Source organism: Pinus tabuliformis, chromosome 8, assembly GCF_031772625.1.
Source record: "Pinus tabuliformis cultivar Carrire ecotype Pingquan chromosome 8, CPIR1, whole genome shotgun sequence".
In the NCBI taxonomy this organism is placed as follows: Eukaryota; Viridiplantae; Streptophyta; class Pinopsida; order Pinales; family Pinaceae; genus Pinus; species Pinus tabuliformis.
In genome coordinates, this window is record NC_142294.1 from 897016989 (window position 1) to 897089077 (window position 72089).

Consider the following 72089-nt stretch of genomic DNA (forward strand, 5'->3'; position numbering starts at 1 on the left):
ATGTGCAGATATTAGCACTATTCCCCACGTCGATCAGTGCAACTGAGCTATGTTCTAGTTGCACCAGTCTAGTTATGGAAAGTTTTTTAAATTAGAGATAAAGCTTCCATCTCTAGAAGCTCCGTAACGAAAGTCTGGCAAATGGTTTGGCCGAATAGGGTTGAGGATGACAGTTTGGGCTCCTTTCCCCTATAATGATGGAACTACGTCAAGGGATAAGTCTTTCTCCCATGAGAAGAGGATCCATCTCCCATCCATATTTCCTATACAAACCTCCATTATTCACAAGCACAAGCTAGTTACAATGTTACTAGTTATAGAGTGTTGGCTGAGTGTGAGTATACTTTTTTGAGTTGACAAGCAAGCTATTACTAGTTGTAGCCATCTAGTTGTGTGAGGGAGAAGTGTTTCTGGTTTGGAGTGAAGCCTAAAGGGAAGAGTCTTTAAACTATTCTTGTTTGAAGCCATCATGAAGTGCTAGCAGAAGTGTGTGGGAACCTGGTCTTGTCAGAGGAAGACTGTGACGTCAAGATGAATGGTTGTAATCTCTCTTTGATATTAATATATGCAAGTATCAATTGATTTCTTACATGTTTTGTAGTATTACATATTCATGTCTTAATGCTTCTTGACCCATTAAGTAGGTTGAATTTCAATTTGTCTATTATTATGTTTATGTGATGTTGTTGTTTACTTGTTTTTGGAGCTTGAAGAAGGAAGCGAGAGATTGTTGGAGCGAGCAAGCAAGGACATCATCAAGAAAGGTAAGTGACCAAGAGGTAGGCCCTCTTGATTGATTCTAATCTAAGGAAATCTTCCATAGAATGTAATTGATGTGGCTAGACCCATTATCGGGCCTGAGGAATTCGTTTGTGTCCGCACTTATAATTTTACTTCACCTCAAATTGGCGACTCCACTAGGGATATCCCATCCTTTTGTTTGTTTTGGATTTCTTCATTTCATGAGAAATTTTCTAGTTTCACGTTTTCCCTTTTGTTCAGTTGGTTTCCTCATCCTTGTTGATAGTCATGCCGATCAGCACGAATTGCAGAGGAACAGTCACGCTGACTAGCCTCTAGCCCTTATTGTCAATTAGTCAGTCGTGCTGATTCCTGTAAGTGAAGATTAGGGCTAGAGCCCAATCTTTTCTAGTGTGTTCTTCTCTTGTGTTTTTTACCCTGTGAGCCTTTTGACTATTTTTCTCCTTGATTAGAAAGCTACTTTTCATTCGGTTTTTTGCTTGCTTGTAGGCTTGTCATCTCACTGTTTGATTGATCAAGTCATTGAATGACCAATGACTCTAGGACATCTAGTTAGTCATGTAGTCAGTAGCTTGTAGACTCATCGAGTCCGGTTGTGGGTGTGTTTTCTCCTTGCATGTGTTTTTTGGTCCTCTCTATGATTTTGACCTCTTTGCACAAGGTTTTGAAAAGTTTCATTTACTAAGTTGAACATCTCTTTTCGACGTAGAATATATTGTCGGTCTTGTGTTTGGCAAAGTCGGTGCTTCGTCAATCTGAATGAAATTTTCTTTTCATGTTTTCATCTGCTTGAAGAGCTCATAGCCTCGAAAATTTTCTCATTGAAAGATTGTATGTGGAAGTTTGTCTCGTTGTTTGATGAGAAGATATGAAATTCTAGCTTGTCGTTTCATTATTATTCGCATCTCTTAAAACACTAGAATTGCATCAGCATTTGAAAAAGGAAGATATTTTTTTTTTCATTTCAAAGGACTAATAGATAAGTGCTTGTCAGGAAATTAGGAATTGGAATGCATTTTTCATTTAATTTATTTTTTCAAAAAAGTGAACTACTAAAAAATCATTTCGTTTTCAATTTCTTGATTATTTGCATTTGATTGAGTAGTTTCTACCCTCTCTAGTATAGGCATTTCATCGAATTGAAAGGGTCTTGTCCCATTTAGTTGAATTTTAGGTTTTTCGAGTAGCATCGCTAAGACCTGAAAACTGAAATTTAATTCAAGATCAAGTCTAAAATGAATTGAATTTACCTAAGGCACATTTGACATTAACAATCACATCTATAAGGTCTAGGCTAGAGACATGTTCCAGCGTCTATAAACCTAGCAACTGTCGTTAGCTTCGGCATTAGACAATGCTAACACAGATTTGTGCTCCCCATATCGCCGAGTATATAATGGGAGACCCCACTAGGCTGCAATCCTTTTATCTTAGGAAGCCGAGTCGGTTGCCTTGCGAACGTGATACACCAAACATAGCATTCAAGGAGATTGCCTGCTCGTACTTCTTGGTTCACTAGGAGGTATTCTGGAGTCCACGGTTGCCTGGTAATCCTATTTACCTAGATCATCTGGAGTAGTAATTTTCTTTTTTTGACTCATTAAACTTGAAAGATCATCCGAGCACTTGTCCTTTCAAGCTCGTTTCCAATCGAAAGTGATAGAGTCATCTTCATTTCTTTCTTGACTCTTAAAAAATGAAAGAACATCAGTCTTCTATGAATCTTAAATAATTGATTGCCTACGATCCAAAATATCCTGTTAGATTTTTGACAAAATCAGGAGTTTCCTTAAAAGGACATTTTAAAGCCTTGAAATTATCTGTTTTGTCAACTAAGACAAGGTCATCGTGGCTAAACCATATGGTTCACCCAATTCCCCTTCCTCTCCTCCTTCTGAAAGATTGTCCGAGGAGCCGCTTTTTGAGTTATCAGAGCCATCTGAGGACCAAAACATTGAACTCGCAATTTTTTTGAGTGTTCAACCATTATTATCTCATCCTCCACCTTCTTTTGACTCAGGGTCATCTGTTGATCTTGGCCCAAAATCTCTGGATAATCCTATTCGAACTCCACGGAAATCGCTGACCATTGAAGGTCAGATTGGACTAGTTATCTATCCTCTGAACCCTTTGTTTGACACTGTTGAGATATCACCACAGTGCCCTTACAATTCGTACGATCAACCGAGTGTTCCTTTGGAACTATCCCCCAGTACATGTTCGACTATTCATCGTCGTTTGTTTTCAGATATGGAACCAGAAGGAAATGCTCTAGTCACCTCTCCAGATGATTCCGAAGTCTCAAATCCACACACTATTGAGGGGGAAGAATTGTAGTTGCAATTCCCCCCCAAGGGTTTCCATTATTCGGAAGGTATTCCCTCTAGCTTGCGTCCCAGCTATGTGTCTTTAGGGCATTTAGTTTCAGGCACACCGAGTGCCTCATCACTCTACCATAATCCTATTTGGGCATCAGGCGCAGGCCCACATCAGGTCCGTTCGTCACAAACACGACCTCCCAACCAGTTGTTACTTCAGTCCCGATGCAACCCACCGTCCCAAACACTCTTGTATCATCAATCCCAATTATGCATCAGTCGCAACCGGTGGTTTCAAAGATTGTCTTTTCTAGTTCTTCTGTCCCATTAGTCAGTGGCTAGATTTTTCCACCGCTTGGGGGGCAGAATCTAAATGTATCTATGGTTTCAGGTGCCACTAATGTGAACGGCTCACAAGCTTACATGCTTGGTATAAACCAACCCTCTTCTGGTATTATTTACAACCCTACTGACCCCACTAGATCAAGCAATGTCCAGTACCAATAGGTTCAGAATCTTGGTGGTCAGTTTGGATCAAGCAATGTTCAGTATCAACAACCCTATGGGGCCCAGGTCTAGTACCAATATATTTATGTTACATATGGTTCCCAAGGATTGGTTAATCAACCTTACACCATTCCGTCTGGGTAGTACATCCAGTATATCTAAGAGGGATTGCTAAATTGTTGCAAGAAAACGCTTCATTTCACTTGTGCCTTAGTCAAATGAATAAATTCGAATTTTCCCTTCAGCAAGATGAGTTGGCAACCAATTAGTAGGAGTAAGATGGCCAAATCACTCAGTTAAGTTAGTCAATTTGAGTTGGTGGGCCAATAGTAGAGTTGTGTGCAAGTTGGTGGCTAAGATTTGGCTATCTAAAGGTGTTATCTTTAGTGAAAGTCAATTATCTTAGTTCTAGTCTAGAATAGAGTCGATATGAGTTCAATTGAGTAGTGTAACTATTGTCAACTCATTGAACTCTCAATTAACTAGTCAAATTACTAAAAATATCCCTAGTCATGCATGCAATTCAAATTGCTTAGTGAAATGGAGGGAAAATGCACAATTGTAACAATATTGTATACTATTTCAAGTGTACAAAGTTTGTGCATGCAAGTGAGCTTATTATCTTGGGAATGCCCATGAAAATAGGATATTTCCTTATTCTTTAGGAGCAAGAATTGCGCAAGGAAATAGGAGGAAGCTGGAGGCCTATTTTGTCTAAATATTGGCGAGAGCAGAGTCGGGAGAAATCAAAATTGCAGTGCAAATTGAGCTTCAACATTGAAGCAGTCATTGTAATTGACCATTGTTCTCATATGATATAATACAAACAGAGGAGTCCCCAGTAAAAAAACTTTGTGCATTATGATTGAATGATTGCATATGTTTCTATTGTGAGTTTTCCATCCTTAGAATTTAGTAGAAGAAGTTTGTGCCTATTGATCTTAGTGTGATTTTTTAGCAGAGAAATTTCGAGTTATTTCTACATGGAAAACCATAACATTTCCAAAAGAGAATCTAGAGTGTTCCAAATTCAATGTTGTACATTTCATCTCACATGTTAGAAAAAATAATCTTTATTTGTAGTATCATACAGTAAATTAATTTGATATCAATTAGTTTTTTCCATATTTTTTTCCTAATTAAAGGATGGTTGGGTTTTTTAAGTGTTTTTAATGACATTTCAATTCATGGTGTCTTTTTAGTAATTAGTAAATCCAAAGTAAAATATATTTATATTTAATTATATTAAAACTAATAGTATTTAAGGTTCTAGGGATAGTTCAATTGGTGATGGAGGTGATGTAAAATCCTGCAAACCAAGAGATTTAATGTTCAATCCCTATGCCCTGAGTTGATCTACGGAGAGAAAATAATAAATAGTAATATTTGCTAGAATTGATCCATGTCTTGGCACGAAAGAACAATTCGCTGAGTAAAAAAACAGAATTCAAAATGGTTGTTTTGGATGGGGGAACAGAGGGAAAAAAATTTGTTGAATGTAATCACTTGGAATTTATGCACCAACTAATTTCCAAACACCATTCTCGAGGTTTTTGCCATTTTGGAAAAGAAACACAAACCTCAAAAATAGCGTCAGACGCGTCGTGGACTTGACACCAACAAATGCTAATTATTGCAAAGTGATGAATTCGATCACTAAAATACACGCTAATTGTTACTAATCATTGCAAGCGCTGAATTCGGTCAGTACGCCACTGAAATACACGGTAATTGTTATTAATTATTGCAAGCGATGAATGCGGTTTGTACAATGTTGAAACATATTCTCTCCATGACCACCGATGAATTCGGTCAGTTCCACTCGCCACTAATTACTAATTTTGTTCATCTATTAATTATTGCAAGCCATGATTCAGTCAGTACACCACTCGAAGCGCTGAATTCGATCACTAATATACACGCTAATTGTTATTAATTATTGCAGGCGATGAATTCAGGCAGTACACCACTAGAAGCGAAGAATTGGAGTAGTCTACCCAGGCGGAGGAATTGCCTTGTTTCCATCGCCGCTCGAAAAAACCTCCGGCTGGCAATTCCTCCGCCCTCCCCCGCCCTCCGCCACCTTCTGCGGCTTCTGCCCAGCTCTGCCACCCTCCGCATTAATGTGGACCACTGATAGGTTTTTGAGCGACATTCAGATTTCCATCGCCTCTTGCCGCCGGGAAGCTAATTCACCATGGAATTTGAATTCGGAAATAACCCGCGGGCTGCTCTCTCACTAATTCCTCCACTTGGGTAGACTACTCCCTGCCATTCAACTTCACACAGAAGCCAATCCCATGAATCCAGTGAACACTCCTCCCATGGTCGACGACGCAGACTCTTTTACTTATGTCTCTCTCTTGCAGGTTTGCATTTGGAAAAACGATTTGGCAGAGAGAAAATTACTCCATGCACAAATCACTCGGAGAGGATTTACAGTTGTCACCTAAGTCACATGACACGAGGACATGAGACACGGAGGACTCATTTTATATATATTTAATAAATATATATATATATATATATATATATATATATATATATATATATATATATATATATATATATATATATATATATATATATATATACCGAAATATAGTTTTTTATCCATATTAAATTGCAGGTTGCAGCTTATCTAATCAAATTAAAATATAATTACTTCTCAAAGTTCATAGTTCACTCTAAAAAAATAAATAGAATCAAAATTTACTATTTAGAAATTAGAATGTGATATGATGGTCTTGATTCTTGAATATTCAATGTTCATTGTTCAGGTACAACTTACAAGCACATAAGAAAATAACTAAAGTCTAATCCTATTGATTTCCTCTGCCCCTCTTGCGAGAAAATGCCATAGCTTTCCCTTTCCCTCTAGATGTAGATGCTAGTGCTGGTGGAGTTGGCAGTGGAGTTTTCTATGCTCTAGATGCTGAAGAATTAGAAGTAGGAGCTATAGGAGATAGACCACGTCCTCTACCGGTGGCAGGAGTAGCCCGGGCAGGTGGTGTCACTTGGAAACATTACAATCTCCCAATCCTGAAATCCTCAAAAACTGATAAGTCTGCTGCATTTTAAAATGAAATCTAAAATTCCACTTTCTCCATATGAAATGCAATGAGGCCGGAACCACTCTCAAACATCCTGAGTCATTTCATGGTAATGTTAAAAATTTAAGTAAAAGGATGAAAATGAAAATGAAGATTAAGGAGAATGTCACTTTTACTTTAAGAATTTAACATTACCATGAATAGCATATCAATACTAGGGCCTAGACTTGATCATTAGGTTGCCCCACTAAAAAATTATTTGTTTCTTTCAAAAAAAATTGTAGCTTATGTAGGCAACATTTTCTATCAACGGAATACGCGTTTTCTAGATGTAGGACATGATAAAAACCGGCGAATATGTTTCACATTTTACAGGACACAATGAAAAACGTTTTCGACACGTTTTAGGGCCGTTCTCGTGTCTGACACGTAAAATACGGGACACGCGACCTTGGAGGACGTGTCTTGTGACTTAGGTTGTCACACATTAACACACTACTCTCCTCAACGTCTATGTAAGATGTGGGAGCCTGGCAGACGTTCACAGAGTTTTCGATCAAATACCTGAATGTGATGTATGTTCGTGCACTGTGATGATCGCCGATTATGCTAGGCAGAGGGTAGCCCACAAAGCTTTAGGGTTGTTCTTCCTCATGCGGCGAGAAGGCATTCAACCCAATAAGTTCACATTCGGCAGTGTACCCCCTGCTTGCGCCGACTCTGCAGACATTAGAGAAGGATTGGACATTCATGAAAAGATCAGAAGAAGCGGATTGCAGAGTGATTTATTTGTCGCGAATACCCTGATAGATATGTATGCAAAATGTGGCAACATAAAAGATGCACGCTATCTGTTTGACAAAATGTGTGAACGAGACGTTGTATCCTGGACAGCGTTGATTGCAGGGTATGCGCAGAATGGGCAGGCAGAGGAGGCCATGGAGCTTTTCAAGAAAATGTGGCTTGTGGGTATGAAGCCAAACTCCAAAACATATGTTAGTGTTCTGCCGGGATGTGCCGATCTGGAACAGGGTATGGAAATCCATGGGGAAATAATCAAAAGTGGTTTCCAGTCTCATGTTTTTGTTCAAAGTTCCCTTGTAGATATGTATGCAAGATGTGGGAGTGTAGAAGATGCATGCCATTTGTTTGCCAAAATGCGTAAACGGGATACTGTGTTGTGGGAAGTGATGATTGTAGGCGTTACGCGGAACGGATGGGATGAGGAGGCTCTGAAGCTTTTCCGAGAAATGCAATTGGCAGGTGTGAAGCCAAACTCGAAGACATTCCAATGTATTCTCTTGGCATGTGCCAATTTGGGAGCTCTGGAATAGGGTATGGAGGTACATGAAGAAATAAATAGAAGGGGATTCCAGTCTGAGGTATCTGTGGGCAATTCCCTACTAGACATGTATACAAAATGTGGGAAAATGGACAAGGCACGTGAAGTATTTGACCAAATGAATCTCCGAGACATCATATCCTGGATGGTGATGATTGCAGGGTATTCCCAGAATGGGCATGCCGAGGAATCCCGACAAATAAAATTGACAAGTTGAGAAGTCAACTAGAAGTATTGCAGTGGAATGAAGTTTTTCCCACTATGCCCATAACAGCCAAAACATATTCAACCAACTTTCTTTTCTCTCCTCTTGTGGTTTTGCTTGATTTTAGTGTGGCAACACCCTTGGTCAATTTATATACAAATGAAGTTATTTTCTAGAATTCGTTTAGTTTAATGGTCTGGTTCGAAAGCAAAAGGTTGTAATTTCAGCGATATTTTCTCTAGAGAATTGACATGTATACCTCCTTGTAAATTTGGTGTTTTGTCCTAGTTAGGAAAACATGTCAAAAGTAGGCCTTCTATAGGAAACTTTTTGGAAAAGTTGGCTCTGTAGGTTTCATTTTATAATGTTGCTACATTACTCCACAAATTTTGCTAATACAATCTACCAATCACTATTAAAAAAAATTAAGCTCAATTACTTATATTATTAATAATAAAGTCGTGACTTATATTAATAATAGAAGAACATGTTAAAAGGAAATGGTATTCAATCTCAACCTTCATAGTATGATAAATTCTACAAATTTATTCATTGCAAGGTGTTTTTGGGTTAGTCCAACTATTAGTTTCACTATGGAGGGTATTAACATAATTTGGACTTGACTTTTTTTTGAATGGTTAGACTTGTGAGAGTGATTTTGGCTACAGATAGTCAACACAAGTAATTTTGATGCTACTTCATTGTCCTTTGTTAGACGATTCTCCTCTACGGGGAGATGATTCACAAAAACTTGATGCAAAATTGGATATCGAGAGGGCGAGTTGTCCGAGGGTGGATTCTTTAGCTGAGAAACATTATTTTTATGATCAATAGAGTTCTTAGAACTAGTTGATGGCTTCAGGTCTTGTCATCCATGCTATATTTCTTCAGCATCTAGGATTAGAACACCTCTTCAGAAGACAGACCTACACTCTGAAGATGCGTAGGATATTGACACCTTATACACCCGAACGTCGTATTTTTGTAATCCAATGGTTGGGTATAATACTTCCCTTCGCACTTGAGGATGATTTTGTCTTGTAGACCTTTACTAAGGTCCACTTCAATACAGATGCAGATGAAAGTGATGATACCATTTCCCAATCTGTTGTTGTACACTTTGATGAATCAACCTATTGAATCTCCAATGTCTTATAGGATCTCTGGCCATATCCACTGGAGGGGTAAGCTTGGAAGTCTAACCCACACTAGAACAATCCTACGTTTCATGGTAAGAGGGTTAAACTCTTGTTAGGGTCCTATAATTTATAGGATCTCAAGGTAATTGAGTGATGTATCTTAGGAATCCTATTTTGTAAATATTTGTCAATCTTCCAATGATTTCCAAATAAAAAGAAAAATTTGATATAAAATGAAAAGAGGGTATAAAGAAAAAGAATACAGAGAAAAACAAAAGTATTGAAAAAAAAATAAGAAATATTGAACCTCGCCAAAAAAAGAAAGAAAACCAAAAAGAGAATAATATTGAAAGTGTTGCAAGTCTAAATGCCACTACTCATACATAGTTTTTTTCTTAATTTATATAAAATAAAGTTGTGTGCAGCTTATTCAAAATGCCATAATCACTTGCTTTAGTTTAATCATACTACTTAATCATGATTAAACTTCTTTAAATTTCTATAAATTAGATAGAGAATAAAGGTTTATCCAACAATTTAATCTGGGTAAATCATTAGTTAGGTAGAAAATGACATTGACCCAACAGTTTAATCTGGGTCAATAGGAGAAATAAGGGATAGGTTAGATAGTTTTTCTTTCTGCATAAAAGAAAATAAAAATGGGTTTGCTAGTCTAAGTGCACCCTAGAGATTAAAATAAAAAATGCTAGTCTAGCTAAGGGTAGGTAGATTAGGTGGTTTTCTTAAATATCAGCATGCATAAATTTTATCCTAAGTTTGAGGATATGGAAAAAATGGAGAGTGCATGCTATGCATTATGTATTTCAAAATATTTTGTTATTTATCCCTTACCCTAAGTTCAAAAGATAATTATATGCACGGGGGATAAAGTACTTCATACCTTATATTTCCCCCTTATCCTAAGTTTTAAAAGGAAATGATAGAGGTGCAAGTGGATAATTATTTTGTTGTTTGTGATTAAACCTCAGTCATGATCATCACCTTGGGATCCGGTCCCCCGCTCCATCCATGACCCTTGTCCTTTTTCAACCCCCCCTTTACATTCTCCCCTTACTGACATTGGATGGGGGTCCAGAAGGTGGTTTCTTCTGTCGGGCCCTACCCCCTATGTGTTGCATCCTCGTGATTTCACACTCATCCCCACTGGTACTGCTTACTACCCATCACCCCCTCCGAAAACTGCATATCTCTTATTTGTTCATGCCGCACCCCCCATCACTTTTCCTCCACCACTCTCCACCTACCACTTGTCTATACCATTGCACCTATTAAATGTTTTCCCGCTTAATACCCGTTTCTCAGTCAAATTTTCTCAGGTAACCATTTAGTAATGGTCCTGCGCCATTTCCAATGGGACTTTGTCCCAAATGTTTAAATAAATCCAGAGCCTGTCTTTCTCAATTTTTCACTGCTCATTGTCATCTGATATTCATAATTTCCTGCAGCGATCTCCATCAGAGCTTCTTCGCCACCAGGACTCTGACATTCACTGACCTAACTGTTCCCTTTCGCCTCACAGACTGTTATTTCTTCTGAGTCTAGTAAGCCTTCTTTGCATATTCATTTTTGTTTAAAAAACTTCTACAGTCATGCCATCTAAAAATAAGACCCAGGATAAGGCCATTAATCCACTAATTCCACATGTTATAGACCTATATCATATCCCCTTAGTAGACATGGGTTATAGAATCAACGAAATTATGTGTGACTGTGATTTCCTATATTTGCATCATTGGTTAGAGGATAAACACATGGATAAGATAGATGAGATAGGACTCTGAGAGTCAAACCTCCACAAATATATCTTTCCTTCGACATTCCAAGCCCCAGAATTTAACAGAAGATGCCAAGCATGCTCTGTCCCTTCCCAAAGAGCCATAATTGCCCCTACAGGTGACATTCCTTTCAGCATTACAACCAAATCTATTGACCAAATGATGTTGGCCCCTTCTGTGGAAAACGCCGCGTCTTTCTCCTTACAATCCCTCACCCAGCTTTATCAAAAGATGGATTTTGCCACCAGAGCTAGAATTGTTTAGATTTTCTTGCCAGAGAGTGCCCATTTTCCCAAGAATAATCCCCCTTATCCTTCTTCCATTTTCCCAGATCATGCCAAACAGATTAATTCCATCATTTCTTACATTCTAGGCTATCATTCTGATCAATTGGTGGATGAGTCCATCTTATGATTGCTCTCCACATTTTCCATAGATAGTAAGCCCTCTATGATCTTCAATTTCAGTCAATTCTTGGCTGATAATATCCAAAAGAAGTTCATCAAGTTTCCTACAGAGCAGGTGTTCAGTTACACCTCTGTTTTAATTTACATGTTCATCTACTATCAAGCATAAAAGTTCAATTTTGCATTGCAGAAATTGGATGACATAGGGGATCAACATCCAGTGATCTTTTGGACCTCAATGGTCATGAAGGAACAACAGGAATTCACCTACAAGCAGTTTATAGAAGATTTTGTTCATCCATCTATGAACATTCTCAGTAGTGCAGTGCAGCCCCAAATCAGTGAGGAGATCAAAAGAATTCTACATCTATTAGACCAAGAAAAGACCATAAATTGGTACGTGTATAAAAAATACACAAAGATTTGAGTCTATGGATGTGAATTGGCCCCCTAAAAGCTCCCCAAGTACCTCCCAATGAGGATCTTTGCACTAGAATATATTAGGCAGATGTTGAAATCACATGAGATCCACTTTGTAGTGGCAAAGAAGAAGGCACAATTTAGAATTAAAACACAGGTGGGCCCATTTGCATGCAACACAAGGACATCAGATGAGGAGGAAGATAAGATAATGAAGGAAATTAAGTTCAATTTGTGCTTCACATGGTCTTATGACCCCTGTGGCATCATTTCGAAGCTCGGAGTGGACAATAAGAACACTCCCTATATCCATAGTTCTAAGCCAAACATAGAAAAATATGTAAATTAGTTGGAATGGGTAGAAAATACCCTATAGAAAGCTGAAGAGAAGCATGTTTCCACTTCTAGTTTGCAGACTCTTGTTCCTCAGGAAAAATCCAGCAAAAGGCAGAGAGAAGAAGGATCATCATCTACTATTGGAGGTGAAGCCAAAGAATTTAGAATTAGTTATAGAAAGAGACCGAAGGTAACTCACAAACCAGAAGTAGACAAGGAAACTGAAGAACGGGTAGCTATCATTATCACCGATTCACCACCTAAAACTACCAAGTTCACTACATCTCCTTCTAAACCTTCATCTTCATAAGGTCATAAGGAGACTGAGCTAGAAACACACATTGCCCAAACAGAAATGGAGAAGACAATGTTTGATAGGTACAGAGAGATAAAGCTCATGAATGAAGTCTTGAAGAACATCACTTACAACCAATTCCGGAAGAAGACTTCCAACTCACAAAGTAGACTTCTCTCAGTGTTTGATATTGAAACAATGTAAACTTTGAAACGGGAACTATAAACTCAAAACCGCAACTCTGGCCCAAAAACCCGAAACAAACCACAAAAACAATGCTCAAAACGAAAAGTGTGGATACTGGAACGATGTTTTTTTTTTTAGGTGTCAATTTTGCGGCTGTTTTAAAAATGGCAGTGACTACGAAATTTTCTACGAAATTTTCCTGCAAAATATAGCTTCAGAACGAAAGTGTTGATACTGGAATAATGATTTTTTTTTTAGGGTCAATTTTCATACTTTTTAAAAAATGCTAATAAAACCAATTTTTTATGTCTCAAACAAAGTTAAATTTTAAGGAAAAAACACATTAATGTTTCTGGTAGAATATCATTTTTCTTTCCTAAGTATAAATTTAACATGTTTTCAACCACAACATGCTAGATACAAAAGAAATTGAAATTTTTTCAACTATAAAACTAAAAAAACATGACATTATGAACAAATTATATCACTGAATGAATTCAAAAGTCTTTATTTGTACACTGAATAAAACAGACATTATATCTCTAATTTGATATTGCATTGTAGATATTTAAACAATAAAATTTATCATACTTAAGACATAATCCAACAACATAAAAATGCTTCATAACTTCTCATTTAACAAAATATGGAAAACATTAATTTTATTTGAAGATACGATGCATACATTCTTCTCTTTCATCAACTAGTGCCCCATCTGAGTTCACATGCATGCCCAACATTCCAGGTTTCAAAAGTCTTCTAAATCTACGACTGGTTTCAGCAGACTCCCATGTCAACACTGTTCCTTCTGGTAACAACCTTTTCAGAATCTCTGTCGTCTTGAAGCGAAGAGTTCCTCTCTACCTCCCCTACCCCCCTAACCCCCCGCCCTACCCCTAGTAAAATGGTGGTCAACGAAGAATGTTGGGGCATATAGTTCTGGATTTATATCGCTATAATTGTGGTGTTGGCTTTTTTTTGGCAGGTTTAACCTCTGGCTTGAGGTTTGGCCTCATGTCATTCATCTTGATGGATTTGGAGGTCCTTTTCCAGTGCGCGGTAGGAGAGATGTACGGAAATATATCACGAGATCTCACGCCGTGTAAATTTGATTCAAATTAAGATTTAGATATTTGTGCAACCTCCTTAGTCTCATCACTGATACTGTATCACAGCAAAATGATTGCGAAATAAGCTGCGGCTAATAAACAAATACCAAAAAAAAGAGTTTGCCTTGCAGTCCAATGAGATCTAGACAGGCAACCATGGAAAACTAAATCAAATAAATATATCTGCAGGAAACCTGAGCAAAGATCTTAAACCATTCATAATATCGGTTCAATTTCACAATCATATAAACACCCAGCACAAACTTTGAATAAATGGATCTGCACGAAAGCTGGGCCAAATCGGAGCAATATTAAATTCCTCTGCACAAACTTTGAATAAATGGATCTGTACGTTAGAATTGGCCCAGCTTTCGTGCAGATCCATAAAATGAAATCAATTCTACATACTATATAAACCTGAAAAGGCTTGCAAACTTATAATTGAAATAACGCCTAAGATTGCCAAAAGAAACCTCACAATAGCCATTTGCATATCGTTCTGAATCCCGGTTATCACTACGTTTTGTTTGTTAAAAGGAAGATGTATGTATAATAGCTATCAACTATGTTAATCTAATTTAGAGAAGCAATCATAGTGGGTAAACAATGGAGAGGAAACAATCAATCGCGGAGTTAAATGGTGTGGCGTCGCTCCATTTCCTCTGCCCCTTAAACTGTATCAGTAATCCCCATTCCTCTAATGTTGGGGTTCTTTACGCACACCAAGATGTAGTTGTTGGTGAATTTGACTCTTTGGGCTAGGTGTTAGTAACTTTTGTATAGAAACCGCTCAATATCTACAGAAACCCGCTAGTTGGGTGGCCAATCTATTGTTGTTGTGGTCACTCTTTCATTCATTTGACTGGGAAGCTCCCCAGGCATAAAAGCGGACCACCTAGACATGGAAAAAAAGTTTTGAGTCACATTGGTAAAGGTTGTGCCATTAGATGCGAGTCGCAGGCCAAGCCTGCTCCAAAATCTAATGTTATTTGTTTGGATTAAAACCTTTAACTGTTGTTGCTCGTATTAGGAGGTGGAATAAGGTGGAATTCCTCTATCATTTAATAGTGATCTAAATTTGGTCTGGGCTCACAATGTATGGCTTTGAATGGTGTCGCTCCATTTCCTCTAACTTTCATGTCCATTTAATCCATGATTATGGTAATTGGTCAAATCAATAGCACACTCTCTATTTTTTTTTACGTTCAATCCACTATTATGGTAGTTGGTATGAAATGGTGCAGACAAGGTTTCTCTTGAATCAATGGTGCGATTACTAAAATTGATTTTTATCAATTATTAACATTGTTATAATTATCACCCATCATTGTGTGACGAAAATTATCCGTTATCTAATCACACTTATATAAAATTAATGCAACTCGAAAATCCTTGAGTACGATTAGACAATTGAGATCAAATTTAGATAATAAACTAAAGCAATGTGATTAAAAATACCCACCCTTGAAAAACATGCAAGCTTCGACGACTCTTAGAGTGGAATCTGAAGGCGATTATTTCGGAGAAAGAATTCTTTGGACGACAACCAATAAAATGGGAATGACAGATTCTACAAATTTCTATAATGGAATGGTGCTCGAGGCGGCTATCCTCAGCATAGCAGAAGATCGCTCGGGGGTGCGGAACAACTGAGAGGCTCGCACTTTGTTTACAGGTCTCCCCCCACATCTAGGTAGTGCACTGTCGGTAGCCCTGGCCCGAAATATAAAAAAATTATCATTGGAACTCTATCTTTGGTCAAGTCAAATAACAATTAGATTATTCATTGACACGTAGGAACTGTATTTATTGCCAAACATTTTCCCAATATCATTGGCTGTCATGCACAACATACATTCTTCCTCTCACGGTCATCTGAGAACACTAGAAAAATGTAACAGTGAAACTTCCTGTCATGCCTGCCTGCGTTGAAACGACTGTTTAAAAACTCACCACTAAGGCAGCTTACATTGAAAATTCGTTCTAAAAGTTTTCCACACATTAAAATATGTACGTTAATAGCAGCGAGTCGATTCTGGGAATTGACCCGCCGCCGGTCGGGTGGGGCGGGGCGGCCCGGGGGTGGTGCTGCGGGCGCGGAGCGCCACCCCCGGGCCGCCCCGCCCCGCCCGACCGGCGGCGGGTCGATTCCCGGAATCGACCCGTTTCCACACATTAAAATATGTACGTTAATAACAGCGGGTCGATTCTGGGAATCGACCCGCCGCCGGTCGGGTGGGGCGGGGCAGCCCGGGGGTGGTGCTGCGGGCGCGTAGCGCCACCCCGGGCCGCCCCGCCCCGCCCGACCGGCGGCCGGTCGATTCCCGGAATTGACCCGCCGCCGGTCGGGCGGGGCGGGGCGGCCCGAGGGTGCCGCTGCGTGGAATTGTTTACCAGCTTGGACCAAGCCACCGGGGGTGCTGGTTCACTGAGTATCAGAGCGCTGGTTCGAGGAGTATCAGAGCACAGTTTATCTGCTCTGCTAAAATGGAGTGAGTCACTAGTTTTGTGACCATGGATGTTTGTGCTCTTGGGGCAAATGGTGTCAGTCCAAATGTTGAACGAGGAGCGAGATAGTTCTGGATGTGTAAATGAAGATGAAGGATGCCAGTAGGATAGAAATTGTCTTTCATTCTTGTTGGTGAATCAGAGACGGTTCTCGCGGTGTGATTTATTAATTAGAGGAAATATCGATTTTAACATAGCTAAGGAAAATTGACAGTTGCACGAGTTGTTTAACTATTGTAACAAAGTCTGGTGCATGGTGTATATATGATTGAGGTAAGTATGATAGTAACTGCATGATTTTTATAGACCTCCGTGAAAGGGAGACCATTCTGTCTAGTTGTAGTCGACGGCAATAAGTACTATAGTCGAATGCTTCTGTTCACAGATTGTGTAATAGCGTGATTTCTATTTACCGGTTGCCACCTGTCGACTACTTCGCCCATCTTAATTTATAGTTCGACTTGTTGTATTATTGACAAACGAAATGAGAGATTTTATCACCAGAAGCGTTATAAATGTTGTATGACACTCATTATCGGCACAGGGTAGGTTATCATTGAGTTGAATAATGCCTACATACTAGAGTAACAGTCATTATCTCAGGTTACGTGGCATATTGGTGCAGAATATGGAATGCCATCAATAACCAAAGACTGCCACGATCCTTAATTTAGAGTCTGCTCCTTTGACTATGCACGAGAGGCACGCCAATTATCTCCATGGAGGTTCATGGAATTCTATTACTTGGTTGTATTAGCTAGCTTTCCTTTCTGGTATTCTCAAATTAGGTTGGACATAATTGCTTTCAAGTCTGAAATTCTCTATAGTCTGACGTTCTCTTCAATGTTTATGTAACGACTGTCTATCTTTTCGCTGGCCAGGTAACGCATACATGCTATTCCTTTACGTGTACTATAGGATATGTAAAGCATTCTTCAAATACATCTCCTACATACATTCCATATAATCGTTTGATCCCATAAACCCTGTATCACTTCCCCTTGTCATTGTTTTGAAATCAATCCACCCAGAGTTGATTCTTGATTACTTTCCACTTTCACCACAGTATCACAACTGAGATTTTGCAAGCATGTATCTGTAGAATTTATACACCTGTTGGTGGGAATACTGTTTGATAACCCACTTAGTAGATTCCTCAATCTTATGCTACTACTGTATCGATTTTTCTTCCTTTTGTATCAGGTCTATTGTTGATTTTGATCGGCTATTTTCTCTTGTGACTAGTTCACTTGAGCTTCTCGGTGTAATGTAAGATCTTGCGAGACCGCTATGAAATCTTCAATGCAACTTCTTATCACAATAATTGATATTTATGTTATATATTTTTTACTACGACCTCCACTTGACATCGCTGATTTAGTGGCTTTCATCTGTGTTGAAGGATTTTAGAAGAATCATGGTGATGCTATGAGATGAACCATTGTAAATTACTTGTTCGTCTCTTCCTCCGTCCCTTTTTCCTTTTCTTTTTTTTATTAATTGCAGAACCATTTTCATATCAATAGCAGTTCTTGTAATCGTAACTCATATGTGCATGAAGTGATTATCAATATTGTACTTGGATAGTTGCTAGGTTAGTTATCTTCACATAGAGATTACAAGCAATATGATTTAGATGTCAACTCTTCATGACTAATTGTTTACCGGGGGTGCCACCTGTCCAAGCTGGTAAACAATTCCACGCAGCGGCACCCCCGGGCCGCCCCACCCCGCTCGACCGGCGGCATATTTTAATGTGTGGAAAACTTTTAGAACGAATTTTCAATGTAAGCTGCCTTAGTGGTGAGTTTTTAAACAGTCGTTTCAACGCAGGCAGGCATGACAAGAAGTTTCACTGTTACATTTTTCTAGTGTTCTCAGATGACCGTGAGAGGAAGAATGTATGTTGTGCATGACAGCCAATGATATTGGGAAAATGTTTGGCAATAAATACAGTTCCTACGTGTCAATGAATAATCTAATTGTTATTTGACTTGACCAAAGATAGAGTTCCAATGATAATTTTTTTATATTTCGGGCCAGGGCTACCGACAGTGTACTACCTAGACGTGGGGTGAGACCTGTAAACAAAGTGCGAGCCTCTCAGCTGTTCCACACCCCCGAGCGATCTTCTGCTATGCTGAGGATAGCCGCCTCGAGCACCATTCCATTATAGAAATTTGTAGAATCTGTCATTCCCATTTTATTGGTTGTCGTCCAACGAATTCTTTCTCCGAAATAATCGCCTTCAGATTCCACGCTAAGAGTCGTCGAAGCTTGTATGTTTTTCAAGGGTGGGTATTTTTAATCACATTGATTTAGTTTATTATCTAAATTTGATCTCAATTGTCTAATCGTACTCAAGGATTTTCGAGTTGCATTAATTTTATATAAGTGTGATTAGATCACGGATAATTTTCGTCACACAATGATGGGTGATAATTATAACAATGTTAATAATTGATAAAAATCAATTTTAGTAATCGCACCATTGATTCGAGAGAAACCTTGTCTGCACCATTTCATACCAACTACCATAATAGTGGATTGAACGTTAAAAAAAATAGAGAGTGTGCTATTGATTTGACCAATTACCATAATCATGGATTAAATGGACATGAAAGTTAGAGGAAACGGAGCGACACCATTCAAAGCCATACATTGTGAGCCCAGACCAAATTTAGATCACTATTAAATGATAGAGGAATTCCACCTTATTCCACCTCCTAATACGAGCAACAACAGTTAAAGGTTTTAATCCAAACAAATAACATTAGATTTTGGAGCAGGCTTGGCCTGCGACTCGCATCTAATGGCACAACCTTTACCAATGTGACTCGAAACTTTTTTTCCATGTCTAGGTGGTCCGCTTTTATGCCCGGGGAGCTTCCCAGTCAAATGAATGAAAGAGTGACCACAACAACAATAGATTGGCCACCCAACTAGTGGGTTTCTGTAGATATTGAGCGGTTTCTATACAAAAGTTACTAACACCTAGCCCAAAGACTCAAATTCACCAACAGCTACATATTGGAAAAGTTCAAAAGAGGTGAAATTTCCATCAAGAGTCTGGTATGTGAAAGAAAGAGAGAGCACAACTGTGATTTTCGCATTGATTTTTAAGTTAATTATTATTTTTTGAAAAAAAAAGTTGTTATTATTATTTTTTTGACATGAAATTCATTAAAAAAACTATTATTTGACCATTTTTAGTTAATATTTTTGTATCAAAAGTGTGATTTTGACATGTTAATTCTAGCAAAAAATTATCAAAACGTTTAGTTTTTTTGTTATATTTATGTTAAAAATGGTTATTTTTTATGTCCATTGTTAAAAAAATGTTGTTCTTTAGAAACAATTATTTCACGTGGATTGAAAAATTAATTAAGGATGTCTAAATATGTAGATTATCTAAAATTCAAACTATCGACTTTCTAATTTAAAAACGCAAAACAATAAAAACCCCACTAAAAAAAAAAAATTAAGATAGAGAACAAGAAAATATGAATACAATGACGACTTCAAAAACTATCAAATTTAGAAAATAATTTTTTACATTTCACACACTAGAAAATTTAAAGTCAAAAAATAGGTCTTTTAAAAAAAGGGTGTGATGCAGAATACTCACTTTTTAAAATCAGGATGAAAATCACTACCATTCACTACCATTCTAAAACTTAATGCACATGAAAAAAATTAAAGTTCCAAAAACCATGTTCTAAAAAAAACATGTGTATTCTGCATCAACACTTTTGAAAATCGGGTCATTTTTTTGCCACCTCTACAAAACGGGTAACAGTATCAGTTCTCGTTTCAAAGTTTACATTGTTTTGAGCATGGTAAAATGCAGATGGCTTTTCTTGAGGCCCATAGTTCACAGCCCAAATCAGCAGCTAACTATAAGGGCACCACTTTTGAGTTTAGTACAAAGGACATACATCCCATCGATCAAATGGAAATGAACAAACAAACTAGTGAGATGATATCCTCCACTCTGACTAACACTGCCATGTCTTTATCCAAATTACAAGTTTCTTTTGCAAATGTACAGTCACAAATGAAGATGGAGAAGGTCTCCTCCTTGGCCAAAGATAATAGGATCAAGTCTTTGGAAGACTTGGTGATCAAGATAGGGTATGACCCTAAGGATGTTATTGTTGCTGAAGAGATTATTAAGAAGAAAAACCTAGACATTGCAGCATTAAGGAAACAACTCAAGCTGCCAGCTACAGAAGATCCAATGACCAAGGACATTGAAGAAGGTGAAGCTCAGAAAGCAGATATGATGAAACTAACTATAGACCCAAATATACAGATCAAACAGATAGAAGCATAATTGAAAAGGTTGATAAAGGAGGAGGAAGACATTTTGAAGATGGCTATTATTCTCTTGGATGATGTACCTCTTTCTCAGCTACCATCAATAGGAGCAACCACTGCACTTACTACTTCAACTTAGACCCCAATGCTGAATAGGCCACACAGACATTGCAAAATATGTCATTACAGTCAAAGGAAATTGAGACTTTGCAGGGCCAACTCAAAGCTTTAGAGGTCCAAAAGCCTAAATATGAAGCTAATCAGAATGCTGAAATGGAAAAAACTCAGAGACTTTTGGAAAAGCTGCACCAGATAGAGAGAGGCACTTCTATTGGCTATACCTTGGCCCAAGCTAAGGAAATAATCTGGATGAACATACTGGACTCAATGAATTCGATTTGGCCTTTGTTACACAACATTTGTCATTGTCCCTGTACTCCCCATTCCTTGATCCTGGAGGACCTCTGCAGTGAACCCTATAGGATTTGCCTTCATGGAGAAACTCCCATTATGTCCCTCTTCATGAAAAGATCATTTCCTTTTGCACCATTTCCCCTAAAACTTTTGTTTTGCCCAATTTACAAGTCTGGGGCTAATGACCTTTGTGTCCCACGTGTTGATGTGCAGATATTAGCACTATTCCCCACGTCGATCAGTGCAACTGAGCTATGTTCCAGTTGCACCAGTCTAGTTATGGAAAGTTTTTTAAATTAGAGATAAAGCTTCCATCTCTAGAAGCTCCGTAACGAAAGTCTGGCAAATGGTTTGGCCGAATAGGGTTGAGGATGACAGTTTGGGCTCCTTTCCCCTATAATGATGGAACTATGTCAAGGGATAAGTCTTTCTCCCATGAGAAGAGGATCCATCTCCCGTCCATATTTCCTATATAAACCTCCATTATTCACAAGCACAAGCTAGTTACAATGTTACTAGTTATAGAGTGTTGGCTGAGTGTGAGTATACTTTTTTGAGTTGACAAGCAAGCTATTACTAGTTGTAGCCATCTAGTTGTGTGAGGGAGAAGTGTTTTTGGTTTGGAGTGAAGCCTAAAGGGAAGAGTCTTTAAACTATTCTTGTTTGAAGCCATCATGAAGTGCTAGCAGAAGTGTGTGGGAACCTGGTCTTTTCAGAGGAAGACTGTGACGTCAAGATGAATGGTTGTAATATCTCTTTGATATTAATATATGCAAGTATCAATTGATTTCTTACATGTTTTGTAGTATTACATATTCATGTCTTAATGCTTCTTGACCCATTAAGTAGGTTGAATTTCAATTTTTCTATTATTATGTTTATGTGATGTTGTTGTTTACTTGTTTTTGGAGCTTGAAGAAGGAAGCGAGAGATTGTTGGAGCGAGCAAGCAAGGACATCATCAAGAAAGGTAAGTGACCAAGAGGGAGGCCCTCTTGATTGATTCAAATCTAAGGAAATCTTCCATAGAATGTAATTGATGTGGCTAAACCCATTATCGGGCCTGAGGAATTCGTTTGTGTCTGCACTTATAATTTTACTTCACCTCAAATTGGCGACTCCACTAGGGATATCCCATCCTTTTGTTTGTTTTGGATTTCATGATTTCATCAGAAATTTTCTAGTTTCACGTTTTCCCTTTTGTTCTGTTGGTTTCCTCCTCCTTGTTGATAGTCATGCTGATCAGCACGAATTGCAGAGGAACAGTCACGCTGACTAGCCTCTAGCCCTTATTGTCAGTTAGTCAGTCGTGCTGATTCCTGTAAGTGAAGATTAGGGCTAGAGCCCAATCTTTTCTAGTGTGTTCTTCTCTTGTGTTTTTTACCCTGTGAGCCTTTTGACTATTTTTCTCCTTGATTAGAAAGCTACTTTTCATTCGGTTTTTTGCTTGCTTGTAGGCTTGTCATCTCACTGTTTGATTGATCAAGTCATCGAATGACCAATGACTCTAGGACATCTAATTAGTCATGCAGTCAGCAGCTTGTAGACTCATCGAGTCCGGTTGTGGGTGTGTTTTCTCCTTGCATGTGTTTTTTGGTCCTCTCTACGATTTTGACCTCTTTGCACAAGGTTTTGAAAACTTTCATTTACTAAGTTGAACATCTATTTTCGATGTAGATTATATTGTTGGTCTTGTGTTTGGCAAAGTCAGTGCTTCGTCAATCTGAATGAAATTTTCTTTTCATGTTTTCATCTGCTTGAAGAGCTCATAGCCTCGAAAATTTTCTCATTGAAAGATTGTATGTTGAAGTTTGTCTCATTGTTTGATGAGAAGATATGAAATTCTATCTTGTCGTTTCATTATTATTCGCATCTCTTAAAACACTAGAATTGCATCAGCACTTGAAAAAGGAAGATATTTTTTTTTTTCATTTCAAAGGACTAATAGATAAGTGCTTGTCAGGAAATTAGGAATTGGAATGCATTTTTCATTTAATTTATTTTTTCAAAAAAGTGTATTTTTTCAAAAAAGTGAACTACTAAAAAATCATTTCGTTTTCAATTTCTTGATTGTTTGCATTTGATTGAGTAGTTTCTACCCTCTCTAGTATAGGCATTTCATCGAATTGAAAGGGTCTTGTCCCATTTAGTTGAATTTTAGGTTTTTCGAGTAGCATCGCTAAGACTTGAAAACTGAAATTTAATTCAAGATCAAGTCTAAAATGAATTGAATTTACCTAAGGCACATTTGACATTAACAATCACATCTATAAGGTCTAGGCTAGAGACATGTTCCAGCGTCTATAAACCTAGCAACTGTCGTTAGCTTCGGCATTAGACAATGCTAACACAGATTTGTGCTCCCCATACCACCGAGTATATAATGGGAGACCCCACTAGGCTGCAATCCTTTTATCCTTAGGAAGCCGAGTCGGTTGCCTTGCGAACGTGATACACCAAACATAGCATTCAGGGAGATTGCCTGCTCATACTTCTTGGTTCACTAGGAGGTATTCTGGAGTCCACGGTTGCCTGGTAATCCTATTTACCTAGATCATCTAGAGTAGTAATTTTCTTTTTTTGACTCATTAAACTTGAAAGATCATCCGAGCACTTGTCCTTTCAAGCTCGTTTCCAATCGAAAGTGATAGAGTCATCTTCATTTCTTTCTGGACTCTTAAAAAATGAAAGAACATCAGTCTTCTATGAATCTTAAATAATTGATTGCCTACGATCCAAAATATCCTGTTAGATTTTTGACAAAATCTTGAGTTTCCTTAAAAGGACATTTTAAAGCCTTGAAATTATCTATTTTGTCAACTAAGACAAGGTCATCGTGGCTAGACCATCTGGTTCACCCAATTCCCCTTCCTCTCCTCCTTCTAAAAGATTGTCCGAGGAGCCGCTTTTTGAGTTATCAGAGCCATCTGAGGACCAAAACGTTGAACTCGCAATTTTTTTGAGTGTTCAACCATTATTATCTCGTCCTCCACCTTCTTTTGATTCAGGGTCATCTATTGATCTTGGCCCAAAATTTCTGGATAATCCTATTCGAACTCCACAGAAATCCCTGACCACTGAAGGTCAGCTTGGACTAGTTATCTATCCTTTGAACCCTTTGTTTGACACTGTTGAGATATCACCACAGTGCCCTTACAATTCGTACGATCAACCGAGTGTTCCTTTGGAACTATCCCCCAGTACATGTTCGACTATTCATCGTCGTTTGTTTTGAGATATGGAACCAGAAGGAAATGCTCTAGTCACCTCTCCAGATGATTCCAAAGTCTCGACTCCACACACTATTGAGGGGGAAGAATTGCAGTTGCAATTCCCTCCCAAGTGTTTCCCTTATTCGGAAGGTATTCCCTCTAGCTTGCGTCCCAGCTATGTGTCTTTAGGGCATTTACTTTCAGGCACACCGAGTGCCTCATCACTCTACCATAATCCTATTTGGGCGTCAGGCATCAGGCCCACATCAGGTCCGTTCGTCACAAACATGACCTCCCAACTAGTTGTTACTTCAGTCCTGATGCAACCCACCATCCCAAACACTCTTTTATCATCAATCCCAATTATGCATCAGTCGCAACCGGTGGTTTCAAAGATTGTCTTTGCTATTTCTTCTGCCCATTAGTCAGTGGCTAGATTTTTCCACCGCCTGGGGGGCAGAATCTAAATGTATCTATGGTTTCAGGTGCCACTAATGTGAACGACTCACAAGCTTACATGCTTGGTATAAACCAACCCTCTTCTGGTATTATTTACAACCCTGCTGACCCCACTAGATCAAGCAATGTCCAGTACCAATAGGTTCAGAATCTTGGTGGTCAGTTTGGATCAAGCAATGTTCAGTATCAACAACCCTATGGGGCCCAGGTCTAGTACCAATATAATTATGTTCCATATGGTTCCCAAGGATTGGTTAATCAACCTTACACCATTCTGTCTGGATAGTACATCCAGCATGGCTACGGCCAGATTCAGTTTGGTAATTTCCCGGGTACTGTTCAAGTACCCTTACAATAGCAAGGATAGCCTTTACAACAACCAGGACAGCCTTTGTTACCACAAGAGCAACCCTTGTTGTAGCAAGGGCTCTCCATGCAACATCAAGGGCAAATTATCCCATAGCAAGTTCACCTGCAACAAATTCAAGGTCAACCCTTCCAACAGTTGCAGCAGACTGCACAATAGCAGATGCAATATGCTCTACATACCTCTCAACCTATATCCTCACAAGGCCAACCTTTGCAAACCCAGGGACAAATTTTGCAACCGCAAGGCAAGTAAAACCAACTTGGATAACAACAACCCCTATGTACCTATCAACAAGGGCAACCCTTGCAGGGACAGGTTCAAGGTCAAATCCTGTAGCAATAGGTATAGAATCCTCTTGTCCAGGGCCAATAGGTTCAGAATCCTGCTGGCCAAGGGCACCAGGTACAAAATCCTAACGTCCAAGGGCAACAAGCATATCAAACTCATGCCCAAGGGCTACAAGCCCAGAACCCTCTTGTTCAGGGGAAACAAGTTGAACAACCTTATGTTCCCAGATAGCAGGTCCCATATCAGTACGTCCAAGGTCAACACGCTCAACAACCTTTTAACCCATACATTTCCTATCAGCAATGTATGCCTGGACCATTTCAAGGTGTTCAAGGTCCAAACCCTCCTTTTGGTCAAGGTAATCTACAATGGGGGAAACCTCAAATGCCATATGGCCAAAATCCCCAATTGTGGGGCCAAAATCCTTACCAGCAAGGATGGGTTTCTCCTTATGGGCCCACTTGTCAACCACCCATGCCTTTTAACACTCAGTTACCTTTCTTGGCTATACTTGAGTTGCCAGATGTATCGCATCTTACAAACGACCCAATCCTCCATTCTCCATACTGGCCTCTGGTGCCATCCAAGATACCATCAGATTGTCCAAAGTTCGATGGAAAAGCCAAAGAAGATCCTCAGGCCCATGTGATGACATATCACCTCCGGTGCTCGTTGAACTCATACGTGGACGATTCCATTCGTCTTCGTCTTTTCCAACGAACCCTTATGGGTGTTGCAGCAAAATGGTACATCAAGCTACCATGAAGTACTTTTCATGACTTTAATTCGTTATCCATGGTCTTTCTCATGCATTTTCAACTGTCGGTTCATTATGATACGGGCACCTATCTGCTCACATCACTTAAGCAAGACACTGAGATGCACATCTTTGATCATATCCATGAATGGAGATGTAGATGTCGACTAATCAAGTTTGAGATAGATGATCATTTGCTCACCGAATGGTTTACCAAATCATTCGTAGCCCCAATTTCTCATGATATGGCTATGGGTGGATGCATCACTGAAGAGCAAGCCATCACTCGTGCCTAATACTTGGACCTAGTTTACTCTCAGTCTGGCACCTTATACGAATTGTTACTCAATACTCAGTGACCATCATCCGATCCTGCAACATCAAAGTCACCCGCTGTCCCTCCCATTGATGGAGTGATTGGTTCAGTATCCCAAGCCCCTGCCAAAACTTCTTCCAAACAGAAGTCGGTCTCGAATACTTCTCCCAATAGTTTATCTCAAAACCCTCCAGGCCCTGGTAAAACCTCAGAGATCCATGCTATCCATTCTACTGCAGCAGACAAATCCTCAAAAGGAAAAAGGAAGGGCTAAGGCAAGGCTAAAGCTGATGCCCCAAAACAGGGTCCTCCCAAATGATCTGCTGGTGAATCATCGCAATGGAAACACAAGTATCCTTGCCTCATTTGCGAGGAGGATCACTATACTGAATATTGTCCACAATGATCCGAAGTTAGTCAATTACTCAAGGGGACCCCTGTTGTCCTCAAAGAGCCTTTTCTATCTCAGCAGACTCAAATGGTAGACCAACCCTGTTCTGCTTCCTCTGGATCCCAAGCGTTCATGATGAGAAGGCCCATTAATGTGGCTACCTGGTTGAAGGATTATCAAATTCTAGCTTCTACAACAGAGAAAGAAAAAGAAGTTCCACTTTCCTCTTCTACCCCAAGTTCCAGCCCTTTGCAAATTGAGCACCCTAACCCTAATTCCGCTTCACAACCACCCTCTCGAGGTGTGGTACTGAAATCCTTGTATAATCCCAATGCTCGAGCCGTTCAACATTATAATATTGTTGAAGATTTGTCTCAGGTGCCATCAGCTATGTCGGCTATCGAGGTACTCCAAAGCTGCCCATCACAATGAAAATCTTTTCTGTTAACTATCGGGGGCATCGATCCCACCGATTCTAATTTGATCTGTTTCGATCTAGAGAACCATGTTCTAAGACTCCCTCATCAAATTTCCTTTCTTATTCAGGTAATTATTAATGAAAAGACCATCCATCATACTGTTATCGATGAAGGTGCTTCTACCTGCATCATGTCTGTTAGAGTCGGTCTCGTCAGTCCTCCGTCAGAGATCAAAACTCTTTCTGCATTTCATTTTTAGGTGTCTCGCTCCATTCACTCAGTTGCATTCCGCTAGGGGCATGCCATAATCTAACGGAAAAGGTCTTGATAGTCAGTTCCCCTCATGACTGACACCTGCTGGCTCAAGTCTTTTGTCAAGGTTCACTAAAGTCCATGACAGTCAATGTTCGATCTTTTAATGGACAAGAGTCATTTTCAGTCATTAGGTCTAGGGATCAGATAAATTAGTCTTCAAACATGTCCAATGAAGCCATGCAGGCCAGAGGGAGGCCCTTACAAAGTTATGATTTAGAGATTTTCATCATCATGTTGACAGATTACGACAGTTCTTCAAAACTTTGTTTTGAAGAAAAGTCAAATAGTGTGTCATTTGTGATAATTTTCAAAAAGTCTCCAGTAGATTTCTTCAGGTGCAGTCATGGTTTCCTTGGCCAAGCGCCATGTCATGCGACCCCTGCAAAAATGCCAAAAATTCAAAGGGAAAAGTGAAATTCAGTGTTGCATTAAATCAATGAAAAGTGTCAAAATGAAATATTATTAAAGTGGGTTTTGAAGAAGCAAAAATTAAACCTATAACTCGAAGGTCTTTATATACAAGTTTCCACAAGCAACCAAATCATTGTGCACACCAAGGTCATAGAGAAACATAGAAAAGTGATTGATAGTGCAAAGCACGCGTTTGGAGTCGTTTTCAGGAGCGCGACGCACACACAGAGGGGCACGACACACATAGGGAGCCCAGCGCACAGAGCGCGACCCTGCAGTGTAAAATTAAAACGGGTGTGACACATATACCGAGTGCGGCGCACACCCACAGAGGCCCAAAATTGTTCCCAATTGCATCAAATCTCTTGGAATTCCTTCCAATTTCCAGGTAGGGTCTATCTCTTGGCTTGCTCATCCACTTTTATGGAATGTAGTGATGGTTATGGCCGTTTATAATTGCAATAAGAAAAAAAAACACCTAAACCCTACCACTTGAAATCACCAAAGCCATTGTTGCTAGGGTTGCAAACTTGTGGTATTGATGCCAAGGCTCCTCTTTCACCTCTCATTTTTTCACTCCTTTCCATTGTTCCCTTCGCCCCTATCCCATTTTTCCCTATTTTCCCTACCCTAAAACATTACTAAAACCCATATTCCCTATCCCTCCACTCATTGGTCAATGTAAACCCCAAAACACTACCTTATAAAATCCCCAAACCCTCCTACATATCCCTAAACAAAATTTCCCCCCATAACCCCTATTCCCATCATATTATTCCCCTTCCTAACACTCCCTTTTTGCATTGTTCCCCTTGGTGGCAGATCTCACAACAACACCTAGTTTCATACCATCATCAAAGGGCAGTCCAAGCACAGTACACATACAACAGTCATGGCATCTGAGCATTCATCAGAGTATGAGATGGAAACACAAAGTGATTCATCCTCAGAAGAACAGGCTCCCCGGAGACATCACAAAAGTGGCAAACATGTTAGGGATGAGCCAACCACCCTCACTGAATTGCAGGCCTGCCCTCTTGCTATGTCATGTTTCCAGCATCTATCATGTTTTGAATTTTGTCAAAGGGTGGCTAATGTTCGAGTTCATCATGAGTTGGCCCGTCTTTTTGTGCTTCACCTACATGGAGATCACTCTATCTTGGCCGGTGTCACCTTCACACTCACACCTGAAACTGTCTCATTAGCAACCGGAATACCGAATGTTGGAGAACCATGGCACAAGAAACAGAAGGTTGATCAGCAGCGTTATGAGCCTTTCATTAAGGCCAATTGCTTGAGGGAGCTCACAAGAGTCTTTCCATTCCGATATTTGAAAGATGAATATGCTCCACTCATGAAGTTGATCATGAAGTACTTCAACTGTGAGGGGAGGTTCTCTCATCTATATGCCTATCACATTAGGTTGCTCATGCACTTTACCAGGGTACGGATGATGAGCATCCCATATTTCATTTGCAGGAACATAGAGAGGATGAACACCTTCATGCAACACAAGACCCCTCAGCAGCAACTCAACAGTGTTTATCACTTTTCTCTTATTAAGATTTTGGTGGTTCATCAGCTGGGATTGCAGGGCATTACTTGGGATGATTTCATCTCCCGTGACCTCTTCAGCACTTCATAGGTATTATCAGATGTTAAGCGTGACGGTGAACCTTCTCGTCGGTATGAGCGCCATGAGACTGCTAGTGTGCCGGTTTTCATCACATGCCAGAGGGGTGCTAGACATTTGTTTGCAGCAGCAAAGCGAGTGTTATCTCCACCCGGGGTGGAAGGGGCCTCGCTTCCGACATTAGCACTACAGGTACAGGACAGAGGTAAGGAGCCAATGCATGATGAGGGGCCTTCAGGTGAGCCATCAGGTGAACGAGAGATCGAATTCGTTATCCTCCATGATGATGATACAGATACAGAACCGACGAGTGCACAGCTTAAAGAGATCATCCAGGAGCAGCAAGCAGAGATTCAAGCCTTGTCCCTTGAGTTGGAAAGAGCCAAATGGAACATGAAATATCTGGAGCAGAGGAACAAACAGCTAGAGGATCAGCAAGCAATCATGGAGCTACAAAACATTTGTGAGCATCGCCAAGCTGCACAAAGGAGAAGAGTTGAGCTCATGCCATTGGAGCAAGAGATTAATGAGGATCGGGAGGCCAATCTCGAGAGAGTTAACATGCACTTGGAGAGGCTTCTGGAGAAGGTTGACAAGGATCATGCATTGCTGAGACACATGGCTTTCCACTACATGGCACGAAACAAAGTATGCAAGGCCCGAATCAGGAATTTGAAGGCAAAATTGAGGAAGGCAATCAAGAAGAAAAAGAGGAAAAGGGAGCTCGATCGACTTTAGATATTGGCCGAAGCCTCTTTGGCCCAGCATAACACTTGATAAGGAAGCTCCAGCCCAAATTTCAAGAAATTTGGGGCAATTTTGGTCACATGGCAAATTTTTGGTCACAACACAGGTTTTTTCTCCCTGTGCGCCGTGCCACTGACGCGGCGCTTAGGATCAGGAGCTCCAAATCACAAATGGCTTGAATTTTTGGATTCAGCATAAAAAATCTTGCCTGTTGGTGCATGGACAAGAAATTTGGGCATGATTTGAGTCCCCAGGAGGTCAAAAACACTCAAAAAATGACCTCTCTGCCCCTATTTTGACACACAGGAAGCAACCTTGGGAGAATGAAGTTTTGGAGGGGAAACTGAGCACCAAATTTAGAAATTCCACTTGGGTTGGAAAGTAGAAAGGCCAAGATTTCCAAAAAGTACACTTGGGTACAATTTGGACTCCAGCAGGTACCTCAAAATCACCTCCAAAGTGGCGCGGTGCGTATAGATTTGGGCGCGACGCATATAGAGAAAAAGGCCAAAATCGCGCCCGCTTCGCGAAATTTCGATTCGCGACTTTCTCCAAGTGGGCCCGCTCATTTACACTATATTTTTCTCAGCAACTAAGGCAATGTTTAAAAAGTATTTTCACTAAAGGTGGGCTCCTATCCAAGTGGCAAAGGAAGGCGAGCAGTCACCCAAGCCATTTGTCATTTTTGTAACGCTGCACCTGTAACTAATGGTTGGCTTTCCACTTCCACTTTGTAATGATTCGAAAAAATCCCCAACTCTTGGTCATTCTATTTCCTCATGGCATAATCTATTTATTGTATGCAAACCATTTGCAAAGGGTTGGTTGGCATTTCTGGGAACTGTGGGTGAGACACCCAGTCATTCACTGTATATTTTGACAGAGAATTTATGAAAGATTGCAGCTCTGGTTCATGAGATTCCTATGGCGTGAGTTTAGCAAATGTATTTTCTTTATGTTTCATATTTATTTCATTATGTTTCATATTTTCATTTACATTCATTTCCAGTGAAAGCTTTCTAAGTAAAAAGGGTAGAATTCAGTGCACTGCTCTGCCTTGGGATAGTTTTCACGTTCTATGTTTTCCTCTGTTGAAAAGGATTCATGTATTTATGCCCTTTTCACACTCTCAAACAATCTCTCCACCTCACATTTTTTAGACTCTAATTGCTAGACTTTTTGCCTGTCTTGCCTCATGAAACAACCTGTGTCTTTGAGCCAAATTCTCTGCTCATGTTGTTCCTTGGCCCCACACATCCCAGAAAACTCAGTCATTCTTCAAACATCTCCATCATATTTATTTACCTAGCCTAAAATCAGTGTCCATTTTTGAGTCATCTCAAACCCTATTGTTTATTTTCCTGAGTGTGACCCGGAGAGAGCCCTCTCCTGTTCTGGTAGGGCTAGCTACCAGACTGAGCGTGGTTTGTGGTTACCCTGAATTTTTCCTTCCTTCAGCCTAAGGCAAATTTAGGTGCTAACATAGTGGTGACTCCACTGGGGAAGAAATTCTTTGTTTGTTAGTCTTCTCCGTTGCATAAACGGTAGGATTAACCTATGAACACCCCATACTTCTGATAATTTTAAGCTTTCGGATGATAAGTTTAGGATTTGATAGGCTGAGTAAGTTGTTAATGTCCTTCTGATTTTTTTCGAAAATAGCATGCTGGCTTCGAGACGATATACCAGAGCCAATCTAGATCCGGATCCTCCTCATATCTACGAAAACCCCAACTTGATTCCAGGACTCCTTCATCAAGAGATCTTTTTAACTCTCGTGTTCAAATCCCATTCATGTCTTGACATTTTTGAGTATGTTGAAGAGCTTGAGTTTGATGAGCGGTTTGAAATATCATTGTTCGAGACCAAATCCGAGAGGGCTGTTGACTATATTGTCCCCAATCCACAGTTCCTTGTAGACCTAGAAATTGAAAGGGCTAACCGGTCAATTGATAACTATATTGCGACACAGCTTCAAACTCAAATTTTTAATTCCCTACAAACTGCACACGCTCATCCAACACCTCTAAGACCAAATCCACCAAGAGTGATGGCTACTCGTTTTGCACCTCTTGTGCTGCCTCAAGTTCTAGATGATATGCCCGCGGATTATCAAAGCAAAATCCCTTTGTTTGATGTTGCCGCTCACAGTGTTATCGCTCAGCAACATGTGGACAGGATGGCAGATTTCTATGACCTTCATGAGATCGATGCAAAAAATGTAGCAATGAGACTCTTTGTACAGAAATTTGCAGGTGAAGTTAGGAAATGGTTCAGAGGTTTGCCAGTTGCACATATCGCTACCTTGGCCAAACTGCAAAGACAATTTTTAGACCACTGGGAAGTGAAAAAGAATCCTCTTCAAATTCTTGTTGAGTATGAGCAGATCAAAAGAAACGTTGGTGAGTCGGTCCAAGACTACTGCATTAGATTCAATTCCATTTATAATGAAATTCCTGATCATCTAAGGCCACCTGTGGGACTAGCCATGATGAAATTTTCGGATGGTTTTGATGTTGACATGGCTTATCAACTGAGAGAGAGAGAGTCGACTACAATGGAAGACATGCAAAAAATTGCGGTCAGCGTTGAAGCAAATCTGTTGTCCAAAAGAGCTAGAGTGAAAGTAGAAAAGAAGGTCACAGTCAAGGAAAAGTCTTCCTCGATGGATCAATTACTCAAGAAGGTAGAGAAGATGCTTGAAAGGGTGAAACTCGACAAACCTGAGCCACAAGTTAGAAATCCTAACTTTCGTGGCCAGCAGTAGCCACAATATAGGATAAGGCAGAGAGATCAACGAGCCCATGATCAAATAGCACAACAGCTAGTACAGACACCTCTTCAGCAAAATTTTGTGAATGGACCGGACTCTGATGAGGAAGGGAAAGTAATAGGGGAAGAGAACCACTTCTTTACTCTGGATGATCTGCCTACTTATATTACTGGAGAGGAGGAGTATGCAGAAAGTTCAGCTGCACACAAAGACGCAGATTTCATCCTAGCAAGTGACACAGTTTTGGAAGAAGAATCAGAGGAGTATCAAAGAGGCTATATGAATGCTCTGTCTGCTCAGCAACGACAATATTCACTTAGAAATAGGGATGTGCCAGTTAACCCAATTCAGAAGAGGAAGGGAGTTTCGGCATCAAAGAATGATTTGTTAGTTGCACAAAAGAAAGGCAAAGAGGCACTTGGACCTGATAGTAGCAATTCACCATCAGCAGAAAAATCAAATCAACAAATTGTATCGAGAGAAAAGGAAAAGAAAGAAGCCCTGGTCAAAGAGGTAGAAAAGACTTCCGCTTTTAGTTTAGAAAATGGAATTTCTAAATTGAAGGTATCCATTCCCTTGACTGAAATAATGAAGAAGAGCAGTTATAGAGGGCAAGTTTCTAAAATTTTTAACTGTGATCCAATGTCTGATATGGTGAATGTCGAAGATGATCAACCCAAAATGATCTTTGGACTAGCGTTGAATGGTGAGTCTCCCAACAATTATGTGCCACCTTTTTATATCAGTTTAAGATTGCATGATTTTGTGTTACACAATGCCATGTTCGATTCCGGAGCTTCTCAGAATCGCATGCCCAAGTCTATCATGGATAAGCTAGGTTTGGACGTCACCCGGAAATACCATGATCTCTAGTCATTTGATTCCAGCAGAGTAAGATGTATCGGGCTCATTAAAGACTTGGTGGTAAGTCTGGATCAAATCCCAGTGAAGAATGTTTTGATGGATATTGTGGTAGAGGATATTCCTCCCAGGTTCGGTATGCTTCTTTCCAGGTCTTGGGCAGAAAAATTAAAAGGGACACTACAACTAGATTTCTCCTATGCAACAATTCCGGTGTTTGGCCAGATGAGAAAACTATATCGGGAACAAAAAATGAAATATATGATTACAAGCAAGGAGAAACCCATTAATCATCCAATTAATTATGTACATATAGATCTAGAGTATTTTGTTTTATATTCAGATAGTTTTAATGATGTAGATAGTCAGTTAGTTGAAGCAGAAAGCATTCCAGAAATAGTAGAAAATTTCAGAGAAGTTTTGAAGAAAGAAGGACGAGAACAGCAAAACACCATTGAGAAATCAGCTGAAGATAATGGACAACAAGCAGGAAAAATAGAGCCAGCAGAATTTCGGCACTTGGAAGAAGAGGAAGAAGGTTTGTGGACCATCGATTTTGATGGGTGCAGTGGGAAATGATGGTGCTGGAATTGGTATTTGGGTACGCAGTCCTTTCTCTGCCTCGAACAAGGTGCCTAGTAATGTGCGGGTATGCTCTTACAAATTAGCTTTTGATTGTTCAAACAATGAGGCTGAGTATGAAGCTCTGATTGTTGGCCTAAAGATTCTAAGAAAGCTGAATGCTAAGAGGATTGCAGTCTATGGTGACTCCGAGTTGGTGATTAAGAAAGTCAGAGGCGAATATCAAGCAAAGCATCCTCGGATGCGGGCTTACCGGAATGCAGTCCTAGACGTCCTGAAATTATTTTCATAATATACCTTGACATGTGTGCCTCGTGTTCAAAACAGCGTTGCTGATGCTCTTGCTAAGGCAGCCAACAATTTGAAGATTCCAATGAACTCCAGTAATAAATTCGAAATCCATGTCAAGCATCGTCCAACTGTTCCTGACAATTAGAGGTATTGGCAAGTCTTCCAAGATGATGAGGAGATTGATGATTTTCTGCAAAACAAAGGTAAGTTCAAAGAGACCTCAATTGATGAAGAAAATGATGATGGAAAAGATGAGGTGCAGATCAATCAAATGGACATATTGCAGCTGAAGGACAACATCATCCCTAAAGGCTTGATACCTTTAGAAGAACTTTTTGATCAAGATGACGTAGCCCGCAAACCAACATTGCAACCAACAGAGAAGGGTGTTGAAGAGGTCAATATCAAAACAACTGCTAATCCTAAAATGGTAAAACTGTCTAAAGCATTGCCACAAAATATGAAAGCCAAATATATCAGTTTGTTGTCTTCATTTGCTGACATGTTTGCTTGGGATTATTATGACTTGAAGACATATGATACTAATATCATTCAGCACACTATACCCATTAAGCCTAATCAGAAACCCTTTAGACAGAAGTTGAGAAGACTAAATCCAAAACTACTGCCATCAATTGAAAAGGAGATAAACAAGTTGTACAAATCAGGAATCATCATTCCCATCAGATTTTCGGATTGGATCTCCAATTTGGTGCTCGTGCGGAAGAAGACAAGTGAGATTTGCTTGTGCATTGATTTTAGGAATCTCAATAAAGTTTCATTGAAAGATAACTATCCACTACCCAAAATGGATCATATACTTCAACGAGTAGTTGGGGCATCTCGTATGTCACTGCTTGATGGTTATTCTGGATATAATCAAATTTCAGTCCATGAAGATGACTGAGACAAGACAGCATTCACTACTCCATGGGGAACTTTTCATTACGCTAAAATGCCTTTCGGTTTGAAGAATGCAAGTGCCCCCTTTTAGCGGGCAATGGACTTGGCTTCCGCAAATGAGAAGGATGTATTTTGGTTGTATACCTTGATGATCTGACGGTGTTTTCCAAATCTGATGAAGAACACATTTATCATATGAAAATGGTCTTTCAAAAGTGCAGAAAACATGGTCTATCGCTGAATCCGAAAAAGAGCTTGTTTGCCATGGAGGAGGGCAAACTACTTGGGCACATCATCTTAAAAGACGGTATTCGTATTGATCCTGCACGTGTACACGATATTCAGCAAATCGATCTGCCCTGGAATAAGAAGGAGATTCAGTCTTTCAATGGTAAAATGAATTTTTTACGCTGCTTTGTACCTAATCTTGCTGAACACTTAAGAGAGATTACTAACATGCTTAAAAAGGACAGCCAAGTGAAGTGGACGGAAGAGGCTGTAAAATCTTTCAATTTAGTCAAATTGGCTCTTTCCTCAGCTCCAGTTCTAATCAGCCCGGAATACACTCAGGATTTTATATTGTTTTCATTCGCTTCGGAGCATACTATGGCAGCGGTGTTGATGCAGAAAAGAGATGATCACGAAAGACCAATTGCTTTTTTCAGTAGAACTATAAGAGATGCAGCCTTAAAGTACAATATCATTGAGAAGCAAGCTCTCGCACTTGTGAAAGCATTGAAAGATTTTCGGGTATACATTCTGCATTCTCATATTTTGGCTTATGTTCCTAACGCTGCTGTCAAAGATGTTTTAGTGCAGACCGATCCGGAAGGAAGACAAGGCAAGTGGATTGCAGCTTTTTTGGAATATGACGTGGAGATAAAGCCCACAAAGCTTGTTAAAGGACAGGGATTGGCAAAGTTAATGGCCAAATCAAACTTGCATGCATTAGACATAAATATGATCGCTGCTATATCCAATGAGAATGAAGAAGGTTCGTCAATTCAGGTATCTGAAATGTTTGCTCTTTCTCTGTGGTATTCAGACATCATATATGTGCTGCAAAATTTGTCACCACCACCCGGCATTACTAGAAACAAAGATAGAACTCTCAAATTAAAGGTTGCCAAGTTTTGCATTCTAAATTCTGCACTTTATTGGAAAGATCCCAGTGGTCTTTTGAATTGTTTGGTGGAAGAAGAAGCGAAGAAAATCATGGAGGATTTCCACAAAGGGGATTGTGGTGGTCACCGTTTTTGGAAGACAACAACAAATAAAGTTTTGAGAGCAGGATACTATTGGCCAACATTGTTTTCTGATGTGTATAAGGTTGTCAAGAGCTGTCATAAATGCCAGATTTTTGAAGGAAGGCAGAAATTACAGCCTTTGCCCCTTAAGCCCATTGAGGTGAGTGCCCATTTTTAGCGATGGGGGTTGGATTTGGTGAAATTCATCCCGCTTCTTCCAGTCAGCATCGATGGATTCTCACGGCAACAGATTACTTCATGAAATGGATCGAAGCAATTCCCACTAGACAAGCTACAGATGCAGTAATTATTTCATTCCTCGAAAATAACATCTCGTCTCGCTTTGGTTGCCCAAATAAGTTAATCACTGATAACGCAACAGCTTTCAAATCAAAAAGGATGGTAGAGTTTTGTCATAAATATCACATCATTTTGGTTCACTCAACTGCCTATTATCCGCAAGGCAATGGATTGGCGGAGTCCTCTAACAAATCTTTGGTCAATATCATTAAGAAGCTGCTGGAAATCAACAAGAAGAGATGGCATAAGAAGTTGGTAAATGCACTTTGGGCAGATCGGGTCGGTCAGAAGAAATCCATTGCTATGTCCCCCTTTGAGCTTGTGTATGGAGTTGATGCCTTGTTTCCTACCTCTCTTGCAGCCTCGGTAGTCAAACTCCTTCAGGAAGCCGGCAGTGAAGATGACCTTATGCAGAGAATATTGAATTAGATGATCCATTTGCAGCAGACCAGAGAAGAAGTCTTCCAAAACACATCCAAGTTACAGGAGAAAATTAAGAAAATTTATGACAGAAAAGCAAAGGCAGACAAATTTCAGCTGGATGATGTAGTACTGAAGTGGGATGCAAGAAATGAGGAAAAGGGTAAGCACGGTAAATTCGAGAATCTCTGGAAAGGTCCCTTCAAGATTGCAACATATCGGGGTCAAAATGCCTTTCTTCTGAAGGAAATGAATGGGGAAGATTGTCTAGGAGGGCCGATCAATGGTTGGTTGCTCAAGCGGTACCACTTCTGAGTTATTTCTACTGTTTCCACTGTCACTGTAAATACCATTTTATTTCAGTTTTGGTTTGAGTTTGTTTAGTCAGTTTTTGAGTCATTTTAAGTCCATATTTGAGTCAGTCCGAGTCAAGTTTCAGTCAATAAATGAGTCAAGAGTTGCATGTCGTTTGTCGAAATGATGACTCCATAGCCCAATGGATGAAGGCACTGTCTGCTCTCCCAAAGATCTGTCGTTCTTGGCACCTCCAAGGAGCTACCATCCCCATTGGAGCCAATGTTAGAGTCGGTCTCGTCAGTCCTCCGTCAGAGATCAAAAATATTTCTGCATTTCATTTTTAGGTGTCTCACTCCATTCACTCAGCTGCATTTCGCTAGGGGCATGCCATAATCTAACGGAAAAGGTCTTGATAGTCAGTTCCCCTCATGACTGGCACCTGCTGGCTCAAGTCTTTTGTCAAGGTTCACTAAAGTCCATGACAGTCAATGTTCGATCTTTTAATGGACAAGAGTCATTTTCAGTCATTAGGTCTAGGGATCAGATAAATAGGTCTTCAAACATGTCCAATGAAGCCATGTAGGCCAGAGTGAGGCCCTTACAAAGTTATGATTTAGAGATTTCCATCGTCATGTTGACAGATTACGACTGTCCTTCAAAACTCTGTTTTGAAGAAAAGTCAAACAGTTTGTCATTTGTGATAATTTTCAAAAAGTCTCCGGTTGATTTCTTCAAGTGCAGTCATGGTTTCCTTGGCCAAGCGCCATGTCATGCGACCCCTGCAAAAGTGCCAAATTTTTTTCATCGTTTTAGCTAAAAATTTAAAGGGAAAAGTGAAATTCAGTGTTGCATTAAATTAGTGAAAAGTGTCAAAATGAAACATTATTAAAATGGGTTTTGAAGAAGCAAAAATTAAACATATGACTCAAAGGTCTTTATATACAAGTTTCCACAAGCAACCAAATCATTGTGCACACCAAGGTCATAGAGAAACATAGCAAAGTGATTGAGAGTGCAAAGCACGCGTTTGGAGTGAGTTTGGAGTTGTTTTTAGGAGCGCGGCGCACACATAGAGGGGCGTGGCGCACATAGGGAGCGCGGCACACAGAGCGTGACCCCGCAGTTTAAAATTAAAACGGGCACGATGCATATACCGAGCGCGGCGCACTAGGTCTGTTGCGCAGCGCACACCCATAGAGGCCCGAAATTGTTCCCAATTGCATCAAATCTTTTGGAATTCCTTCCAATTGCCACGTAGGGTCTATCTCTTGGCTTTCTCATCCAATTTTATGGAATGTAGTGATGGTTATGGCCATTTATAATTGAAATTAAAAAAAAATCCCTAAACCCTACCACTTGAAATCACCAAAGCCATTGTTACTAAGGTTGCAAACTTGTGGTATTGATGCCAAGGCTCCTCTTTCACCTCTCATTTTTTCACTCCTTTCCATTGTTCCCTTCCCCCCTATCCCATTTTTCCCTATTTTCCCTACCCTAAAACATTACTAAAACCCATATTCCCTATCCCTCCACTCATTGGTCAATGTAAACCCCAAAACCCTACCCTATAAAATCCCCAAACCCTCCTACATATCCCTAAACAAAATTTCCCCCCATGACCCCTATTCCCATCATATTATTCCCCTTCCTAACACTCCCTCTTGCATTGTTCCCCTTGGTGGCAGATCTCACAACAACACCTAGTTTCATACCATCATCAAAGGGCAGCCCAAGCACAGTACACATACAACAGTCATGGCATTTGAGCATTCGTCAGAGTATGAGATGGAAACACAAAGTGATTCATCCTCAGAAGAACAGGCTCCCCGGAGACATCACAAAAGTGGCAAACATGTTAGGGATGAGCCAACCACCCTCAATGAATTGTAGGCTTGCCCTCTTGCTATGTCATGTTTCCAACATCTATCATGTTTTGTGTTTTTTCAAAGGGTGGCTAATGTTCGAGTTCATCATGAGTTGGCCCGTCTTTTTGTGCTTCACCTACATGGAGATCACTCTATCTTGGCCGGTGTCACCTTCACACTAACACCTGAAACTGTCTCGTTAGCAACCGACATACCGAATGTTGGAGAACCATGGCACAAGAAACAGAAGGTTGATCGGCAGCATTATGAGCCTTACATTAAGGCCAGTTGCTTGAGGCAGCTCACAAGAGTCTTTCCATTCCGATATTTGAAAGATGAATATGCTCCACTCATGAAGTTGATCATGAAGTACTTCAGCTGTGAGGGGAGGTTCTCTCGTCTGTATGCCTATCACATCAGGTTGGTCATGCACTTTACCAGGGTACGGATCATGAACATCCCATATTTCATTTGCAGGAACATAGAGAGGATGAACACCTTCATGCAACACAAGACCCCTCAGCAGCAACTCAACAATGTTTATCACTTTGATCTTATTAATATTTTGGTGGTTCATCAGCTGGGATTGCAGGGCATTACTTGGGATGATTTCATCTCCCGTGACCTCTTTAGTACTTCACAGGTATTATCAGAGGTTAAGCATGAGGGTGAACCTTCTCATCGGTATGAGCGCCATGAGACTGCTAGTGTGCCAGTTTTCATCACATATCAAAGGGGTGCTAGACATTTGTTTGCAGCAGCAAAGCGAGTGTTATCTCCACCCGGGGTGGAAGGGGCCTCGCTTCCGACATCAGCACTACAGGTATAGGACAGAGGTAAGGAGCCAATTCATGATGAGGAGCCTTCAGGTGAGCCATCAGGTGAACGAGAGACCGAATTCGTTCTCCTTCATGATGATGATACAGATACAGAACCGACGAGTGCACAACTTAAAGAGATCATCCAGGAGCAGCAAGCAGAGATTCAAGCCTTATCCCTTGACTTGGAAAGAGCCAAATGGAACATGAAATATCTGGAGCAGAGGAACAAATAGCAGGAGGATCAGCAAGCAATCATGGATCTACAAAACATTCGTGAGTATCACCAAGCTGCACAAAGGAGAAGAGTTGAGATCACGTCATTGCAGCAAGAGATTAATGAGGATCGGGAGGCCAATCTCAAGAAAGTTAACATGCACTTGGAGAGGTTGCTAGACAAGGCTGATAAGGACCATGCATTGCTGAGACAAATGGCTTTCCACTACATGGCGCGAAACAAAGTATGCAAGGCCCGAATCAAGAATTTGAAGGCGAAATTTAGGAAGGCAATCAAGAAGCAAAAGAGGCAAAGGGAGCTCGATCAACTTCAGATATTGGCCAAAGCCTCTTTGGCCCAGCATAACACTTGATAAGGAAGCTCCAGCCCAAATTTCAAGAAATTTGGGGCAATTTTGGTCACATGGCAAATTTTTGGTCACAACATAGGTTTTTTCTCCCTGTGCGCCACGCCACTGGCGCGACGCTTAGGATTGGGAGCTCCAAATCACAAATGGCTTGCATTTTTGGATTCAGCATGAAAAATCATGCCTGTTGGTGCATGGACAAGAAATTTGGGCATGATTTGAGTCCCCAGGAGGTCAAAAACACTCAAAAAATGACCTCTCTGCCCCTATTTTGACACACAGGAAGCAGTCTTGGGAGAATGAAGTTTTGGAGGGGAACATGAGCACCAAATTCAGAAATTCCACTTGGGTTGGAAAGTAGACAGGCCATGCTTTCCAACAAGCACATTTGGGCACAATTTGGACTCCAGCAGGTACCTCAAAATCACCTCCAAAGTGGCGCGGCGCGTATAGATTTGGGCGCGGTGCATATAGAGAAAAAGGCCAAAATCGCGCCCGCTTTGCGAAATCGCGACTTTCTCCAAGTGGGCCCGCTCATTTACACTATATTTTTCTCAAAAACTAAGGCAATGTTTAAAAAGTATTTTCACTAAAGGTGGGCTCCTATCCAAGTGGCAAAGGGAGGCGAGCAGTCACCTAAGCCATTTATCATTTTTGTAACGCTGCACCTGTAACTAATGGTTGGTTTTCCACTTCCACTTTGTAATGATTCGAAAAACTCCCCAACTCTTGGTCGTTCTATTTCCTCATGGAATAGTCTATTTATTGTATGTAAACCATTTGCAAAGGGTTGGTTGGCATTTCTGGGAACTGTGGGTGAGACACCCAGTCATTCACTGTATATTTTGACAGAGAATTAATGAAAGATTGCAGCTCTGGTTCATGAGATTCCTATGGCGTGAGTTTAGAAAATGTATTTTATTTATGTTTCATATGTATTTTGTTATGTTTCATATTTTTGTTTACATTCATTTCCAGTGAAAGCTTTCTAAGTAAAAAGGGTAGAATTCAGTGCACTGCTCTGCCTTGGGATAGTTTTCACGTTCTATGTTTTCTTCTGTTGAAAAGGATTCATGTATTTATGCCCTTTTCACACTCTCAAACAATCTCTCCACCTCACATCTTTTAGACTCTAATTGCTAGATTTTCCACCTGTCTTGCCTCACGAATCAACCTGTGTCTTTGAGTTAAATTCTCTGCTCATGCTGTTCCTTGGCCCCACACATCCCAGAAAACTCAGTCATTCTTCAAACATCTCCATCATATTTATTTACCTAGCCTAAAATCAGTGTCCATTTTTGAGTCATCTCAGACCCTATTGTTTATTTTCCTGAGTGTGACCCGGAGAGAGCCCTCTCCTATTCTGGTAGGGCTAGCTACCATACTGAGCGTGGTTTGTGGTTACCCTGAATTTTTCCTTCCTTTAGCCTAAGGCAAATTTAGGTGCTAACAATGTCAACTGCATGTTGGAAGGCTATTGGTTCCCCTGCACTGAACTAGTCTTCAAACACATTGGAAGCTTTTGATGGGCACAATTCGCGACCATTCGGTGTCTTACCCAACCTTGTCATCACTCTGGAAGGAAAGATAGTGCAAGTCGAAGTAGAGATTGTTGACACCAATCTCAATTATAATCTTCTACTCGGCCAATGTTTTACTCATGCCATGCATGCCGTGGCCTCCTGTTTGTTTCGTTTGATCCATTTTTCCCATCAAGGGAGGATTTTCACCATTGATCAACTGTCTTTCTTTGCCTCTTCCTCGTCTGATGGCAACGTTCTGTATGTTAAGCACTCTGGTGCTCCCTTTGAGAGTGTGGGGGTAGGTCTCTTCAAAGATTCTGCCTTAATGGGGATTTTTCCACTCCCACCTCCTCATGTTGCCTTCATCAACATGATCTCAGTCAAATCTGATCCTTGGGTCATACCTGCACCAGATCTAGTTGATGCTTGGGGCGACATCATGCCACTTACTCCCGCCTAAGTCAATTACATGGAAATTGATTCGGCTACGAGCTCTGTGTCCTTTGATTCTCATATTTTGAAGACCTCTCTCGATATGTATTCTCAATCCCCCTAGCTTGGAACTTTGGAATCATTCGACCCCTTAGCCGAGACCTTCCTCACCGATGAAGGTATGATGGAAATCATGTCTCTCGAGGAACCCCCATGGATCGATACGCGTCATCGCTCCTCATTCCTACCTCATCGGATGGTCATGTTTACCTCTTTCGAAGAGCCCTCTTGTCCATTTCCCCCACTGACTGTTACTCATGAAATATGGTCAGAAGGAAATTTGGGTAATATTACCCAAACGATGTTGATTGACATTTCTATCAAACCCGGTGTCATTGAACATGTTCATATCGGGGTATCTTGTTCTCCAAATGAGATTAAGACATATACTCATCTTTTTCAAGAATTCCATGATGTATTTGTGTGGTCATAAAAATAAATGCCTGGCATTGATCCCAGCATTGTGATGCACGAAATACCCACATATTCAAATGAGAAACCCATTCGCCAACGGCTTCGTTTGATACACCCTAGAAAGGCTAATGCTATTAAGGGCGAAGTCGAAAAGATTCTCAAATATGGATTCATTTATCCCATTCCCCTTACATATTTGGTGTCCAATATTGTCCCAATGATTAAAAAACAAGGCACGACCCGCGTCTGCATGGATTATCAGGATCTTAACCTTTCCTATCATAAAGACAACTATCCTACTCCCTTCATTGATCAAATCATTGATGAATGTGACGGGAGCGAGATCTTTTCCTTTATGGACAGTTTTTCTGGTTATAACCAAATCAATATCGCACCGGATGACCAAGAGAAGACAACCTTTATCTGCCCATGGGGTATGTTTTCCTACAAGAAGCTCCCTTTCGGGCTAAAAAATGTTGGGGACACATTTCAGTGGGCAATGTCCTATGCGTTTCATGAGATTCGCAACATTGTCCAACCTTACTTGGATGAACTTCCTGCCCATTATCATAAGCGACAAGATCACCCAAACAACCTTCAGAAGACTTTTCTACGCTGCAGGCACTACAACATCCGGTTAAATCCAAACAAATGTGTTTTTTTCATAGAATCAGGACAACTCCTCAGCTTCATCATTTATAGGGACGAGATTCGCTTGGACCTGCTAAACGTTGAGGCCATTATAAACTTATCCCCTCCATCTTCACTACAACAACTCCAGAGCCTCCAGGAAAAGGCCAATTTATTCATCATTTTATACCCAACTACATCGGGCTAGCTATGGGATTCACCCGATTGCTCAAACAAGGAACACCTTGTGCATGGGATGAGATAGCCCAAAAATCTTTCGATGATCTTAAAGCTATCCTCATGAATGCTCCTCTGTTGCATCCACCAGATTATTACCGAGATTACTTCCTTTACCTAGCCGCAACTCCTAGCACCATAGCCATGGTTCTGGTTCAAGATGACGACAAAGGTGCTGAACACATGATCTACTATCTAAGTCAAAATCTCCTCGACACTGAAACGCGTTATGCACATGTTGAGAAGTTGGCTTTGGCCGCCGTCAACGTTTTCGGCATTATATTCTCTTATGAACAACTACAGTGATTTCTAAATGCAATCCTATGACCTATATCCTGACCTGTTAGTTGCTAGGGGGAAAATATTCTAAATGGATCATTATCCTGCAAGAATTCAATTTGGTCTTCACTACGGCCAAATCTAAGAAGTCACTTGTTTTTGCGGAATTAATCTGTTCCCTTCCCTCCAAAGCTCTTCCTGCTGGTGCAGATGAACAACTCCTAGATGAGGCCCTTTTCCTAATTAACACCCTCGATCCATGGTACGGTGCTATCATCGTGTATCTCCAAACCTCCAAGTTCCAGTCCACATTGACCAAGGATGATCGTCGAAGGATTCAACACCATTCTCGACCCTACTGCATTATTGGTGATACTTTATACTGTGTCGGTGTCGATTCTGTTCTTCGCCGATGGCTCACAATTGAGGAAGCTGAGAGAGTTCTCAATGATTTCCACTCTAGGGCGTGTGGTTGTCATATGCTTGGTTATGCTACAACTTAGAAAATCCTTTGCGCTGGTTATTTTTGGCTGTCCATCTTCAAAGACTACATTCTTGCTGTCCGTAAGTGTCATGAATGCCAAATCTACCAATGCAAGATGCATGCCCCACCTGCTCACCTACACCCCGTCATTACCATTGGTCCCTTTTCAAAATTGGGCATCGATTATATGACATGTAACCCTCGTTCGGTTGGGGGGCATTGCTACATTATCGTTGTTGTGGATTACTTCACCAAATGGGCCGAAGAGATGCCTACATATTCGACAGATGGTAAGACGACAACTCAATTTCTTTTTAACCATGTTATTTCATAGATAATGGCTCCCATTTACGAGACTATATGATGGCATACCTGACATCTGCATTGGGCTTGCACCACGATGGCTCGACCCCATATTACCCTCAGGCCAACGACCAAGTTGAAGCCATGAACAAAGTTCTGGTCACCATGCTTCAGTGTACTATTGGGATGCACAAGTAAAATTGGAATCTCATGCTTTTTTAGCTTCGTGGGCTTACTAAACTTCAACCAAAGACACCACTGGTTTCACACCATTCCATTTGGTCTATGGTCTAGAAGAAACATTGCCGATAAAATGTGAGATTCCTTCACTTAAGTTAGTCGTTGAACTCGTCCCTGAAACATCACCTCAAGAGGAACACCTCTTATATTTGGAATGACTAGATGAGACTCGTCGTCTTGCTGCCTTGGTCATTGAAGCACAAAAGAAATGGGTCAAATCCCATTTTGACCAATTGGTCTCCCCTCACATTTTCTCTGAGGGTGATTTGGTCATGCTATACAACCAAGCTAATGATAAGCTGGGGGCAGGCAAGTTCAAACCTATGTGGCACGGGCCCTATATTGTAAAACATGCTTTGCAGAAAGGAGCCTATGAACTTATTGATTATGAAGGAAATCCTCTCGGTAAGCCCCGAAATGGGCTTTACCTCAAAAAGTACAATGCTTAGGTCATCTTGCATGGTTACTTATGTACATTAGTGTGTGATTCATTTCTGTACAATGTGGTTTGTGTAGAAGTTTTTAAACAACTTTCCTGTTTACTATGATTTTCGTGCTTTGCAGATGTCTACAGCTCGTCACATTGGTTTCGCTGATGGTGCTTGCCGAAGTACCTGAAACCTATCACGCAACATGGGCTATCTACAACCCTAACGGTGAGTTGATTGATCTTCAAAGTATCTGCCTAGGTCGTACAACCAACAACATTATTGAATAAAACGCGGTCATCAAACTGTTATCAGAAGCCATGGCTCTGGGCATCAGAGAATTGGTTGTCAACCTAGATTCATAGCTTTTCATCCTTCAACTCAACGGGAAATATTCCATCAGGAACCCTCAAATATTACGAATGTATCTCTATATCCATATATTGGAAGGACATTTTGATTATATCACATATCATCATATTCCTAGACGCATGAATACATTAACAGATGCGTTAGCTAATTATGTGTTGGATAGACATTTGTGAAATATGTAAAAGATAAGACAAAATATTTGTACCATAATAGACAGAAAAATATAACATATATACATATGTGATAATGTTTGAATCATTAAAACCCCCAAAAAATAATGTGCATTTCCACAATAACATTGGTGGCTCGCAGGCCTCGTACATCCATGGTGTTAGTCTCATCTTGTCAGTGCTCTGTCAGAGTCAAATTCACCAAGGTCAATTTCTCGTCATTTGTAGTCATCAAATGCCATTTTGGTCAAAAAGAGTCATTTTAATTCTTGAGTCCAGGGTTTTGTCGACTGAGTCTGCATGAGAGGTTCCAAATCAGTTTCCATTACAAAATTTCATCATCAAATAATGCTCAAGAGAGATTCTTCTTCAAAACTCTATTTTGAAGAAGAAATCCTTAAATTCGCTTTCAAATATGAAATTATTCAAAGTTTTTCAGTTGAAGATGTTCACATGCAGCCTCGCCATGATCCTTTTCCGAATTCAACATCAGTCATCCCTACAAAAAACAAGAACAATTTCATCATTCAAGCTCAGAAAATCAGTGAGGAAACAAATGTCAGAGTTGTGTTAAATGTAAAAGCGCCAAAGCCAAAAACATTACAAAATGAGAAACAAAAGTTGAAATCCATGTCTATATAAGATATTTCTCCATGTCTATATAAGTTATTAATCCATTTGCATCAAAGGATATCAAAAAATCCAAAGGAGAAAGTCGTGTTGAAATTGGAGGAACGGAGCTGTGATTTTAGAGGGCCGATGGTGTGTTGACATTCAGCGCAGCGCACAAGCAGAGGGGTGCGGCGCACAGAGGGAGCGTCGTGCACTGGGCGCTATCACACCGTGTTAAAATAACACGGGCGCGGCGCACAGGCAGAGGGGTGTGGCGCACAGAGGGAGCGCTGTGCACTGGGCGCTATCACACCATGTTAAAATAACACGGGCACATCGCACACAAACGATGCGGCGCACAGGTAGAAGGGCACGACGCATATAGCCTCAAAGCCCGAAATTGCTTGAAATTGCACCCATTCACTCATACCTTGCATGAATTCGCCAGATATCTGATCAGTGTGCACATTCAGCATATGTTGATGCACCTTTGGGCCCTGATGCTTATCGAGAATACAAAGCCTTGCTATTGTAGGATTACCAAGAGCTTGTTTTGAAATCTGACTTTGCCCAAAGATTTGCAGAAACAGATGACGTTGGAAGCTCAGTACAAAATCAACGGGAAAGCATTGCTGTCAAGGAAGAGGATAGGTTGTGGCCAACTTCAAGTGAAGCCACAATTTCTGGTCTTGAAGACGATTCCCCTGGAAAGGGCTTAGATGATCTCAGTTCTACAATGACAAAGGAAGAGTCTTGGAAACAGATAAAAGCATCAGTGAAACACTTTCTTATGGTTTTCTGCCCACTTTCACCCAGATTCTTTGTTTTACCATCAGAGAGTGCCATTGCAGAAATCACGCCTCTCTTACAAGTTTCAAAGTTCTTTGAGCCTAGGGTTGCCACCAATTGGTATGGAATTGACTTCTGATGGGGATGATATGCCACCAGGAGCAACTCTAATTGCACACTTTCTCCATCATCTTGCTGGTCAGATGGATCTTAAAATGGATATTTTTACTCTGGGCCCATTGTCTCAAGCTATTGGAAAAGTTTTGACAAATTTATTGAGCCTTTATGATGTGGGAGGTCATACAAAACGATCAACATGCCTACTACTTATAGACCGCTCTCTTGTTGGGGACAAGTTCGACGTAGATATGTGCGGGCATATATGGATAACCTGAGTAGATATGCAATAATATAAGCTCTTCCTCTAGCCAAAGGTTAGAGCACAGGCCATTTGTGACACCATGATGTCATGGTGATTCACTGGTTGATCGAATGTTCTCAGCATTGCCTAGGAGGGACAGAATCATATTCACTCCACAATCAATAGATAATGGTGCAACCAACACAGTTAGCTCATCTTCTCTACGGCATCATACAATCGATTTTAGAATTCCACTAGAGAGCATTTTCAAGGTATGAAATTCTATGAACAATAGGGGCCATTTCTCTAATTCGGGTCTGACTGCATTTTTATCAGGTTGGAAGGGGAGTTCCGGTTTGCTAACTTCAGTTGCACATGATGATAAGAGTAGAAATCTTCTCCTAGAGAAAGGGTGCAGTCAGCTAGATCCAATGTATGGGTCACTTGCTTCTTCTGGAAATTGTAACGATGTGCACTGTTTAGAAGCATTACTTGAGAGACGAAAAAAAGATGGGACGCTGCTTATAAAGAAATGGCTCCAAGAAGCACTCCGTCAAGAAAAAGTTAGTATAAGAAGTCGCCTTGGTGCTGTTACAGCATCTGATTTGCGTTCCTTCATAAATGCCTTAGCCTCAAACCCAGCAAGCATCATGAGAAATAGAGGGATCATCCAACTAGCAAAAGCTGCTGAAGTGGCCTTGAGTGAGCCATGGAGTACATGTTGGGAGGCTTTTGCAAGTGCAGAGAGAATGTTGATGCTGAGTGCTAGAGATACAAGCCAAAGTCTCTCTAGTCAAATACAAGATCTTATTAATCGAAGTGTTATATGGAGAACCCAAAATCAAGGCAAGGGTCATGAACCACCTCCTGGTCTTCTTTCAATCCGAGATGCCATAATCCTTTCAATTGTTGGGTATTCCTTAGCTGGGGAAAGTTTCAGAAGTTCTGGCTCTGGAGGTCCATTCTCATGGGAAGAGAAACATTCTTTGAAAGAAGCAATTGTAGATGTGATTCTTGAATGTTCTCCAGGTATCAACATTGGTTTCCTTCATGGTTTAGAGGGGACATCAGAATCACACTTGAAAAACTTACAGTCGAAGAATCTCAATGAAGCCCAACGAGAGAAATCATGTGAAGTTGAAGATCATAGTTCCATTGATTTTGGTGATCATTGGGGCAGCTGGGAGGGTGAGTCCAGTGCTCAATGTGGCTACCTGCATCGGCATTCACCAGGTGAGAGGCAGTTGGAATGGCGGCGGTGGCCCCTTTGGCATCTTTGCCGAAGAGAGAAGAAACAGCCATCTGCATGTGTTTTTCATCACTAGCACGCCTCTACCAATAGCATGAAGTGGGTGCATGAATCTATTCTTGCTACCTGTCATTAATTTTGCATAAGAAGTAATTATGCGTGATTTAATTTATAGTCTATAGGTTAATGCGTTGGGAATTTGATTCCCCTTAACATTCCTGGTCAAGAAACCTCGAGCTGGCATGTCTATATCATAAAAAGTATTCCATCGGCTCTACAGAACTTGCTTTATAAAGTCCAGCACAGTGACACTAGCGTTTCAAAACAAAATACTTGACCAAATCATTCGGATGGGACACATATGATTCTTTCATGCAACATGAGGTGCAGGAATTAAACCGAGTACTCTGCGAGAAGTTAGAAGATAAATATGAAGGGCACAGCTGTTGAGAATACAATAAAGCATCTATTTGAAGGACATCATATGAACTACATCGAGTGCAGAAATGTGGATTATAAATCTACAAGGAAGGAATCATTTTATGATCTACAACTTGATGTTAAAGGCTGCCGAGATGTCTATGCTTCAATTAATAAGTATGCTGAAGTTGAACAACTTGAGGTGACAACAAATCTCATGCAGAGTAGTATGGACTTCAAGAGGCAAGAAAAGGTGTTCTTTTCCTCGGTTTTCCTCCTGTACTACAAATTCAGTTGAAGCGTTGAATATGGTTTCATGCGAGACACAATGATCAAGATAAATAATCGATATGAACCTCTATTTCACTTGACTTGGACAGAGACAATGGCAAATATATCTTTCTAGATGCAGATAGAAGTGTGCGCAATTTATATACTCTTCATAGTGTTTTGGTTCACAGTGGAGGTGTGCAGGGTGTTCATTATTACGCTTTCATTAGACCAACTCTTTCAGACCAGTGGTACAAGTTTGATGATGAACGTGTCACAAAGGCAGAAGTAAAGAGAGCACTTGAGGAGCAATATCATGGTGATCAGACCGAATCAGATGCATGCATTTTTTTTTTTATCACAAGGCCCATTCTATTAAAACAAAGTAACGGCAAAGGGAAGGCAAAAAGACAGAAACCGTAAAGCCTAAATTAAAACGCAAAATACTTACCACAGCAGAAAGATAGGAACCGACGGTCTATTTTTTTTACTGCAGTTGCAAAATCAAAGGGTCCATGTTCCACATTCTGCCTTTTAATTGATCATCAACTAACAAAATGTAACGTTGCTCCTTTTTAGAGCAGACTTTTCCTATTTTCATGATTTTAGGTGAAACTGCTTCTTATTCTCAATCGATTCGCTTTCCCCAGCGATGAGTTATATATTGTATTGAAAATAATTGTATAGAGAGTTTTGAGTTCTGGGAAATGGTGGAGGAATAACTCAGCGTTTGGCTATACAGATTGACAGAGAAATAATTAAATGGTGCAGCTCTAATTTATAAGATTCTTGTGGTATGAGTTTTGGCATGTGTTTTTCTCTCTATTTCATATGTATCCTGTGATGTTTTGCATTTCATTCATGATCGTTTCGAGCTGAATACTTTTAAGTGAGAAAGGTAGAATTCAGTCATTGCTCTGTGTGGAGGAAGTGTTCAATCTTTATGTGTTTTCTTCTAGCTGGAAAGGATTCATACATTAATGCCCTTTTCAGCTTTCTTAAACAATCTTTTCACCCCATTTAAATTCAATTCGATTGCTAAAACCTCATGCTTATCTCGCCTTATGAAATATCCTGTGCCTTTGGTTAAATCTCTGCTCACGCTGTCCTTGTCCCATGCAGCCTAGCAACTTAGTCATTAAATCAAATATCCCTCATTCAAATTCATTTTACTAGCCTAAATCAGTTCCCATTTTAAGTCATCTCGGACTCTATTGATCATTTTATCGAGATAGACCCGGAGAGAGCCCTCTCCTGTCCTCGTAGGGCTAGCTACGAGGCTGAGCTTCATTTGATGTTGCCTTGAACCTCACCTTCATTCAGCCTGAGGTAGATTCGAGCACTAACACGTGGCACGCAGGCCTAAAAATAAAATAAAATGTAAGTACTAGACCTAGGAACTACTCAGCATGGTGGTCATGATAACACAAGACAACTCGTACTACACAACTCAGCAATCAGCAGATCCGATCTGAGACTCCCACTGTGTGCCTATGGTACCACCGAGGCATGTCTCCAATCTGAGCATTCTTGGGGATACCATGAGTAAACCTTTCGAGGTTACTCACAATCTCCTCCTCATTATCGCTCCCTTCCTGATAAGGGGCGATAGCATCAATAGGACAGGGATAACGCTTGGCTATTGGGTACATCCTAGCTAGCCACTCTGTCCAACATTTGCATACATAAAAGAAATGTTATAAACATGCATATACTAAAAACAATTAAAAAAACATCAAAATTGGAATTTGGTTTGGTTTTTTACCCTCGTCATTGAAGTCCTTCCCATCTGGAAAGGGAATATCCGGGTCTCCATGGAAATCAGTGCTGCTGTATGGTTAGTCCTCCATGAATATTTTCTGTTGTCGTAACCACGAAAAGAATGCTGGTCGGTAGGACATTTACTGACTCGTAGTGATTCTGGTCATCAAAAGACTCCAACGGGCCATCCGCAGATCGCGTGGCATAGGAGAATCAACCTCAGTCAACTGATACTGGAATAGTGGCACTTGTTCTAAGAAAAAAGTCACAAGTACTAATCAGAAGCCAAATTACTTCAGATTCCCCCCCATTCACCTTGGAAAACTGGCACTCGGTATTCATCTTCTTGGCCTATGCCTAGTTGAAGATCGTCGAAGCTGTGCAATCTACGCTCATAAACGAACTTCGACTTATTAGTCTCATGTTCCACCTGGGACCTCTCCACTCTATTGATGGTCAATTGAAGCACTCTTAGTGTCAAATCCTGCACACTGGAAATATCAATCTTCCCGCTTTTAGATTTCAAGGCCTCAGGACAATGTGCGGCAAGCAAGGAAGATATGCTTACTCCAACCGGACGTGATCCATACAAATTCACTAGCTCATCTATGTGAGATAGCCCAATGATGAAGTAAATGTCTGAAGTTGTCAACTCCAGCTCCTAGTCCCCAATGACAAAAAATCTCATGATTAATGTCCCAAAGGCTTATCAAATACTGAAGCAATTTGGGCTAGGCCCACATTCCTGATGTAAAGAAAATTTGAGAAGCCCGTAAGCCCTCAAATCCTCCAGGAAATTTGGATCATTCATTGGCTAGGTGTCCACATCTTCGTGTTCTCTTTCCTTCCAATCCACCATTTTTGGTGATTTGTCTCCTGTAAAAGCCATTTATTTGAGTCAATCATCAATTTTAGTACATAAAAATCAATTTTTAACAGCTAGTTCTTGAGAAAATTTGTTTTTGCCTTATCCATGGTGCTGGTGTGCCTGTTTTAGAAATAGTCACACCAGTCAGCATAGATGGCCGTGAAAATAACCCTTGGCCGACGTGATCCCGTGCCTGGAAATCGCGCTGACCGAGGGTGAAATCCAAAAAAATGGTTAAAATCATAAATGAATAGTATGAAAATGGAGCTCAAGGCTTCGACTGTTACCTAGCATTGACGGCTAATCAATTGGCCTCACATATCTCCCGCAATCCACTCTGGAAAAACTAGGGCAAAAGTGAGTAAAAGTCTTCACTGCAAAGGTAAAAAGGTAAATGGTAAAAATGTTTTTACTTTGCCCCTATTTATTTATTTTTTCAATAAAATATCAGGTTTTGTAAATATTTTTGACCTATTTTGCCTCAAGGACTTGATAATACACTTTTCCTTACTTGTGCAATGATAGGGATGGATGTTCGATGATGACGATGAGTCATATTTAGCTCTTTTCTTGACTCATTAAAACTTATATGAAAATATCGTCAAGTATTTTTCCCTTTTTGACTCGTAAAATAGAATAAAATGGGGGGTCTTCTTTCAACTCTTTTTCAACCCTTTAAAGACGAAAAGATGGTTGAGCCCTTGTCGTTTTGAACTCATTAATGGATGCAAAACATCATTCGCCCAGTATACTGTTACCCCTTTTTCAGGCTAGAAGGCACTATTTATGAAAAAGGTACTCCTTGACTGAAATGGTTAAGCTATTCTCTCAAGTATTTTTTTATACCTTTTCGGGCTTGAGAGACACAAATGTACAAAAAGGGACCATGTGGAGTTTCTTTTGCGTGTCTTTTTCTAACTCTCTAAACATGAAAAAGATACTGAGTTACACCTTTGTTGGACGCGTTAAACTAATAAACGACATCAGATTCATCACCATGATGAACACAAATTTCTCCTTCCTAGGGCTTGTTAAACTTACTAGGTCAGATTCATTTGAAGGATGAACTTATAGTGCATGCATACGTTATCCCCTTCAAGCCTGTGATTAAAAATAATTGGGGTACTCACAAGAAATGGTGGGGGAAAATTCGGAAATCTATCGAGTCGTGTCAGCAGCTCACTCTTGAACATGACACTCTCTGTTTCGTGTCAGGTTGGGACATCCTCCTTTATATCATTGACCTCCATGGGTTTGGGCTGTTCATTTTTGCCTTCCATTTGATCTTTGCCACATCATCATGACCACCGATCCCATGGATCCAAAAGCTACCAAACTTCCAGTTGTGTCACCGAAATGTTCAAGAGTTTTCCTTCTGTAGTTCCACTTACCTATGTTTCTCTGTATCATCCAAAATCATTTTGCATCCTCTCATCTCGCGTCGGTGATGTGGGATTCATTGTGACCCTCCTTCGACACGGTCACTTTCCGTCGACTTCAACTCATTATTCGGGAAGTTGATTGAGAGACTCCCCTCTAGTACCTTAGAGCTTGCATGCCCTAATGGCAAGTTCTTCGCATTCGACGATAAGTTCACATAATTGGCTTTCGATTGAGTGATTTCATAGGTGTTTGACTTCAGTTTCTGTATTCACATTTAGTGAATTGTACTGATAGTACCGTGAGGGCCATTATCGTTATTGGTGGTTCCTCTCGCACTTGTTAACAGTTTACATCATTGACTGGTAATCAAGTGATTTTATAACATGTTCAATGTCAACACATCTATTCGCATGATATAATCTGTACTTTGATCGGTTCATGTTGGAGCGCAAGACCTTGGACTCAGATCACACAAGTCCAGGTTGCAAAGTGGTGTGACATAGTTATGATGATATGCATGTCTCTTTCAGATGGCTGGCTGTGCCTAGACCATGAGTTATCATATGTGATCCTTCTCATTATTGGATGGTTGTAACCATACCTTGGTTTCATTATGATCCTCTTTGACAAATGGATGCACCCATACCTGGATCCATTTAAATGATTATTCTCTGGATGGTTGCGTCCATGCCATGATTCATGTATTATTTGATAGAGATCTCAATTTATGTATATATGTATCTATACTTGCTTGCAGGTCTTCTGACGGCAGACTAGTTCCCCGCACTGATTTATAAAGCATTTCATCTCTCACTCCGACTTGGCCTTCACACTTTAGGGGGCATCTGTTACACAAAATTTTGTCACTATCCCTGTAATCCTTGTTCCTTGATCTTGGAGGACCTCTACAATGAACCCCACATGCTTTGCTTTCACAGAGAAACTCCCCTTATGTCCCTTTTCATGAGCATATCATTTCCCTTTTGCACCATTTCCCCTAAAACATTTGTTTTGCCCAATTTACAAGACCGACGCTAATGACCTTTATCTCCCTCGCACCAATGTGTAGAGATTAGCACTATTCCCTGTGCCGATTGGTGTGACTGATTTGTGTTCCAGTTGTGTCGGTCCAGTTATGGAAACTTTTTTAAATTAGAGCTCAAGCTTCCATCTCTAGAAGCTCTGTAAAATAAGTTTGGTAAATGGTTTGGCTGGATGGGGTCGAGGATGATAGTTTGGGCTCCTTTCCCCTATATTGATGGAAATACCTCAAGGGATAAGTCTTTCTCCCATGAGAAGAGGATCCATCTCCCGTCCATATCTCCTATATAAACCTCCCTTCTTCACAAGCACAAGCTAGTTATAGTGTTACTAGTTATAGAGTGTTGGCTGAGTGTGAGTATACATTTTTGAGTTGAAAAGCAAAATATTACTAGTTATAGCCATCTGGTTGTGTGAGGGAGAAGTGTGTTTGGTTTGGAGTGAAGCCTAAAGGGAAGATTCTTTAAACTATTGTTGTTTGAAGCCATCATGAAGTGCTAGCAGAAGTGTGTGGGAACCTAGTCTTGTCAGAGGAAGACTGCAACGTCAAGATGAATGGTTGTAATCTCTCTTTGATATTAATATATGAAACAATATATTGATTTCATACATGTTTTTTAATATTACATATCCGTGTCTTAATGCTTATTGACCCATTAAGTAGGTTGAATTCCAATTTGTCTATTATTATGTTTGTGTGTTGTTATTGTTTACTTGTTTCAGGAGCTTGAAGAAGGAAGCGAGAGATTGTTGGAGTGAGCAAGTGAGGACATCATCAAGTAGGATAAGTGACCAAGAGGTAGGCCATCTTGGTTGATTCTAATCTAAGGAAATATTCCATAGAATGTAACTGTTGTGGCTAGACCCATTATCAAGCTAGAGGAATTTGTTTGTGTCCACACTTACAATTTTACTTCACCACAACATTCTATCCAAATCATATTTGGACAGAAAGAGTTAATAGAGAAGGCCAGTGAAACTATTGTGCAAGGAAAGGAAAAGCTGGGAGAAATGCCAACAGAAGTTGCATATATTATCAGGTTCTTAAACTCAAAGTCCACATATGAGCTGGAGGAAGTAGGAGTCAGTGACAAAACTGCCACCATTCTGGAAGTCAAGAAAGTCTTGACAAAGAGAAATCTCATTGACCAGTTGGAGGAAAGGTGTGAAACTTTGGAGCTGCAGGTGAACAGATTTACAAACAGGATTGAAACCTTAATGCAGAAGGGACTACCCAGTATCTATGTCATAAATGACAAGTTGATTACTCAGGAGGATTACATCTTGAAAATGAAAGAAGTGGTCAAAAGCAGTGTTAAGTTCATTGGAGTTAAAGGAAGTATGAGAGAAAAAGCGTATCTAGAGACTATGTCAAATGACTTCCATGTGTAGAATGAGGTAAGACATATTTTTACCGTGAAACCAACTTTTTCTAAGTATACAGAGATAGATGAAATCTAGCGCAGGGTAACAAAGTTAATAGTGCCAGATGAAAAGAGATGGGAAGAGTTACTTGATTTACTGGATTAAGGAATAAATCATGAGCAATAAATGATTTTTCTAGCACAACAAATAGCACGAGAGTTAGTTCAGCATCGTATTCTGTTTTGGCATGACTCAACAACTGAAACCATCCAAATAGGGCCACCGTTCTCCTCAACAGCCTACGTGGCCTATTATTCTGCTAGATTAGATGATATTAGTTTGTAATTAGGCTAATAATACATTGTTGGTTTGACAATGATTTTTATAAAGAAATATTGTAATTTTTAATATAAATACTTCATTTTTTGAAGTATTAAGGGTTGATGTACGAATGTAATTTCCTTCTGGATATTGTCATTTTGAAGTACTGGAGCATCAATAATTGACCCAGTAAAACTGCGTTTTTCCTAATCTCTGCGTGTGGGCAGTGTGTTAGGCCCACACTTACATCAGAAGTGCTCTCTATAGGCTGACTTCACCTTTATACCCCGACAAACAAGCAGACAAAAAGGAATACACTCCAACCTGCCGATGGACGTGAAGACCAGATTTCAAAGGAAATCAACTCTCATGCACAAATTGTCTATAAACTCTTGGGTTCGCTCCAAGTCTAAGCCTTATCTCATATCGCATGCCGAAGGAATACAATGTCAAGTCCTTGTTTGCGCTATCGCCAATATTGCGATGGACTTCAATCTCAACTGTTGATCTTACCTTTAATCTGACGATTGATGTCTTCCCCGATCAACAGTGCCCAATTGAACAGCAATTGAACAAAAATTACGGGATTGAACATCACTTCGGATTGAACAACAATCCATAACTGAATAGCACTCCCGATTGAACAACACTTCGGATTGAACAACAATCTGTAATTGAACAACACTTCAGACTGAACAACAATCCGTAACTGAACAACACTTTTGTAATTGAACAACAATTACACAATTGAACAACACTTCAAATTGAACATAAATCCGTAACTGAACAACACTTTGAATTTAACAACATTTCGGATTGAACAACAATCTGTAACTGAACAACACTTCGGATTTAACAGCAATCCATAGTTGAACAGCTCTTCGGTTTGAACTGAAATCCGTAACTAAACAACAATTGAACAACAATCGCCAATTGAACAACAATTGAACAACAATTGAATAACAATCGCCAATTGAACAACAATGATTGAACAACACGATTGAACAACAATTGAACAACATGATTGAATAGCACTTCCACTGCATTGACTCTCTCCACGCCATTTTATCAAAATGTACTGGACCTAACGGTCAATAGTGATATCAGCCGAGAAACTTGCGTGACACTTAATCATCTTACAGAGTCGATAAGGATTATTAATCCTTAATATATAAATGTTCAGGGTCCACCCTTTGGAATAATTCTTGTGGTTTTTAACTTTGCGATAAATCGCTTACCATCTCTGGGAAACCACTCTCCTCTTCTGCTAACACTTGAGTTAATCTCCACCGTTCATTTCTTTAGCCTTACGCTGTGCGATTTAATCCTAGTCGTTGATCTGTTAGATCCAATGACTCATGTGCATCGATTCTTCACTCCTTCATCTGTCTCTTTACTTGGGTTTTTATGCCACTTCTTCAATGTTTTCTCTGGTTTTGGATTACTTCAGGGTTTCTCGTTCTTCCGTTGTTCTTCTGCGCACTCCCTCCTGAGCTTAACTCTGCATAGTCTTAAATCACGATCACTCCTAGAATTTACTTTGGTCTTTCATTCAGCTTCAACGATCTATTCCGATCCTCTGTGTCATTCTTCTTCTCTGTGTATTCTTCCGAACTCTTCCTGCACTCTCTCTTACGTAGAATACTTTGATTCACACATAATTTAACATTCGATACTCAAACCACACATTTATACAGTTTTGGAATCAAATCTCTATATATGTAAATATAAACAAATGATTACACATTAAGGCTCTCTGTCTCTCTGGCCTGATTTTCTAATGTCAGTGGCCTCTGTTTTACAATCTTCCCATAGGCTTATAGTCACACTCTAACTAGCTTAATTATCTAACTAGCTAACCATCTAACCTGCTAACTTGCTAACTATTTTCTATGCCTTTTAGGCTTACATTTATACAAAAGGATTCTAAAACCAATTCCTGGTTTAGATTCATAAACTTCTCAAAAAAATCCTAAAATCTCTTCTTTATCCCTAAGGATCCTCTCTAATCCACAAAATCATGAAACCAATTCCTAATCTAGGATTTACAACTAATTCCCAAATCCCTCAATCTCTCAACTATCTTAAATCTCTCATGCTCTCCTACATTCATGAACATTTACAAATATGTCTCACAATATTCAATTAAATCCTATTCTCATTAAAATCACTTAAAAGCCTAGATAATTACATTAATTCAACACTTAGGAAACCAACTTCCTTAAAACAAAAGACCCCATATGTCTACTAAAATACAATGATTTTAGTGAGCTGATTGCTCCTGCATCAATAATACAGGGACCTTTCACAGGATTCATGTGGTGTGTTAAATGGTGATGTGTTTCTTCTGTCTATTTGTTTAAAAACTATTATTTCTTTCCTCTGTTTTTATAAATATCTGAATTAATCAACATAAACTGTGATAAATATGATTCATTATCTAGAGCGCCCTATTTTGGTTGTTGTTAATTTTAATGTTTTCCATTGAAGTCGCGTCAAAGAATTATTAATTTCTCTTTGGTCTCTAATAAACCTTACACTTTTGCTTGTCCACCATCCATTTAAATTTTGAAAAGATCCATTTACTGCAACCTAGCTTTCCCTGTGAGAACTCCTCTAAAAGCTGATGCAAAACTCTAGCTTAGTTTATAGGCTCCATAGCCCAATGGAATTATAACACTCAAATCAACCAAATCTTTCAAACAAAACAAACAAGTACAATCATAGCTAGCCTAAAATTCACATAAAACAAAGCTAAATTTTACAGAGAGATCCATCTCTAAAGCTGGCAAGGCTGTATCCCAGCTTCTAAAGTGGTTTTGATGGTGTCCAATGCGTTTACTCCCTCAACCTCAAAAATATAGAACAACAACATAATGGCAACTCCAATGGGAATGAATATTTCTTAATCTAAAACATTATTAATCCCTGGTATCAAATCAATATTTATGTAAATCCAAGCTTATATATCATTATGAAACACATGATCTGAGGTTGACATTTTGTAAATATTTACTATTTTATTGATCTGATTTCATTTGTGTGATGATTTTTAATAGACCTGGCTCCCAAAAGAATTTTCACTAGCTCTCACCCTAACCCCAACCCTGCTAAATTCATAGATGACCCTAAGAAGTTGGTGAGAAAGAAAAGTTTCATAGAGAGTCAAGGTAGTAATAGTCCATTGTATAGATTCAATTCTCTTCCTGAGAATATTCCTTTGTCAAGGTCTAACTCTCTTCCAGAGAAATTTGAAACTATTCAAGATATAGATTTTGATTTTCCTTTCCAACATAGTTTGTTTAGATCAAATTCTGAGGCTTTTGTAGACCAAAATATTGTTGATAAAGCCCTACTGCAACCATATATATCCCAAGTCCTTGAAAAAAATTGTGATCTTGAATCCTTACAACAATTTGAAAAATTACAAGGTCTGGTTCCAGTGTCGGACCAAGCTATTGAAGAAGATTTTTTTCAACAATCTGTTGAATTTTCTACTTTAACTGTTGCAACAGCCTCTTTGTCTTCTCAATCTTCCGATTCAGTTCATATACAACCTCCTAGTCCTACTCATTGCATAGTTTCAACATCCTCGCCTACCATCTCACAAACAGTTATACCTACCATCCCTGTAATTATCAAAACCACACCTCCATTAGGTCCATCTTCAAGTCAATCTTCTAGAACAGTTATGGAAAGTAGGTATGCACCCTTGGTGTTACCGTGCCAGCTAAATCATATGCCTATTGATTACCAATCTAAAATTGTCACCTTTGATAACATTGGTGCTTATATTGCTCAGCAACATGTGGATAGGATGAATGATGTGTTTGACCTCCAAGAAGTAGATGAAGCTAATGTTAAAATGAGATTGTTTGCTCAGAGTTTAGGAGGTGATGTTAAGAAATGGTTTAGGGGTTTACCTGCAGGAAGTATGGCCATCGTTAATGATTTCCATCAAAAATTTCTAGCTAGATGGGAGATCAAGAAAAATCCACTTCAACTCCTAAATGAATATAAAATATTGAAAATAAAACCAAATGAAAGTGTGGAAGAATATTGTGAACGATTTAACATTGTTTACAACGCCATTCCACAAGACATAAAGCCCTCCCCTAGCCTAGCTCTGATTGATTTTCCATATGGTTTCAATGTAGACATGGAATATCAACTTAGAGAAAGAGACTTGACAACTTTGGAAGAAATGCAAGCGAATGCTATCAAAGTTGAAGCTAATATCTTAGCTAAAAAGGCCAAATTGAAATATGATTGCAAAGTTACCATAAAAGAAGAACCTTCTACTTCTGTTTTTGATCATAAGATTGATAACCTAGTAAGAGTAGTGAATCAGATGATGCAAAGAGTGAACATAAATGAACATACTCAAGTAAGAGAAAACCAAAATCCCCCTCAAAATAGAAACCAAAACTTTAGAACAAATGTTCCCCAAATTAAACAAAGAGAACAAAAAGTTCCAGACCAACAGGTTCAACCTCCTTTTCAGGAAAATTATAATGATGATGACAGGAATATTGTTGAAGATTTGGATGACAATCAAATTAATCTCATGGGGATAAACGACGATGAAATAATTTTCCTCACTCAAGAAGAGTAGGGACTCTTTCTCCTAGCCCAAACTAAACTAGATTCTGAAGAATTAGATGAATATAAAAAGGGTTTGAAAATGCCATAATGGAAGTACATAGGTAGTATAACCTTAGGAACAAAAAGAATCCAGATACTCTTAACACTAAAAACTCAGATAACCCTGTTAAAAGGTCATCTAAAATCGAACCGAAGAAAACCACAAACAGTCTTCCGAAAAAACTGTGGACAATTCTGGTAAGAAAAAGGTAGAAATCCCTATGAAGAAGGTAGCTGAAAGTGTTTCTAGGACTACTCAAATAGATATCCCAACCACCAGTAAACAAAAATACCTTATAAAAAATAAAATCATAGATCAAGATGAACTTCCCAACCTTATTAAGATTCAAATGTCATTCAATATTGAGAATGAATTAGATAAATTGAAAATGGCAATTCCTCTCACAGAGTTAATGAGAAAAAACATGTACAGACTGCAAGTAATGGAAGCTTTAAATATAGGGGAAGACACTGACTCTGTAAATTTGAATGATGATCAACTTGAACTCTTATTTGGGCTGGAAGTTGAAGTCAAACCATAAGAAGGAGATGTTCCTCCATTCTATGTTAGCTTGAACATCCTTGATAAAATCCTTCATAATGCTCTGTTAGATTCGGGATCCTCCCACAACTTAATGCCTAAGGTGGTTATTGAGAAATTAGGACTTGACATTACTAGACCTTATAAAGACTCATTGTTGGCTTATATGGGCCTGACCCATGTTTGGAGGAATTATTTAGCCAAGCAAATCTCACAGCTACTAGCCCTTTCGACAACAGTCCGCGGAGAGTGGACTGAGTTCTCACCTGAGGTAGCAGGGGAGGGTGCTGGAACCAGGTTTTCGCACCCTTGGGATTTCTGGATGTGGTCTGGAGGTATCGCGCACTGTTTTGCAGCCTCACATTGCTCTATATTCATGCCGATCTGGTCCCAAAATGATTTTAGCATTCTATTATCACGATATTTACAGATCTAATATATTTGATGAAGTATTGTACATTAGATCTACTTATTTAACAATTTTAACCAGTTCGCACACTTAGAATAAACTTAGATTCACATATATCTATACCATAAGAAAATGCGCATAGATTCAATAGTTATATTAACCATACACATAGTCAGATCCACGATAACTCAGATTGTAACACAGAAATTGCAGAAGAAACTTATCTTTATTTTCACTTTATCACCAATACATCCAGATTCACCCTGCGCACTCAGCTGTAGGGGTCCGTGCACATAGCTGCGGACTCTTCTAGGCCTCTGCGCACACAGCTACAGAGCCTCTATCTACTACCCAAGCCCTTGACTCAGACTTACAGACGCTTTTAGACTATTCTCCTCAAAAACCCATTACAATTCAGATCCAAGATCATACCCCAAAAGAACTACTTTTCCCTCATAGAGCCGCACTCTATTTATACCTTCCTATGGTCCGCAGACCGACTTACTTCCTATTATTTTATATTATTTCTTGGGCGGACAACCCTTTGACTCGACCTTTTACATTTCGCGCTCCGCATATTTTAGAGGTTTACAATATTTTTATCCTACTTTCTAGGCTATCAGACCCAAAACTATTACGCGGGACCTCCGCTACCCAATAGTCCCCCAACAAAATCATCGTGACTCATCCCAAGTCACTCGTTGGTGTGGCAAGACGCATTTCCGTGGCTTCGTGATTCACCTACCTCTGAGTGACGCTCGTCATCCTATGGCTTCTTCGTTGTCTCCTACAACGCTTCGTTCGGCTCCTGCTTCATTGTTTCTCCCACTTCTTGCAACTGATAATGCTCATTCTGCTCTGCTCGGTTAACGTAGAACACCCCCCTTGGGATTTTAGCTCTAGCGGGAGAGCCGCATACAGGACCTCCTTGTACCACTGCAGCCATTCTCGACCTTCGTATCTACTCTTCGCACTATCTGTGGCATCTTGTGTTGCAATTTTGCAAGACCTGTGTTGCTGTCCGCGAGATCCCAATCCTGAAGGTCCTTCAGAGATGACTTATTAACTTCATTTCTACCCGTGGTCTCCGTTTTTCCATCCTTTCACCTATGTGCTATGGTTTTCCATCCTACCCCTGGGCGAGGCAACGACATCGAGACAAATTCTACTCCGTGTCTCCCTTGTTCCGGTATATCCCCTACTGCTGATGCTGCGTGCTGTGGGACACCTGCAGTCATCACCACCCTATTCTTTAGCGAGTCTTGTTTCTTCATCGGCCATATCACCACCCTTGGGCTTACTCCTAGTGTAGAGATAATGAAAAGCTCCATATCGATAACCAGCAGGTGTTCTCCCAAAGTGTAGATCGCTCGGTGGATGCCTCTCGATGATTTATAAGCGATTCGAATTTCAAATTCACTGGTTCCCACCTGGTTTAGCATCCTTGTGTAAAATCTGTGGCAACTCGTTCCATATCTGGCTCGTACTCCTTCTCTTAATTGCCTGCTGCCCGCTCCCTTTTTCCATAATGCAGACATCTTGTCATGAATAGTGACATGATTGGTGACCTTTGCTCGTAGCAATGCAGCAGCGTACTTTGGACCGCACGACCGCGATCTTGGTGATGGGCTAGATCGACGCATATCCTGGCACTCATGCCTCTTTCCTCTAGATTTCTTTACCATCCCGTGCTCTCTTTCAATTGGCTGGAGCGGTGAGACTGTCCTACGAAAGGGTTAGTCAGGCTGCCGGCCCGCTCTTATAGGGCTTCAGGCGATTGCCATTCACTTGGCCTAGGAAGGGGTCTCCATTGAGTTTGGCAAGCTGAACTGCACCCCCATTGGTAACTTCTTTGACGACATAGGGTCCCAACCAATGCATTTAGAGTTTGCCAGGGAATTTCTCAAACTTACTTTCATATAGCAATACTAGATCATTCTCCTTGAAGGTGCATATCTTGATATGGAGATCATGCCATGCTTTCTCACGTTGTTTTTGTACTTGTTGATGGAATCCAGCCAAAAACCGTTCCTCCTCCAGTTCCTCTAGCTGTGCGAGCCTTTCCTCCAAAGCCCTGTGGTCTGCCATACCTGTGATTTCCGTAATCCATAGACTAGGCACGATATATTCCATTGGTATAAGGACCTCCTGGCCATAGACTAACCAAAAAGGTGTCTGGCCTGTCAACTTCTTGCACATGGTTTGGTATGCCCATAGCATAGCAGGGATGTGCAAGTCCCAGTCATTTCGTCACGCATTATAGACCTTGGTCAATGTTGTCTCCAAGATTTTGTTGAATGCCTCAACAGTCCCATTCGCTTGCGGGTGGTATGGTGTACTCTGTTGGTGATATATTTGGAATTCCTCAATGAGTGCGCTGATTGTTTCATTCAGGAAATGCATTCCTCGATCACTCATGAGAATTTTGGGATAGCCAAACCTTGTCAGTACGTTCTCGAACAAAAACTTCATAGCTGTTGTAGCCGTGCAATCCTTAACCGGCTATGCCTCTGCCCATCGAGTCAAATAATCTATCGTGGTGATGATATAGCACGTGCCCGTCTTCCCTCGTGGCTTGATAGGTCCTACGAAATTGATTTCCCACTTCTCGAATGGCTGTAGCGTCATCTGTGGCTGGAGTGACATTTCATCTCTCCGCGATGGTTTCCTCATCCATTGACATACGTCACAGGTTCGGCAGTACGCTTTCAAATCTTGATGCAAAGTGGGCCACCATAATCCTACGCGAAGAATCTTTTGGGTTGTGGTATGACCCACATAATGTTTTCCAGCAACCCCCCCATGTGCTTCAGCGAGGATCTGTCTTTGCTCGAACTCTAGGAAATATCTACCCAATTTTTTGTCATTGCCCATTTTATAGAGGTGTCCTACAATCATGGTTAAGTCTACTGCATGTATCACCAATTCCTTCTTCCGCTAAACAGAATATCCCTACGGTGCAGTTCCTGTAGTTAAGAAATGGATTATATCCTCAAAGTGACCATCTGCTACACGCACCATATATAGTTGTGCATCTGGGAGTCCATCCTCTAGATTTATGGGTTCTTTGCTAGTCTCAATTCAGGACAGGTGATCAGGGCCTACATTTAGACATCTTGGCTTTATAACAACAACCATCTACAAATGCGCCCCCCCAACATAGGCTTGTTCACTAGGTATTTTAATGCTGAGTGATCGGTATACATCTTAAAGTGGCCTCGAAGCAGATAGTGGCGGAATTTTGGAAGTGCGTATACCATTGCTAATCCCTTGCGCTCAGTAGTGGGGTAATTCTTCTCCGCTTTTGACAACTGGTGACTTGCAAACGTGATCGGGTGGTCAATTCCTTCGGCTCCTAGTTGAGTAAGTACCACCCCCAATGTGATACATGACGCATCGATATGCACATGAAATTCGACATCCCATTTTGGAAAGACCAATATAGGGGTTGATGCCACTTTTCCTTAAGCGTCTCCAGACTTTTCCAGCAATAAGTAGCATCCTTCTTCAGCAACTGTTCCATTGGAGCCATGATTTGAGCGTAGCTTTTGATGAACTTCTGATAGTATCCCGTGTGTCCCAGTGTAGCGCGTAATTGTTTGACACTTCGTGGCACCTACAGATTGAGTATGATGGTGATCTTTGCTGGATCCACCATCAGGGCTTTCTTACAGACCACATGGCCTAGTAGGTTCCCAAATGGGACAAGGAAAGTACACTTCTTTAAGTTTAGCGCAATCTAGTGTCGGCGGCAAGTATCCAACATCAACCGTAAGCTCGATACGTGCTTCTTAACTAGTCCAAACACGGTCCAGTCATCAAGATAGACCTCTAAGAACTTGTGGATAAATTCTTTGAATGTCGCTACTACTATTCATGAAAATATCATCGGTGCATTCTTCAGTCCAAAGGGCATCACCGTGTACTGAAAGCAACCCCATTCAGTGGCGAACGTTGTTTTACTCTTGTCCTTTGGCACGATCTTGATCTGGTGGTATCCTGAGAACCCATCCGTGAAGGAGTAGGCTTCCTGCCCCCCCCACCCCACATTTTCCAGTACCTCATCTGTAAACGATGTTGGAAATGGATCGTTAATGTAGGCATCATTGAGCTTCCTGAGATCCACGCAGATGCGAATCTCACCCTTCTATTTCTTCTTCTGCACAACCATCGAACTTATTGTTGGGTCCCTAAAATACTAGTGATTACCCCATTACTATTGTAGTTGTACCCCTTATTAATATTTTTATGCCCCTATTATCTCCATATTGTTATTACTGTGCCCCATAGAATCCCTCTATTGTTATTTTTGTGGCTTTATATTATTATTGTTAGGTCGGCTGGGTTATATTGTGACTCCCTAGACTCCTATATAGAGAAAGGAGGTTTTGTCATTTGAATCATCCAAGAATTGTTCATTTATGTAATTTAAAGGAGATTGCCCCCTCAAAGAGGCTGAATTCTAAGGCATTGATCTATCTTTTCTATCTTTTTCTTGAGCTGGTTTCATAACATTTGGTATCAGAGCTTTGGATTCTAGGGTTTCGCTGCTCCAAACAGGTCGTCGTGGCATTTTCACTATAAATTTGTTTTTGCGACATTTGAGAAGTTGAAAAAAAAAACCATTTGAGAAGAAATCGTGCTGAACCTTGGGTCCGAATTACAGAGCTGTTCGCGCTATATTTGCGGAGATATGATCTGAGGAAGTTGGTCTTTTTGCAGACTCCTGAATTACATTCCAAACAGGTGACCTGGGGAAAAGCGTCATAACTTTCTCTCTGGGGATTGGATTGAAATTTCGTAAGAAGGTACAGAAAGAGGATGGACTGTAGCTTCTTGTATGCATTTTTTAGATCCAAAGGTCGAAACAGTGACTCGTGGCACGTCGTACAAGTTTGCTCTACTGAGCTAGTCTATATTCAGGTCACTGTGGGAGATTTCGCATAACTCTTCCTTGGCGAATCCAATTTGGGTCAGACTTGTGGCATTGGAAAGAGGACATAGAGGGCTACTCTAGGTCACAAATTCAGATCTAGATGATTGGAAAGTACAGAGATACATCAGAGGCAACATCGAGCTCCTACAAAGTGAAAAAAGGTCAGTGTAGATTTTCTTAAATTTTTGCTTAAGCTTGGTTTGAAAATTTATTTTGAAGGAATTAAAAGGGCATAGTAGAGCATTATTATCGGTAACTGATGCCCCGAGGAAAGAAAATGCAAACACCTAGTAAGGAACCTGAAATCTCTAGCATGACTCATGAAGAAGAGGAAGAAATGCAACATGATATATCAAAATTACAAGACCAAGTGCAACAACTGTCCCTTACACAAAAATGAACAGAATCTAAGATGGATGGTTTAAAGAAAGGCGTAGAAGCTAAGATGGATTGTTTAAAGAAAGGTGTAGAAGCTAAGATGAATGACGTGGAAGCTAAGATGCATGATTTGAAGATAGATTTGAAGACAGACATGGAAGAATTGAAGATAAATATGAATAAGTTGCTACAAGAAAGGGTCACTAATGGTGAAAGGGTAGTAAAGGAAACTCATGATGAGAACAAAAGAAATGTTAATCATGATTCCATAGACTCTAATGTTGGATCAAAGACCCACCATATTCCAAAAATCGATATGAGGAAGTTTGATGGCAAGGATCCTGCAACATGGATAATATAGATGGAGCAATTTTTCGATCTCAATAATGTGCAAAACACACAAAAGGTACGTATTGCAACTTTATATTTGGAACCAAATCAGTTTGTATGGTATCAATGGCTTTGCTCTCGTCAACAATTTATCACTTGGGCAATTTTTACAAAAGAATTGATAGCACATTATGAGGATACAAAAATCAACACTTTTTTTAGCCAATTGATAAGTCTCAAACAAAAGGGTTCGATAATGGAGCACATTGAGGAGTTCCAAAAATTGAACATAAGGGTAAAAGATATTCCAGAGGAGCATAGGATTGATGTGTTCATAGGGTCTTTAAAGGATAATATCCAACATGATGTTCGCCTTTGGGAACCCGATTCATTAGAAAAGGCATTCAGGTTAGCAAGAAAAATGGAAAGCAAAATTATGGCAACCAGGAAGCATACCACTCACAACTATAAAGACGGAAGTGTTGTTGCCGCTAGTATTCCACAACCTATAAGGTTAACACCACAACAATTGGAAGAAAAAAGAGAAAAAGGGCTTTGTTACAGTTGTGATAGCAAATACACTAAAGGTCATAAGTGTGCTGAGAAGAAATTATTCTACATAGATTGTGAAAAGGAAGAAGAAAAGGAGCAAGAAAGGTCAAAAGAAGAGGATATACTCCATGAACAAAGCCTAGATAAAAAAGAAATGAATCCGACCATATCTTGTAATGCATTGGCGGGAATTACCACTCCTCAAACCATCAAGATAGAAGGACAAATCAAGAAGAAAAAGGTAATAGTGTTGATTGATTCAGGAAGTACCCACAATTTTATTCATTGTAAGGTAGCAAGAGAATTGAATTGCTTCTTATATCCAGCACCAGAGTGTCAAGTGATGGTTGCAAATGGAGGAATAATAAATTTCTTGGGAAAGTGCCATAATATCAAGCTATCCATGGGAGAATATGTATTGACTAGCCCAATTCTTTCCATTCCAATGGGAGGCGCTGATGTTGTACTAGGAGTCCATTGGCTACAATCCTTGGGTACAATAGCTTTTAATTTTCAAGAACTTTTCATGAAATTTTCTGTGGAAGGAAAGATTATATTGGAACCGGAAGCAGTCACAGAAACAAGAACTCGATAGCTACGAAATCGATCAATTTCGGAGTATCTTATCAAGTGGAAGAACTTATCTGCTGAAGATTCCACATGGGAGGATGAGAATTTTATACAGAAGCATCCAGAACTTCTCAAGCGTTGAGGACAACACTTTTTTGAAGGAGAGGGGCACGTTGGGTCCCTATAATACTAGTGATTACTGCATTACTATTGTAGTTGTACCCCTTATTAATATTGTTGTGCCCCTATTATCCCCATATTGTTATTACTGTGCCCCATAGAATCCCTCTATTGTTATTTTTGTGGCTTTATATTATTATTGTTAGGTCGGTTGGGTTATATTGTGACTCCTTAGACTCCTATATATAGAAGGGAGGTTTTTTCATTTGAATCATCCAAGAATTGTTAATTTATGTAATGTAAAGGAGGTTGCCCCCTCGAAGAGGCTGAATTATAAGGCGTTGATCTATCTTTTCTATCTTTTTCTTGAGCTGGTTTCATAACACTTACCTAGTCGAACTCCTCGACTGGTTCAATGATTCCTGTTGCGAGCATCTTATCCAATTCTTCATGGACCTTTGTTTTATATTTTGGATTCAATCGGTAGGGTCGCTGCTTCACTAGTTTTGCATCTAGCTTCAATGTTATCTTCATCATTCCCAAGTCTCCTAGGATCCCTTTTAGCTCTGTGATCTTTGTTGGGAACAAATCTCGATATTCTCGAAGCAATTTGACAACCTTCTCCACTGTGGCATCATCCCAATAGTCCCCCAGCGTTGCATACTTTAGCTCTTCTTCAGTTCCGATATTAATTTGTTTCGTTTTCAATGGCGCCGTGATATTTGGATCTTCGATTTCAGGTCCGTGCACCTCATGGCTCCCCTCTAATTCCAGAATATTGACATTTCGTGGATCATCCTCATCATCGTCTACTTGGAAATTATAGCATTCGAGGGCCTGGCTCAGCTGTCGCGACCAATCAGGCTGCACAGTTTCCTCTGGTTCCAGTGGTGCCTTGAAAATGGTGGCCTTTACCAGCTGTAATGCTTCGTCTACGGGATCCATCCATTGATCTTCAAAGAGGAATATCGACAAAAACCTTGCGCGTAAGATATCCCACTCGCCTATGTCGTACTGGAGCTCTGCTTCAGTATACTAGTTTCTGGGAATGATGTCCAGGGTGTGATAAAATAAGTGCACCCACGGGGTTTCACTAGGCATCATTGCGATCTCTTTAAACCCTATAATCGACTATGTTTCTGACATCGGCCAGATAAACTCCTTCTTCAATTCAGTCTGGATTTTTGTTGTCCCCGTCGTTGGGTGATCGCTTGAGTACTTTATGTACCATGTCAGTGCTTGGTCTTGTAGTGTGTTGACTAAGGTAGCCTTTCTGATATTATCATCCGCAATTCGTTGCGCATTCCATACTGATGTTAACATGAACTAGAATTGTTCCAGGTCTTCGCCTCCTGCTCCTTTGAATACCGGTAACTGGATCGCACTCGTCATTGTTACCCTTGAACTACTACTGTTCCTAGTTTCTTCTCTATCGAGTCCCCGCATTTCACACCAGACACCCCTTAGGCAAATCCCGGTCCCGGAAATGGAACCATTTGTTGGCTTATATGGGCCTGACCCAGGTTTGGAAGAATTATTTAGCCAAGCAAATCCCGTAGCTACCGGCCCTTTCGGCAACAGTTCGTGGAGCGCGGACTGAGGTCTCACCCAAGGTAGCAGGGGAGGGTGATGGAACCAGGTTTCTGCACCCTTGGGATGTCTGGATGTGGTCTGGAGGTATCGCACTTTGTTTTGCAGCCTCACGCTACTCTATATTTGTGCCGATCTAATCCCAGAATGATTTTAACATTCTATTATCGCACTATTTACAGATCTAATCTATTTGATGAAGTAGTGTACACCAAATCTACTTAGAAGGGTCTTCAAGCCAACATCTAACAATTTTAACTAGTTCGCGCACTTAGAATAAACTTAGATTTGCATACATCTATACCATAAGCAAATGTGCATAGATTCAATAGTTATATTAACCATACACATAGTCAGATCTGTGATAACTCATATTGTAACAAAAAAATTACAGAAGAAACTTATCTTTATTTTCACTTTATCACCAATACATCCAAATTTTCCCTGCGCACTCAGCTACAGGGGTCCACGCACATAGTTGCGGACTCTTCCAGGCCTCTGCGCACACAACTACAGAGCCTCTATCTACTACCCAAACCCTCGACTCAGACTTACAAACACTTTTAGACTATTTTCCTCAAAAAACCATTACAATTCAAATCCAAGATCATACCCCAAAAGAACTGCTTTTC

General features: G+C 40.2%; 2 pseudogenes; both read left to right on the forward strand.

The window, feature by feature from the left end:
* Nucleotides 1-7233: 7233 nt before the first annotated feature.
* LOC149238440 (pentatricopeptide repeat-containing protein At2g03880, mitochondrial pseudogene) lies at nt 7234-7974 on the forward strand (annotated as a pseudogene).
* A 3-nt stretch (nt 7975-7977) lies between these two features.
* On the forward strand, nt 7978-50034 carry LOC149238441 (sec1 family domain-containing protein MIP3-like; annotated as a pseudogene).
* Nucleotides 50035-72089: the final 22055 nt, after the last annotated feature.